Genomic DNA, 72089 nt, shown 5'->3' on the forward strand with positions numbered 1-72089 from the left:
TGAAGTCACTCCCTCCGGGATCAGTTACCACATGGGCCAAAATGAAAGAAGAATTCATAGATCACTTCTGCCCACCTTCCAAGATAGCCAAGCTAAAGAAAGCCATTGCCAACTTCGAGCAACAACCCGGTGAATCCCTTTATGAAGCTTGGGAAAGATACAAGAGCCTACTTCGAAATTGCCCCCACCATGATCTCAATAGCCAACAAGAGGTCTCTATCTTTTACGATGGAGTAAATGTCACCACAAGGCAACTACTCGATTCACAAGGCCCACTCACCCGAAAGCCACCTCGGGAAATAAAGGAGTTAATTGAAGAATTCTCAAGGCACTCTAGAGAATACCACAACCCGAGAAATGAAGTGAGTCGCGGAGCAGTAAATTCGGTAAACGATGGTATGGCGGCGGTGATAGCTAAACTCGATAGCCTAGACCGTAGAATGACGAAAATGGATCAAACGATCCATGCTATTAGAGTTGGATGTGAAAATTGTGGCGGTCCCCAACTTACCAAGGAATGTGATCGAGATGAGCATGGAAACAAGAAAGCTCAAGTATTCTACTCCAGCGGTGATAGATACGATGAAGACTGGAGGAAACCGAAGAAGGAATGGCTCCCATATGAAGAGTACAGAAAGGCGAAGGAAGAGAAATATAAGCAGAGGGAGAGGGGATATTACCAAAAGGAAGAACCGGTGACGGACAAGAAGACGAATTTAGAAGAAATACTCACAAAGTTCATAAGCGCGTCCGAGAAAAGGCATAATGATCATGATGTGGCAATGCAAGAAACCAGAAACATGTTGAAGAATCAGCAAGCTTCTATTCTCAACATAGAGAAACAGTTGGGCCAACTTGCACATCAAGTAAACGAAAGAAGACCGGGCCAACTTCCGAGCGACACCCAACCAAATCCAAGAAACGAGAACGTGAGCGTAATAACCTCCAGTAGTGAAGAAGAATTGGCAGAAACACGAAGAGTTTCCAAGGAGAAGGCAGAAAAGGAAGAAAAATCAGAACAAGAAGAACTCGATCCGCCTCGCCGAGTCACCATAATGGACTCGACGAGTCCAGTCGGGAATGACGAAAAAGCCGGTTTTCTGAAGCCGTACAATCCTCCTTTGCCATACCCAACCAGAGCCATGCCTTCAGAAACAGTTCAAGCCTATAGAACCTTCATGGAGCATGTGAAAGCGTTACAAGTCAATATGCCATTCGTGGACACAATGCTCCAAACTCCTAAATACTTTAACTTGCTTAAGGGCCTGTTTGCTGCTAGGAAGGATCTTGCTGAAGTCGCGGAGATATTGATGAGTGAGCTTCCTGAGAAGAAGGGTGATCCAGGTAACATAGTAATTCCGTGCCAATTTGGTAATGAAGTTTTTACACAAGCATTGGCTGATTCAGGGGCAAGCATTAATTTGATGCCCTATTCATTCTTTAAGAAGCTGAATTTACCAGCACCAAAGCCGGTAAATATGAGAATCCATTTGGCAAATAAAACAATAATTCACCCACAAGGCATATGTGAAAATCTCCTTATCAAGGTGGACAAGTTTATTTTCCCAGTAGACTTCGTGGTGGTGGAGATGAAAGAAGACCCCGAAATACCAATTGTTTTGGGAAGAACATTCTTAAACACCGCAGGTGCCCTAATTGACATAGGTGAGTCTACCTTGACATTAAGAGTGGATGATGAGTCGGTGATGTTTAAAGCTAATCCAGAGGTCAAGCAAGAAGAAGTAAAAGATATGGAGACCCAACACGCCGATGTGGCATGCCTTGATACGATGCCAATTGGAGAAGAGTCGAGCATAAAAGAGGATGAGGACATAAATGGAAGCAGAGCGGAAGCTGATCACCAATTCACTACTAAACCTAGAGCACGGACCGCTATGCAATATGAAGTTATCAAATTTAAAGAAAAGGAGGTTCAAAATTGGTGAAAAAGCATGGGTTGAAAAAGAAGAAGAGGAAAAGAGAGGCCCAACCAGCTGAGGATGATACAGCGAAAAAGAAAAGAGACGAATTAAAGAGGGCTTACAAGAAAAAGATTCACGCCTACAAGACTAAGTATAAACCAAAAAAAGTGAGGCGTACATTCCCGATGCTTGAAGATGACATAACGTAATTGGGAAGGAGTCTAGCTAATGACTCCTCAAAAAGAAGCGCTTGGCGGGAGGCAACCCGTCGTTAGAGTTTGCTTTCTTTTACTCTTTATTTTTTTGTTTTGTGTTTCAATTTTAATCTTCCAAATCATCGGACTTGTTTGCTTAAGGGAGCGCCTAGCTTAAGAGTGGGGTGAAAAGATTTTGAATAAATAACAAAATTTTAAAAATTAGAAATGTTTTACAAGAGACTCGCCGAGTCTGACCCTGACTCGACGAGTATATACTGATTTCAGAAAAAATTTTGAATGTGCGATTGGACTCGCCGAGTCTGACCCTGACTCGACGAGTCGAACTTATTTACAGAAAAAAAAAACAAACATTTTCGAAATTACCTTTACATCTAATAGGGTTTTAACCCTAAAAATTCAGTTTCCACACCACACTCGCCGGGTGCCTCTCTCTACAACTCTCTCCCAAGCATTCAAGAGTTCCTTCAACTTTTCTTCCAAATTCTCAAGGTTTAAACTCAAAAGGTAACAACTTTCTTCTTGATTTCTAGATAGAATGTGATTATAAGGTCATCTACACTTGCAATTTCATGAAAAAACCCGTTTTTGAAAAAGTGACTAAATTCTAGGTTTTCGATTTTGTCATGAATATTGTTGTTTTGAATGTTTATTGTGGCCTTATTACTTAGTAGGAAGTCCCTGAACAAAACCCTTGCAAGAATTTAAAGGTTACATGGTTCAATTTTGTGAGACCCGTCGACCGACTCGTACAGGTCGCGCGACTCGCCGAGTCGGGCATGGACTCGACGAGTCCAGTCGATTTCCAGAAACAGTTCATTTTTTTTAACATTCTGTGTTTTCTGGGTGTGGTTTATATGTTTTGCAGGAATCATGTTTAGAAGATGACAATCTTCAAGTGGTAGCCAAGGGGAATTTCCGTGGTTAAATTTCCCGCAAATCGAATCCGCTTCAACAATGCGGAAGTGGAAGAAGAAGCTTTCCAATATTAAAAAGAAGGAGGTCTATGTCCCGAACAGAATTGATTGGGAATGGTTGCAGAATGTGCGATATGAAGAAGAATTAGCTCCATACCTTTTAAAGGAGTTTCAACATAACGGCGAGTCAATGATATGTGATGGGTGGAGCCGGGTCTTCCGCATACAAGAGCCGGTATACTTGGAGCTTTGCTTGGAGTTTTTCTCCACGGTATCATTTACCGGTGGAGTAGATGTATATCATCCGACAAGCTTCACTTTTTGTCTTGGGGGCGAGTATCGTCAATGCTCGGTGGTGGATCTTGCTTGCCGACTAGGGATTTATGATCAACCTTTGGTTTCAACAAACCTCTTTCGGGCCTTTTTGGCAACCACTCACATGGTGTTTCCCGATGGGGTTACTAGCACGGGTTGGTGGAATACTATAGGGAATAAAGTTTATATCCCGAAGTCCGCGCAGGAAGGGAGCATCCGATCCCCGACCCACCGCCTCATTCACCGCCTGATTTCCTCCACCATCAACCAAAGGAAGGATGATGACAAGGTTTCCAACCTTGATGTTTTCTACCTTTGGAGCATTATCACGCCCGGCGTCTTTTGCAACATCCCGTGGTGCATTGCTTCATACCTCTCAGCAAAGCACGAATCATTGAAGACTATGGTGGTGGCCATTATGCCATTCCAAATGATGACCCAGTTGTAGGTCCCGAAGCATCGGGAAGGAGGGTGAGATCGCGAAAGGAAAGGGATGTGGAGGATGAGCCGCCAGTGATTCCGGTAGAGACTGAAGACGTACCAATGGATTGGTACAATATAGAGATGAGGCGGATGCAAGACCAAATGGCTAGGGGGCTAAATTTTAGCAACCAATCCCACATACGACTTTTTGACCACTTCAATATTCCACATATTGATGGTGGGAATTATCCATACATTCCATCGTGGGACGAGAGGATTAGTGCACGCCAAAGCGGAGCTGGGGGAAGTGGAGCCAACGATGATGAGGAGGAAGATGATGATTGATTTTTGTGTTTTTGTGTTCAAACAATTTGCAATTTTTATTTTGTTTTGTTTTTGGTGTGTATGCTTTGAGATATTATTTTGTTTAATAGTTGTTTGCTTTAGTTATTTTCAGGATTGCATTTTGATTGCTTGCTTAGGATGAGGTAAAGCATGGATGTTTTTACGTGTGAGAGCGAGTCAAGGAAGCGAGTTTTTAACGTCAAAGTGTCGAGTTCGGTCTTAGGGGTATGAGCGATTGAGTCCGCATGTGAGGAAGGGTTAACGAAGTTGTGAGAGGCTAAAACAGTTGCCACATACCAAGATTTTTCATTCAGATGCCAACTCGTCGAGTGCACTAAGCTGACTCGACGAGTCGCTTTGTATTTCCAGATAATTGGAGACTGCGCGCTACTACTCGGCGAGTCCATCATTAGACTCGACGAGTCATTCATTTTTTGAGCCGAACGACTGCTGATTTGATGCTAATACTTATACCACTTGCATCCTTCTAATTCCATATCCATTCTTGAAGATCTTCTGCCGATTTTCGCATATTAGAGCGACCCACACGAGGCATGGATGAGATTTTTCCATGTATGACGTTTATTATGGAGCTTAAATGAGAGTGATCAACCTATCCACTGCTATCCCAAGGGAGTTTGTTCCAATTTTCTCTTTATTTTTCTGTTTCTATGCATAATATGCAATGAGGGCATTGCATCACATAAGTGTGGGGTAGGGGGTTGGTTACATAATACTCAATTTTAAAAATTTTGCATATCAAAAGGATTATTTAGGATTTATTTAGAAAATTTTGGTAAAAAATTAGGATTCCATGTTAGAATTGTGTTAATAATTGCATGACAACCCAAATGTTTAGTTGAGCCTATATACGTTCTAGTGCATTTGTGGCTTCCTTATTTCAGTGAAATCATGAGACAAAAACATGACCTTGCTCAGCCTGAGGGATGTAATATGTTTAGCAGCCTAAACCTGAAATGTATCCAGGAAGATTTTTATCATTAGCCAATAAAGGTTGAGATTGAGCGCCCCTGCTTAAGCATGTAGGGATTTGAGTGAAAAAAGTGAGGTATACATGTAATAAATAAAAAAAAAAAGAGAGAGAATTACAAGAAAAAGTTTGAAGAATTTCTGGAGCATCAAAGTTAAATATCAAATATGAAGATCGAAAATTCCGAAGAATCCAAAAAAAAAAAAACAGTTGAAGATACCAAAAATCAAACAACAAAGGTGGTGAATTCAAAGTTATCCAAGATCAAATTATCAAGCAAGTGAAGAATTCCAAAGAGCTCTATAGTGGTATCGAGAAGTTGTAATTCTAGATTATGTATGCTTGGGTTGCTCAATTAAAAATACCTTGAGGGTAAAGAGGTTTTCTGAGGATGGATTCGGAGGGTTGCATAAAATGAGCATAGTTCGGGGTGAGTGGGCGAATGTTTATGAGGATTGTGAGTATTTGAAGTATGGGGGGGTTTTTAGGAATTTTAGACACAAATGCATGCGTTGCGGTCTTGGCATAATGGCTGGGTTGGATTGGAGTTATTATATGTGATTCTGATGTATTAAAATTCAGTTTTGCTTGAGGGCAAGCAAAAGACAAGTGTGGGGTATTTTGATATGTGCATATTTAGTGTGTATTAAGTGTAGTTTATTATTCATATGTTAGCTAAATTGTTTCATATTATGGACAAAAGGTACTTAAAAGTGTTAAATTATGTTTTTCAGTCCAAAGATGAAGCTCAGAAGCGAAAGGAAGCAAGAGAAGCGGATAGGAGCTCAAGAGTGGAAAGAAGAAAGAAAACACCCATAAAAGGCTTCTACTCGTCGAGTTGCCTCTTGACTCGATGAGTCCAGTCGCGGATTCAGAAAGATAAGCATTCGGAAGTCAAGATAGTTATCAGGTTACGACTAATGTGAGAGGGACTCGACGAGTCACCATATGACTCGACGAGTCGGGATGCATATATAAAGATAATTCTACAATGCGAGAAGGAGAGAATTCTGGGAAATTTCAGAAGTGTTTAGCTGCGAATAAGAAGCCAGAAGAACCCTAGAAGTCGACCAAAGAAGCTAGAATCCAATTTCGGGAGTAATTAAGGCGTAATTTCACCATTCTACTTAATTCTTTTGTTTTGTCAACATGATTAAGAAACTTGAACTTATTTGTTTGCTGTTATTTACCTTAGTTATGAACTAATTTCTTTAGACTTCTGTTTGGGGATACAAAGTTGACAATATGATTTGATTGATTGGTAGGATTAATTCCAAGTTGGTGATTAATTGTTATTTTAGCTTGCTAAAGAACCTTGTGTATGAATGATAATTAATTTTTTGTTAATAGGAAGATAATTGATTAGCATGAACATCTATTGATTATCGACCTCATATGATACGTGACCACTATATCATATGTCTAAGATTAATGAATATGAAACTAGGATTAATAAGGAAATTGAGTAAACTCATGTGCAAGCTTGTAAGATGACCATCGAACAAGAGGTTAATTAAGGATAACGAATTAATTAGCTATTGCAAGTCTAACTTAACCCGAATAATTAATCTAGTAAATATAATTAAGTTAAGCAATTGGCCACTGTTTGAATTAGTTATTTTGCTAAGGATTAGGGTAGTGAACACAAACTTAATCACTTGAATCGGTAACCAACGAAAGAATTAATCCATTGCACTATTACCTTAAAAATCAATAATAAAGTTAACCGAGTTGAACTAAATAGAAGTTTCTTTCCCATTATTGAATCTAGTTAATTTTTTCTTTTCTAGTCTTGAATTAGTTTTAGTTAGTAAGTTTCTAGTCTTGTAAAACTAGAGAAAAAACCCTTATTTGCTTAATCAACTTAGATAGAATTAGTTTTTAATTTAATTTGCCGTTCCCTGTGTTCGATACCCTGCTTATTTAGCTATACCACAATTGATAGGTTCACTGCCTTTTGTGTGTTATTTGATAATTAAAGTAGGATTAAAACTAAGTGAGTTTTACACACATCATGGATCACCAAGAATCTGTTAATTTGGATGATTTCGTGTCCACTTGTCCATCAGTGGATATACAGGCTCAAAATCTAAAGCCGCATCTTTAAAAATTTCACATGCTTCTGAACCTTCTCCTACATTCGAAATATTGTTAGGGACATCCTGAAATTTATTAAATTGATCATTAAAATATTTAGGATTTAATCCACTTGGCTCTCGCTCGCCCAATGGATTTGTATTCTCATGCTCCCCCTTGATATCGTGATGGTTCAACGTATGTTCCCCCTCGACTTGGGTGGTAGTTCACTTATGCTCAACCTCAATAGTTGAATCATGATTGTCATCATGTAATGTCGAAATCAAATGCTCCCCCTCCACTTGATCATCAGTCGAAACCGATAATCTTTTGATATTCACTATTGAATTTGATGTAGAATGTGTGTCCTTTTCATCCCTTGTAACAACTGAATCATCTAAATGTTTTGATGCTTCAGGAACATGATTATCATCAACATGGTTTTCAGCATCAATTTATCTATTTGGAATTCCAAAAATCAAAACATAATTAATATCATAAGAATTCATTATTTTTGAATCATCATTTATTTCAACAATTACAAACTTTTTAATGAAAGACTGTTCGACTCTTTTGACGTAATAGTCATCAAATCTAAGAGGGAAGTTTTCTATGATCTTTCTCGTTCGTTTATTCAACACCCTATATGCAACAGAGTTATGTAAATATCCAATGAAGATTCCTTAATCAGTTTTAAACTGAAACTTAGAAAAATCGTCCTTGAGATTAATGATGAAACATATGCACCCAAAACATGAAAGAGTTTAACATTAGGCTTTCTTTTGTTTAAGATCTCATGTGTGATATTAAAATGATGATGAATAAAAGAACGATTTTGTGTAAAACAAGTAGTTGAAATAGCTTTTCCTAATAATATTAAGGCAAATTCGCATATGTAAGCATGGTTCATGTAGCTTCACATAGATAACAATTCCTCCTTTCAAGAACACTATTTTGTTGTGATGTGTAAGGAGATGAGAAGTTATGTGAAATTCCCAACTCAATTAAGAATGAATCAAGAATTTAATTTTTGAATACTGAACCATTGTCACTTTTAATCTTTCAAACTTACTTCTTCAGCTCAACTCGATGTTTTTAGTTAAGTCAATCCTAATTTAAACAGTTTCAGACTTTTTTCTATGAAAGAAAACCCTAGTAACCCTTGAAAAATCATCAACAATGACTAATATGTACTTAATATCATTGCTAGTCTCAACAGTCAAAATTTCACTTAAATCACTATGAAGTTGTTTCAATGATTTTGGAATCAAGGAGAACTGGATGACGTTGTTTATTTTCTTTCCCTATTTACGAGAAGAACACAAGTAAAAAGATCACAATGTGAATGCAATGGGAAAATAATAAATTATTGTAGTGTTGTATTATAGTAACTACTATTGTACTAACTACCTCAAGCCAAATGTTAATTATGCTATCATGTGATATAAATGTAACCATACTTGATCGAATTAGTAAAACACGACGATCAAAGACGTCGAAATGGTATGACATTTGTCATCCGTAGACCTGCAGGTCCCACTGTAGCTAGTAGCAACGTGTAGGACGGTCAGTCTCGTATAGATCTATACATAAATTCACGCTCTCCCTGCAGGAGACTCTAGTTACAAAATGAGCCACAGTAGTGATGACATGGCCCGAAGTAGTGACTCGCATTTATGTTATAGTATTCTTCTATATGTATTGTATTTACTAGTGTAATGTATGTTCTCTCTGTCTATTATGTAGTACGTTCTGTTTGTTTCTCATCATAGTATGTTCTCTTGTATATTGTATAGTATGTATTGTTTCACGTTATAGTATTCTCTATATGTTTCTCTTTATAGTATGTATTGTTTCTCGTTATAGTATTTTGTATCTTTTTCTCTTTATAGTATGTATTGACTCATGTATGAACTGACTTTTGTATGTTTCATTGTACTAGAAATAGTGAGTAGTGACTTCCTAAACTATACCTATTATAGTTTACTAGTAGAGTTGTTTGTATAAATGAACATGTTTGTACACCTTTGCTACCCAAAGGTATTGAACTGAGATAAAAGTTTTTATGCGTATACATATATACATAGTATATGACTAAGGATTAAACGACACTCAGACAAACAATTGGGTACTCTAAGTCCACAACCAAACAAGGAACAAGAAATAAAGTGAGTTGTTAGTCCTAAGTCCTTCCAACCTTACTTATATAACTATATATGCAATACACATGGTTTTAACAATATATAAGTTTGAAAGAGTTAAAAGAAAACGTTTGGCATATAAGAATAAGTTTGATAAAAAGTTTACTATGTAAAAGAGTTTGATAAACATTTTGAAATAGTTTGCTTGATAAAACAGTTAAAAGTATAGTAAATCCATTTGTTTTATAGTTATTAATAACATGTGATTGATATAATGACTATAATGTTTCAACTTGTATTCCAACCCCCCCTCGCCATAAAATCATTTAAAATCATTTAAAAGGTATATTAAGGGTATGAACTCACCTGTAGAGACTGGTTTGGAAGAACGAGTGGCACAGGATGCTAAGTTCCAAGTGAAGACTTGAGCACACACATGGATCCTATTTATCATATAATGATACATATATGTATATAATTAGTGTTTAAACAACTAATTTCCTAAGTAAAGACACCTTAGGACATGGAAAACACTTGGATTCAAGTGCCACTCATTAGAGTATACTGCCAAGTGGTAAGCTTCATGGGAGTTTACGGCCAAGGAGTTTTCGACCATATGAGTTTACCGCCATAAACTCCTAAATTTTGGTGCCAAAGAGTAATTTAAAGGTCTTACAATCCATAAGGAAGTGTTCTAGTCTCTTGTCTAAGGCTTAGGAAGGAGTTATGGTTCTTATAGACCAACAATTATGGTTTACGGCCAAGGGAGATGCTCTAGGCCATAATCACCTCATGTTCTTGGGGAAATGCCTAATTTCAAGGGTTATTTCAAGGTTCTTTACAAGGTAATATGTATAATAGAGGATACTTACAATGTAGAAGCTTAAAAGGGGTCATTTTCGGCCCAAAGAACAAGAGTTTTCTTGAAGAAATGAAGAACACTTGAAATATATCCAAAAGAAGAGATTTCATGGATGAAATCATGTACATTCACTAGATATTGAAGGATATCAACTTGAAAATGGAAGGATTACTTACTAGATTGAAGATGAAGATGAAAGTTCTTGATGATAGTTGAGAGAAATTCGAACTCTAGCCTTGAAAAGATGAAGAATGAGGAAAAAATGAAGGAATATCATGTATATAGCATGATTTTATGGCCACCATGTGTTTTCGGCTATAAACTCACATGGTGTGGCCGTAAACTCCACTTGATGAAGTTTAAAGCTTGATTCTTAGGTCATAACTTCAATAGACACTTCCTATCACCCATTCCTTTGGTGGACCTAGGCTCAAAATGCTCAAACATACTCCAAACAATGTTAGAAGATAGCAAAAACAAGTCTATACTTGATTGATTTGTATAAGTGTACGACATAGAAATTAAGTAGTTACAAATAACTAATCAAAAATTTGAGGATATTTCAATTTCATTTGATCCCCGCTCTCCCAAGTGAATTCAGGTCCTCGCTTGGCATTCTAATGAACCTTCATTATCGGGATACGGCTTTGCTTCGTTTGCTTGACCTCTCGGTCCATGATCTCTACAGGTTCTTCCATAAAGTTGAGGCTCTCGTTGATCTCGATCTCGTCGAGTGGGATTACAAGAGTCTCGTCAGATAGACACGTTTTCAAGTTGTAGACGTGGAAAGTAGAATGTATGTTACTAAGTTCGCGGGGTAGGTTGAGTTTGCAAGCTACAGTGCTGATTCTAGCGTGAATCTCGAAAGGCCCTATGTATCTTGGATTGAGCCTCCCATGCTTTCCGAAGCGTATCAATCCCTTCCAGGGTGAGACTTTCAAAAGAACAAAGTCTCCCACCTGGAATTCCAAAGGTTTTCTTCGTTTTTCTGCATAGCTTTTTTGTTGGTCTCTAGAGGCTTTCAATCGTTCGCGAATCTGAACGATCTTCGCTGTCGTTTCCCGGATGATCTCCGGACCTATGAGAGTGTTGTTAGGAACTTGTCCTTTAGTTAACTGTGTGTCACCCACCCTACCCCAGCATAGAGGGTATCTGCACTTCTGCCCATATAGGGCTTCGAATGGAGCAGCCTTGATGCTCGTGTGATAACTATTATTGTAGGAAAACTCGACAAGGGGTAAATGAGTATCCCATGCCTTCCCAAATTCGATCACACAGGCTCACAACATATCTTTAAGGGTTTGGATAATTCTCTCACTTTGTCCGTTGGTTTGTGGATGGTAGGTTGTACTCATGTTCAGCCTCGTTCCTAGGGAACTTTGTAGCGACTGCCAGAGCCTCGAAGTGAATCTACTATCTCTATCGGAGATAATAGATATAGGAACACCATGCAACCATACAATCTCCCTAATATAGGTTCTTCTTAGTTTCTCCATCTTGTGTGTCTATTTGATAGGCAGGAAGTGTGCGGACTTGGTCAACCTATCAACGATCACCCATATGGTATCTAGACCACCTGTTGTCTTGGGTAACTTTGTTATGAAGTCCATAGTGATCCGCTCCCACTTCCATTTTGGTATCTCCGGTTGCTGTAGTAAACCTAAGGGTTTCTAGTATTCGACCTTAACCTTGGCGCATGTAAGACATTTACTTACAAAGGTAGCAATCTCTGCTTTCATGTAAGGCCACCAGTACAGCTTTTTAAGTTCTAGATACATCTTATCTGAACTTGGGTGGATGGAATATCGAGTGTTGTGTGCTTCAGCCATGATCAAGTCTCTGAAGCCACCATGTTTTGGTGTCTAGATCCAGTCCATTAGTTATAAGGCTCTGCCACCCTTGACTTCCAAGTTCTTATCCATCCCTCTCAGGGATTCACCTGCCACGTTTTCGGGTTTCAAGGCTTCGTGTTGAGCCTCTTTGATTTGCGTGAATAGGTGCGAATGGATAGTCATGGTCAATCATTTGACTCTTCGGCCAGAATATTCTTTCTGTGTTCGGGCGTCGGCTACTACGGTAGCTTTACCCGGATGATAAGGAATTTCACATTCGTAGTCATTGAGTAGCTCGACCCACCGTCGTTGTCTCATGTTGAGCTCCTTTCTGGTCGAATATATGTTGTAAGATTTTTTGGTTTGTAAAGATAGTGCTCTTCGTACCATACATATAGTGTCTCCAGATCTTCAGAGCAAACACAACTGCTCATAGCTCAAGATTATGTGTGGTATAGTTTACCTCGTACGTATTCAACTATCTCGAGGCATAGGCGATGACTTTACCTCGTTGGATCAGAACATAGCCGAGCCCCTGGTTGGATGCATCACAATATACTACGATGTCTTCTATCCCTTTAGAGAGGGATAGTATCGGTGTGGTGCATAAAGCTCGCTTCAGCGTTTGAAACACTTTTTCTTACTTCTCTTCCCAGTCAAAGGCCACGCCTTTCTAGGTCAATGTTGTAAGAGGTTTCGTAATTCGTGAGAAGTTCTGTATGAATCTATGATAGTAGCCAACGAGGCCTAGAAATTAACGAATTTCTATAGGCATCTTTAGTACTGACCAGTTCTCAATGGATTTAATTTTGGAAGGGTCCATGTGGATTCCTTCTTCGCTAACCACGTGTCTTAAGAATTCGACTCTTCGGATCCAAAATTCACATTTAGAGAACTTCGCGTAGAGCTTTTCTTTTCGTAGGGTTCCTAAGATCTGTCGTAGATGAACACTATGCTCCTCCTTACTTTGAGAGTAGATAAGTTTGTCATCGATGAAGACGATGGTGAACTGATCTAAGTAAGTACGACATACCCTATTCATTAAATACATGAATAATGTGGGCGCATTTGTCAATCCGAATGTCATCACTACGAACTCATAGTGTCCGTAATGAATTCGGAAGGTTGTCTTCGGGACATCCTCCTCAAGCACTCGTAACTGGTGATACCCGGATCTCAGATCTATCTTTGAAAAGTAATTCGCCCCTTGCAGTTGGTTGAACTAATCGTCTATGCAAGGTACAGGGTAACGATTTTTGACTGTAAGCTTGTTGATTTCTTTGTAGTCGATGCACATACGAAACGATCCGTCCTTCCTCTTGAAAAACAATATCGGTGCTCCCTAGGGTGAAAAGCTTTGTCTAATAGAGCTCTTGTTGAGCAGTTTACTAAGTTGACCAGATAGTTCCTACATCTCGGCTGGTGCTAGATGATAGGGAGATTTGGCTATGGGGGTAGCCCTTGGCACTAAGTCGATTCTCAACTCGACTTATCGTTGCGGAGATAATCCTGGTAGGTCTTCTGGAATGATGTCGGGAAAGTCGTGTACTGCTGGGATGTTCTTTAGGTATTTCGTTTCTTGGCTTGTATCTACAACATGAGCAAGGAATGCGTGATATTCCTTATGCAAGTACTTCTGAGCTTGAATACTTGATATGATACGAAGGCTAAGGTCGGGTTTGTTGCCATAGATAATAAGAGTTTTGCTAGACGAAAGGTTAAGACAAACAACTTTCTCATAACACATGATGTCGGCGTAATGAAGACTCAACCAATCCATGTCGATAATGACGTCGAAACTTTTAATTGAGACCGGCATGAGGTCTATTGGAAATGAATGGCTATCTAAAGTTAGAGTACATCCTATGTATATACTGCTAGTGCTCTCAATCTTTTCGTTAGCCATTTCTAAACTGAACAGTTGTTTAAGTGCTTGTGGTTTTTGCTTAAGTAAGTGAGCAAATTTTTGGTTCACGAAACTCATCTCCGCTCCACTATCAAAAAATATACATCCATAAGAGTCATCAAGGAGAAACCTACGAGTGACCACTGTAGCGTTGGCAACTACTTCCTTGTGGCCTATGGCGAAAACTCGTCCCACTACACTAGCATTTCTTGTTTTAGGGCAGTTCCTTTTTTAGTGGCCCACCTCGCCACATCCATAGCAAGACTAGCCCATACCAGCGTCGGGGACTTGGTTGATTGGTCTTGCCGGAGCTTTGCAGAAACGGGCAGTGTGCCCCTTCCTGTTGCATTTAGAGCATTACATTTCCCGACAGGGTCCAATGTGGTGGAAGTTGCATTTTTTGCACTTTGGCAAGTTTCCAGCGTACTCCTTTACTAGAGTAGCAGTGGCTTTGGAGGGTTCTGAGATGGCTAGGGTTGTTGTTGTTGATGGGGTATGGACCCCATGGTCAATGAGTTATTGTGCCAACCACTTCGTGCTGTCGAAGGTAGTCGAGTTTGAAGCTAGTACATTCCCCTAAAATAGAGGCACCGACCCCCAGATATACCTTTCCACCTTCTTTGCTTCAGAAGGGACCATTCTCGGACATAGCGCTACCAGATCGCTGAATCTGGTAATGTAGGAGACTATGTCGGAGCTCGTCATGGTTACACTCCAGAGCTCCTGCTCCAGCTTTTGAACTTCTCCCCTCGGGCAGTATTCTTCGATCATGAGCTCCTTAGGAGATTCTCAGCCGATAGCATTTGCCACTATAAGAGATAGTTAATTGACATGCCTATTCCACCATGTCATAGCTCGGTCCGCGAAGGTGCAGGCTGGAAATTTTACCTTGCTCCTTTCCGAGCAGAAGCAGATCTCGAAGATCGACTTCATCTTTTCAAACCATTGCGAGAGGACAATGATTATGTGTGTCCTATTGAAGGACCTGGGCTTTCAGCTGGTGAATTCCTTGTACGGCACTCTCTAAAGTGCATTGGAGCTTCAACAACAGTGGGAGACACATAAGTTCCACTCCCACTAGTACCGGTCGAGCTGAAAAGTGCAAAAGCTACAGTAACAGCCGCATTCACAACAGCTTGAATAGCTGTTGGGTTGTATTGAGGAGTAGGTGGAGGTTGTGTAGGAGTTATAGGAGGATTACGCCTCGTAAATCTTCGAGAAGGCATTGCTTAACTAAAAGTGTAGAAAGGTTGATGATGATAGTAAGAATCAATTGTAAGTAAATTGAGAGTGATCCATGGACTCAATCGATATAGTCCAACAGTTGAATGAATGCATGATTGCAATAGAGACACACGAGTAGAAATTTTTCCAACAAATTACATAACTGTCAATATTACAACTATTATTGATGTAAAAAGTTCAGAAAAAAATGACCTAACAGTAGATCTTACATCAAACCATAAGGGAAAATGTTGACAGCTTAGAAGTCTAGTCATAGTTTTTGAATGACATGAATATTTTACAGAAGAGTGCTACTTAGAGCACAGCTAAGAAAGGTTATTCCTGAAACCAAAAGAAACGATGAGTCAGACATCGTCTACCTGGGACGGGTACTCCTCGGGCGAACCCTCAGATCTTCCAGCTGATGAACTATGTCCCGAAGATGTCGCTCATGAGCTCTCTGTCGCACACGAAATTCTAAGACTTCATCTCGAGATGCAACTACTTCCTGCTGTAGAGCCTCACTGGCTCTCCTAGTCCTTTCCATAGCTTCTTCGAGATGGATAATGTGGACCGTGATAACGCCTGAATTTTCATCAATTTCCATGACTCGGTTGATAGCTGCCCGACCTTGCTCAGCATTCCGAGAAATCATGCAAACCACGATGGGCAGGACTCAGTCAGCTGAGCCTCCATCGCTAACATTGTAAAAGCTTTGATCTCCATTGAAGGGTAAAGGTTGACCCTGTTCATGGCTCCATTGTTTCAAGTTTGTCATCCACATGGGTGTGGGGCCTTGAAATGTTGGTCGGTGGTTGAGATTTGATATTTGATCCTCTTGAGGTAGGTTGTTGACTTCAGGTTCAGAGTTAGAACCATCAGAAAAGCCTTATGCGATGTGATCATCCAAAGGGATTGGATGATCCTCTTCTTGCTCTGCTTCAATCCATCCAGCATTGCCTTCGTTTGGGAAGTACGGGTCTCTAGGAGGACGGAATCCAGCCATGATATCTACGCGAGAAAAAGGGTATAAGAATCTAATATAAATAGATACATACTAGTTATATGAAATCAAAACAAGATAGACCTTCGAATTAGTGATCCTAACTCCAAATCCACAACCAAACAAGGAACATGAAGTAAAGCAAAGATCAGAGATTCTAAGTCTATGACACCTTAATCACATATAACCTTAGCGTACCCACTTAGAAACTATTGACCTACTAGTACAGACCTTTTTAGTTCTCAAATAACTAATTATAGTAACACAAAATACTGCTATAGTATTTTAGGTTTATGTTATGTTCTAATGTTCTCATTATAGTAGTGTTGGTAAGTTTTTAGACATGTTGCAACCTCACAACCACTCTTAGGCACATGCTAGTCACTTCTCGGAAAATATAGTTGATCAGGCTATATCACTCCCCGCATTGACTATATGTCTCTAAGCCTAATTGTGTTGTTCAACAATCGTAATACTTTTGTTCTGTCCTAGTGACATTGGTTTTAGTATGAGTGCAGGTATGTATAATTAGATAAATATTTTACTATTTAAAAGTATAAACTCTTGGTCAAAGTATTTTAATCCCATTGTGTTTGTAGTTGGTATATCTTTTATGGGTTGATATACTCGATTCACTATAAACAATGCTCTGATACCAATCTGTCACACCCCATAACCTGAACGGCGGAAACGATCCGGGGTGGAGGATGTCATGTACAGTATCAGAACAAAGCATAATAGTAAACAAGCAATAACATCATCATTTACATTAATAATATAATTTAATAAAAGTTTGTTATGTATAGCTATAAGACACCAAAAATATGAATCAAAATAATAGATGATTCTTGAAAGTGCTCCATCTTCTCAAAACCTGGCATCGGTACCTGTCTACTGATGACTTGAGAATGCAAGTTATTTTGAAAGAGTTACTCAATTTTAAAGCTGGTGAGTTTATAAGCATTTTAGTGTCATTGTTGGTATGAAAATGTTTTAAGTGTTTGATGTATAGTTTTGTAGTAAATGCTTGTTTCTCCTAGAAAAAGCTATATCTTCTACTAAAAGTAACCTTGTACCAAGGCATCAAATGTTCTGTATGTTTGATTCTTGTAAAAGTGTACTTTTCCCAAGTGTGACTAATTAACAAAATATAGTTTTTACATTACCATTTATGTGAGAAGATCACAATGTGAATGTAATGGGAAAATAATAAAGTAATGTAGTGTTGTAATATAGTAACTACTGTTGTACTATCTACCTTAAGCCAATTGTTAATTAAGGTATAATGTGATTTAATTGTAACCATACTTGATCGACTTAGTAAAATACGACGATTGAAGACGTCGAAATGGTATGACATTCATCACCCGAAGACCTGTAGGTCCCACTCTAGCTAGCAGCAACGTGTAGGATGGTCAGTCTCGTATAGATCTATACACAAATTCACGCTCTCCCTCGAGGAGACTCAGGTTACAAAACAAGCCATAGCAGTGATGCCATAGCCCGAAGTAGTGACTCACATTTAAGTTATAGTATTCTTCTATATGTATTGTATTTACTAGTGTAATGTATGTTCTCTCTGTCTAGTATGTAGTATGTTCTCTTTGTTTCTCATCATAGTATGTTCTCTTGTATATTGTATAGTATGTATTGTTTCACGTTATAATATTCTCTATATGTTTCTCTTTATAGTGTGTATTGTTTCTCGTTATAGTATTATGTATCTTTTTCTCTTTATAGTATGTATTGACTCATGTATGAACTGACTTTTGTATGTTTCATTGTACTAGAAATAGTGAGTAGTGACTTCCTAAACTATACCTATTATAGTTTACTAGTATAGGTCTTTGTATAAATGAACATGTTTGTACTCCTTTGCTACCCAAAGGTATTGAACTGAGATAAAAGTCTTTATGTGTATACATATATAGATAGTATATAACTAAGGATCAAACGACACTTGGACAAACAACAGGGTACTCTAAGTCCACAACCAAACAAGGAACAGGAAATAAAGTGAGTTATCAGTCCTAAGTCCTTCCAACCTTACTTATATAACTATTTATGCAATACACATGGTTTTAACAATATATAAGTTTGAAAGAGTTAAAAGAAAAGGTTTGGAATATAAGAATAAGTTTGATAAAGAGTTTAGTATGTAAAAGAGTTTGATAAACATTTTGAAGTATTTTGCTTGATAAAACAGTTAAAAGTATAGTAAATCCATTTGTTTGATAGTTATTAATCACATATGATTGATATATAATAACTATAATGTTTCAACTTGTATTCCCCCCCACCCCCATAAAAGAATTTAAAATCATTTAAAAGGTATATTAAGGGGTATGAACTCACCTATAGTGACTGGTTTGGATGAATGAGTGGCATAGGATGCTAAGTACCAAGTTAGGACTTAAGCACACACATGGATCCTATTTATCATATAATGATACATATATGTATACAATTAGTGTTTAAACAACTAATTTCCCATGTAAAGACATCGTAGGACATAGAAAACACATAGATTCAAGTACTACAAGTACAAAGGGTTGCATCTAAGGGGTGTATGGCCACTCATTAGAGTTTACGGCCAAGTGGTAAGCTTCATGCAAGTTTACGGCCAAGGAGTTTTCGGCCCTATGAGTTTACAGTTGTAAACTCCTAAATTTTGGTGCCAAAGAATAATTTAAAGGTCTTAGAATCCATAAGGAAGTGTTATAGTCTCTTGTCTAAGGTTTAGGAAGGAGTTATGGTCCTTATACACCAACAATTAGGGTTTACAGACAAGGGAGATGCTTTTGGCCATAAACACCTCATGTTCTTGGCGAAATGCTTGATTTCAAGGGTTATTATAAGGGTCTTTACAAGGTAATATGTATAATAGAGGATACTTATAGTGTAGAAGCTTGAAAACATTGGTTTTCGGCCCAAAGAGCAAGATTGTTCTTGAAGAAATAAAGAACACTAGAAGATATATCCAAAAGAAGAGATTTCATGGATGAAATCATGTACATTCCCTAGATACTAAAGGTATCAACTTGAAAATGGAAGGATTACTTACTAGATTGTAGATCAATATGAAATTTCTTGATGATAGTTTAGAGAAAATCGAATTCTAGCCTTGAGAAGATGAAGAATGAGGAAGAAATGAAGGAATATCATGTATATAGCTTGAGATTACAACGACCATGTGTTTACGGCCGTAAACTCACATGGTGTGGCTGTAAACTCCACATGATGAAGTTTAAAGCTTGATTGTTAGGTCATAACTTCAACAGACACTTCCTATCACCCATTCCTTTGGTGTACTTAGGCTCAAAATACTCAAACAGACTCCAAACAATGCTAGAAGATAGCAAAAACGAGTCTATACTTGTTTGATTTGTATAAGTTTACCAGATAGAAATTTCGGGTTGTCACACCAGTACACAATCCCAATCCATCTTACCCCTTATGATTGAACCACTGACAACCTGTTCTTACCAATGCTATTGTTCCATTACTAACCAAACCCAAAGACCGCACAACCCTAGAAGACCAAATGAACACTCTACGAAATCCTAGCAAATCTGATAACTCTAGATGATTTTAATGATACAGTGCCCAAATCATGAAATCCTTTATATTGATGACAAGACCAAAGTCTTAGCAATAGACCACTTCCCTTGGCACTCCCAGTGGCCAACCAAGGTCAAATGCTAAAACCACTAAACCCCAATGATACTGGAGAACTAAGCTACCGAACCTTAACATAGACTTTCCAAACAATACCCTTGAACCAATCTAGACCGAGAACCAAAATAAGAACTTAACACATTGAAACCCACTTGACATGATGCAACCCCTGCTATCCCACTAATAATTCATGGCATATAACAATTCTTGATGATACAACTCAAACAATAAAAGAGAACTAAACCAAATATATTGTTTACCCAAACCGCTAAAAAATCCTAAGCAATATACACATAGATAATCACCAAAGAGAGAGAAAAAGATACATACCTAGAATATCACCTGGTGGAGTCCTAGTCTCCCATGTCTGAAACTGTAATGCTCAGCTCTTCGCTACTAGGACCCTTGCTCTATCCACATGACCATCATTGATCCTCAAAGTAACCAGAGTAGGTGCACTCACTACTCTACCCACATCATCGAACAGTCGGCCTTCCTGTGGCCCACTTGGTTGTAGTGAAAACTTAACGGGCTTGCACCTTGAGGATAATCATTGTTGACATGCCCAACCCTGCCACACTTGTAGTAGCCCAAACCCCTCGAACGACAAAACCCATTGTACAGTTTCCATCATGTGTTGCACTGACCCCGACCCTATTTTCCTCTCAAATCGTTGATCTGGAGTCTTGAGTCTCTTCCCTGGACCCTCCACTACCTGCCCCTGATCTGACCCCCTCTTCCCTAGGTGCTCCGATCTCCCACTCTCAGGCTCTAGAAATCATAAGATTCAGTGTCTTGCACGCTAAAATACTCACAAACGCCCTTATGTCATACCTCAGCATATCATGATACCTTACGTTCTTCATCTCCTCCACCATCGCATATTGTAGATCGAACAAGGCGCTCTCCTGGAACATGGCAGTGACCTTTACCACAGTCTCAGTAGTCTGGTAGAGATCCTGAAACTCTCGTGCTAACTATTGCACCAAAATCACCGGTGCGAACTCAACTTGAAACTTGGTCGAAAAATCATCCCACTTCATCGCATCAACAACATCATCACCCACCTCACGTCCTACCTCGTCCTATAAATCCCATGCCTTTTCCTTCAAAAGGCAGGAAGCAAATTTGGCCTTCAACTACTCGAGGCAAAAAATCTTTCGGAACATGTTAGCCATATCCGCTAACCATCTCCTACTGGAAATGGGGTCCTTCTCCCCAGAGAATGTGGGAGCTTCACAAGCACGAAAATCTCAGAAAGAAAGAGTGCGACCTACAACGATAGCCATAACCTAAGCACATAACATGCCTAAGAGCTTATCTAGGATCTCCATAATCCCTTCCGTAACCAAACAAAATATCATAGGAGTGTGCTCCAAAATACCTCAAGTAATCTTCGATGAGATGAAATCCTGCATCTACTCGCTAATCGGCTTAGTACATGCGCCTGATCCGGAACCAGAACCAGAACCTCCTTCCTAAATGTTCATCACCAAAATAAAATACAACATGCAAATGATCAGAACGTACACAAGAATCCTCCTCCCACAAGCTTCCTAGACTCTGAAAGACTCTCCTCGATTTGAGTATGGATCTTTTCCTTTTAGTAGTACGGGCCCAATACTACCTTCCACACCTATCCATACTTTGCTTAAGAATCATCCTGAATCCTCTAATTCACCTTCTCAAACAGATGCAACAATTACACACTAAGCATCGTAACTAAACCCACTAAAGCACTTCCTAGGCACTCATATGTTCCCGGCCTCACCCTACCCTTAGCTGCTAAAAAGCTCCCACCAATTTCAACTAACTACCTGATGAATACAATCACATGCAACAGAGATCAGATAATACTTTGAGTAAAATACTCAACCCTAGAATGGTTGGACGTAGACAAGAGCTACGCAATAGCGTCAGATCCATCACTCTGAGATTATTTAAGTTGTTCCACATGTGGCTACGCATATTCACTTAGTTGTCGATTCACATCGCTAAGATTCCCACAAAGCACAAACCAAGCAGCATTCAGGCTATGGAAAATCTAACCATCATACAGTAATCAAGATATTATATCCACTTATCTTAAAACCATACTAGCATGGAACTCCAAAGCTCATACAATCAGGCATACAAAGTCATCTCGCCTATCATAAAATCATGAGCAAATCCTTAGCCCTAATCTATCATCAAATTCTCATAATTATAGCATGTATCATGATAAACATGTATTGGTATTCTGGGAACCACTTACTTGAGCTCTGATACCAACTTGAAACATCCCAAAATACGAGGGTAAAATTTTCATTTTTAAAATAATCAACACACCTATTTATTATTTTAAAAAAATCCTTAAAGATATTTCATACTAAATAACAATTTGTATAGTACGATCCCAAAATCTCAAAGTTGCAGAAAATATAGGTGTATGCGCTACGATTAAGTCAGGTTGTTCCCTTTCGAACTGAAAGTACCTGAATCCATGAACAACAACTATAAGCACAAAGCTTAATGAGTACCCTGAACACCACATAGCACACATAACATACGAGTCATACAAAACAAACATGCAATAGGAGGTGCTATGTGCCAGCCTTAGTCTTGCAATTTTGCCACGACTCGTTTCATGGTCCTTCATTGCCAAGTTAGGGGAAAAGAAACTTGAGTGTAACATCCGGATTTTTATCAGGTATCTTGTTAATTGTATTTTGTTGATTTGTGAGGGGGACTCGGGGAGTTGGAGCTCAGACTCACCGAGTAGGGACGCGGATTTGGACGAGGGATCACACCTGGACTCGACGAGTCCAGGATATGGACTCGGCAAGTCAGCGCTGTGTAACGAAACCCTAATTTCTCGGGTTTAAGACTTATTTAAATGGCCTAATGGCCGTCATTTGTGCTCACCAGCCCCTTGAGTGAAACCCTAATCGAGTGTGAGCATTTGGAGCTAAGTAGGAGGCCATTATTGACCTTGGAGGTGCCATTGTTGCAAGGAAGGAGAAGAGCTAGCCAAGGGAAAGCAAGAAGGAGCCACTTCTGTGAGTTTGGAGTCCAGAGCATCACTTTTGTGGTAATAGATCCGAGTTACCTTCTTGTTTGTTGTTGTTTATTTAGATTTAGGGTGTGTTGAACCCTTTTATGGCAAGATTTGGTGTCTTTTTGGTCCCTTATGAGGTTGGAACCATAGATCTGGACCCTTAGAGGTCCAGAGTGTCCCTTTACCCAAGCTTTTTGGGGATCAATGGAGGCTTTGGATTGGAATCCTCATGCCTTAGGTCAAAAACTCCATTATTGAGCTATAGGGTGTGTTATGAGCACCAAGATAGGAGCTTTACGTGATGAATCAGTCGAGGGAGGCAAGATCTATAGTTTTTGGAAGCAGATCTGACCTTAGAAGCGAGTTGGAGTGGTTGCATGGCATGGACTCGCCGAGTCTGTTCATCCGACTCGGCGAGTAGCTTGAAGATTGCCTTAGGACTGCTCAGCGAGTGGTCCAATCGAGTCATGGGTAGACTCAGTGAGTCAGGGTGAGTTGCAGAGGGATGACGAGTGGACTGAGTCAAACTTGGACTCGCTGAGTTGTCCTTGAGACTTGGCGAGTTGAGTTGGGGTGGCCCCGCGATTCATTCAGGTGAAACTCATCGAGTAAAGGGGGGGATACTCGACGTGTAGTGAGAGGATTTCAGATGGTTGGTGAAAACGTCTAGACTCGCCGAGTCGCCATGGTACTCGCCGAGTCCGGTCAGAGTTGACCGTTGACCGTTGACCAGAGTTGTCCTGTGTTGACTTCTTATAGATAGTCAACCTTAGAGATATAAAGTGTTAATTAGAAACATATAATGTTATAGGAGGATTAGAGCTCGGAGGATCAAGCACGAGGGATTTCCAGGATTCGTGAGATACCGAGATACGCGAGGTGAGTCTTCTCACTATACTATATTACCTTGAGTAGGTAACCAGAGTTATGTGATAGAGTATTTGTATGCTATGTATGTTATGTGTTGTACTGCATTATTTCTATGTGATTTATGTAGTGCATGTTTATCAGAGCTAGAACCTGAGGGTTCACAGAGTTTGGGTGCACGGACCCACAGAGTTATAGCCTCGAGTGGCTAATATGTGTTATATGTGGTATTTTGGGGAACTCACTAAGCCTTGTGCTTACAGTGTTTGATGTTATTGTTTCAGTTACTAGTGATGACCGCGGGAAGGTGCTGGCTTGATCCGTACACACACACTCGGAGTTTTTACATTGTGATCTTGGGATTTTGTATTAACCTATATTGGATAATTAATATGGTTGTTTGCAGAATATTAATCGAATTATGTTTTATAAGAAAATTAAAAAATTTGTTTTGAAATTTACGCTGTTACATTGAGTCTTATAGACAAGTTTCAGGAGCCACCATCCAAGCATCATAAAGACAACTAGGAGATAATCTACAACTACTTATCTACTTAATTGGCAGAGTCCAAACTCTGATCTTTCTTAGAGATCTTCCAGGAACCACCTCCTATTCTTCCAATAATGTATAAACCAAATGGGCTGACATTGGTGCCTTCGACCCATAGTATAGTCAGCACACTCACCTCGTACTGCTGAATCAAACTGATAATACCTGGCTGCTGGACCGACAATTCCCCGAGCTATCAATATCAAATAACATCAAATTAACGTTTGGGTTCTAATTCAAATCCAACAAGCCATATATTGGGTAAAAAAGGACCACAAACTAAATAACTATCCAAACCCCACGTATTGCCTAATTTTCCAAATTCGGCCCAAACCCTTACACGGGCCTTACCATAAAGCCAAATAACTCTTCCTAGTCCAAAACACTTGTTCTCAGTTGGCCCAAAAATGCCCCAACCAACCAAGCCCAAAAGATGTCTAAAACCCGAAGCCCAAACATACAAGGCCAAACAGACCGAGTACGCGGGACGTGCTCAGCACGTACGTGTAGCATACTCACTTGGAAGCTTGTACGCTAAACGTACCTGCTTGTACACCTAGCTTACTCACCCTGTTTAGCCTAAAGCTTGAGTCAACACAATCCTTTAAGACAAAGATCCAAATCATAGATCTGACTTCATTGAGCTGGGATATCACATAAATTTGCAAACTTTACATGCCAGCATGGCTAAATCAAGCTCTGAAGCTTAAATAGGACTTAAAAGTGACTTAACGCATTAATGACACCAAAAATCTCATAAAGCATGCATATTTATGCTCATGGAGACCAAAATGAACTGAGATCTAAAAGAACAAACCGTTAAACAACTTAAGTCTTCCATCAAACCAAAAAGGACCAAAAGCATAACAAAAATAAGCTATAGGGGGATCTAGACATCTACAAGCCAATATGTAAACTTGATACCTCAGAAAGCTTTTGCTCAAGATGATGATTATGGATCCAAAACCTATTCACCAAGAAAGGCAACTTCAAGCTTCTCTACTTCATTCATAAAGGCAAAAATAAAGACCAAAGTCTTCTAAATAGATCAAGAACACCACCAAGTAGATAAGGGGTCGATTTAGAATTTTAGGAGGTTAAGGGGGCTGGTAAAGAGGTCATCCCTAAAGACTTAAGATGCTTAAATAAGGTACACATGCTCAAAAGTTAAGGTTTAAGCACCCCTCCTACACCTAGTGTACGAAGCTGAGGTCCGTGATCCTTCCTTTTGGGTACGCTAAGCGTACACCAATGTATGCCAAGTGTACTACCCCTGCACTAGTACGTCCTGCGTACTCCATATGTATGCCCCACGTATTAGGGTTTCCTCTTAAACCCTAAAATACTATGAAGCCCATAACTTCTTTGTTATAAATCCGATTTTGACGATCCTTATATCCATGACAAGGTAACGAGAAGCTCCAGACTTTAGTCAACTCATATATGCCATAAAATTTCCCAAATAAAACCCAATTTCCATAGAATCGTGTTGCGATTTTACCAAAATACCCCTTGGCTCCTAAACCAAATCCGAACGCCTGAATTATCTACATTACATTACCCTGACCCAAATAGGTAATGATTCGGGCCAAGGCATTACACCATGGTAATGCATTCTAAACTTCCTACATCTACATGGAGACATGCAATTATAAATGCAGCATCACTTATATGAATTAAGTCAACTTGTTATCATAATTTCTCCCCTATTCAACTGGTTCGTTGTCAGAAATCCAATATTTCCCATCTAAGGACGTTTAGATGTGCAACTTATGTACCTATTGCTCCATCTCACTGCAAAAAAATAGGTGCTCAAAGAAAAATGGGAATAAATGTTTGATATCAACCTCTATATATAGTAAAATATTTAGAACAATCCACTAATAGAAAAACAGACTTTTACGACACGCAAACCATGACACCCGGTGATTTACGATACGCAAATGTGTACGTCCAAAAAATTATGTCATCTCTGCCAAAATTTAAGGGATTTAGGACACACATTTTTGCGTGCCCTAAAATTAGTGTCTAAACAAAAAAACATTAAGGGTACCTATAATAAATGTGTGTCGTCTAAAGATCTCGCTTTATAAATTTTAACAGAATGCACGTTCATCCTTTAGTAGCAAGGGAAAATAAAATCCTAAAAAATTAAAAACCCCGCCTTCTTTTTTATCCTCCACTTTTTGATTCCCTCTTGCCCTAATTATCAATGCTCCTTGCTTCCCCTCCCGACATTGACTGCTGCCTTGCCCTAGTTATCAATGCTCCTTTCTTCCTTCCTCACTTGCTTTCTTCTCTCCAATCTTGTAGACTTGTGAATGTAATCCAGGCCATGAGTAAGATTAGTTGCAATCTGAATTCACGACATCCAATTGGAAAGTATTGTGAAGTTATTGTTTTTATGGTTTTTAAGGCAATCGGTAAGGCTAGCACCTTTAACATAATCATAAACAAAGTATATGCAGCTTCCGGACATTGAAGCAGCTCGAAGTTGAATCAGACTCGAGTGATGGCTATTGTAAATCACAAGTAGTGAATCTTGAAGCTCAACCGTGTATATTGGACGCTGAAACTTTCGTTGAAAGACAATCACGTCGTCGCCACAAATCACACACCGCCAGGCAGTGGAAGAAGATGATGAAGCTCGTCGTTGATGTATGCCTTCCTCCCTCAATGTCTACTTCTATCTCTGTGACAACCCGAAATTTTCATTCGGACAAACTCTAAATTCAATCACTTTAAATAAAAGTCAATTACATTTCGAATAATTGTTAGTCAAATTAAAAGTCCGTTTGAGTGTTTTTAGTGTTTATTCTTTAAACCAACGAAGGAAAGGAAGTACCGTCTCGAGTCTTGGAGTTACAAAACCACAAATACCACCCTAATAAGGAGTTCACGGCCAAACTTTTACGATTTGGGTCGTAAACTCCTTTGTAGCTGTGAACTCATGCCTTAGGCATGAGTTTACTCCCCAAACTCCTTATTTCTTACTTCTCTTTTAGAGTTTACTCCCCATTATCTCTCAACTATCATCTCATCCTTCACCCGGTCTTCTGAAAACGTAAGTGTTTATCGATTTGATTTGTTGTTATAACCTAACATCTAGTAGTTATACATCATTTCATCCACTCATTATTGATTTATAGCTAGATCTTCAAGTGTTCTTCAAAACACCAAGAACACACACTAATGTTCTTGGACCTTAAACACCAAATCAAGCTTCTATCTTGTAAGTACCCTTTCCCTAGCTTCTTGTGTGCTTAATATGAACTTGATAACACTTGGAAATCATTAAATAACACAAGAAAAAAGGAGTTTACAGTAAAGGATGTTCTTGGGCCGTAAACCCCTTTTAAAGTGGTAAAATGGACATTAGTTCCTTCCTAAGCCTTGGATGCCAACCTTGATCCTTCCTATAAGTGTTTAAGACCTTAAAAAACAATCAAAACATGTCCCTAATAGATTTTACAACTGTGAACACCAAAGGATATGGTCCTTTGGCTGTAAACTCCACAAAGGAGCCTTAATGTGCCCCTATTGCTTTCCTAAGGTTTGGACTTGATCATTGGATGTGAAATCATGACTTGTAAGACCTCAAAACACAATCTGGCACTTGGTACCATGATTTTACAGCCATAAATTCATGGGGAAATGGTCATGGGCCGTAAACTCCATAAAGTGGTGGTTAATGGGCCATAAACTCCAATTCTATGTCATACAACCCTTAGATGCAACCCTTTGGTACCTATACCACTTGAATCAAAGTGTTTCCATGACCTAGGGTGTATTAACTTGATTGATTATTTATTAATTTACTAATTGGATACATATATGTTTATTATATGATAACTAAGACCATTGTGTATGTTCAAGTCCTCACTTGATACCTAGCACCTTGTCTGACACTTCCGAACAAACCACTCACTGCAGGTGAGTTTAAACCCCTTAATTAACCTTTGAAATGATTTTAAATGTTTTATGGGGGGGAATACAAGTTGAACCATGTTAGTTATTAGATCAATCACATGTGATTAATAACTAGCATACAAATGGATTTTCATACTTTAAACTGTTTTACCAAACAAATGACTCTAAACTGTTTATCAAACTATTTTACATATCAAACTCTTTATCAAATTCACTTTTGTATACTAAACCTTTCTTTTACAGTTTTCAAACTTATATATTGTTAAAAACTATGTCTACTACATATATAGTTATATAAATAAGGTTTGTAGGACTTAGGAGAGATAACCCACTTTACTTCCTGTCCTTGTTTGGTTGTGGTTTTAAAGTACCCGGTTGTTTGTCCGAGTGTTGTTGAACCCTTAGTTATATATTATGAATATATGTATAGATATAAAGACTTTTATCTCAATTCAGTACATTCAATCATACAAACCAGTTTACTAGTAAACTATAATAGGTATAGTTTAGGGTTATACTACTTACTACTTCTAGTTCAATGAAGCATACAAGAGTCAGTTCATTCATGAGTCATTACTTATTACTATGAGAACATATACAACTATACTACGATGATAACATATACAACTATACTATGATGAGAACATATACAACTATACTAGGATGAGAATATATACAACGATAGTAAGATGGGAACATATACAAGTATACGATAACATAATTGTGATCCACTGTATCGGAGCATGCCTTCTTTGTCATGGCCCGAGTTGTAACCAGAATCTCCTGGAAGGAGAGCGTGAGTTTCTGTATAGATCTATACTGGATTGACTATCCTACACCTTGCTGCTAGCTACAACCGGACCTGCAGGTATGCGGGTGCCAAACGTCATACCTTTTGACGACTTATATTGTCGTGTTTTCCATCGATAGTATGGTACAATTAATCACATAACACCTTGATATAAATATGTTTTAAGGTAGTTAGTACAACAGTAGTTCCTACAACAAAAACTACAGTACTACATTAATTTACCCTTTACCTTTATTTGGTGATTATTTCACTTAAACATTAATGTACAAACTATATTTTGATAATGATAGTTACACTTAGGAAAATTACACACTTTTACAAGAAACAAACATACAAAATAGTTGTGCCTTGGTAGAAGGCTAATTTTTGTAGAAAATATAGGATTTTCTAGGAGTTACAAACTTTTACAAGTACTTACAAACATTCACTTACTCTTACTACAAGCTTTTACAAACTCATACTACAAACAACGTTTCAAAAATTTTGATACAAACATAGACACTAAATACTTATGAACTCACCAGATTGAATGCTGATAAAATCTTTCAAAATAATTTGTATTCTCAAGTCATCGGTAGACAGGTACCGATGCCAACTTTTGAGAAGATGGAGCGCATACAAGACTCGTCTTATATTTTGATTTATGTTTTGGTGTCTTATATACTATAGAATACACTTGTATTAAAATTATATATTTAATGCAATGGATGATGTTTACTTGTTTACTATTATACCGTGTTGTGATACTATACATGACATCCTCTGCCAAAGAACGTTTCCGCGGTTCTCGGTTTTGGGTTGTGACAATCTCTGCCCTTTCTTTATTCTTCGCTTCTATGATAGTCTCATCTTGCTTCATCTTCTCGGTTTTGCATCAGGTAATTCTTGGGTTTGCTACTCTTTATTTTCTTGATCTAAACTTAAGTTTTACATATCCTATTGAATGTTGTATGTTTTGAATTTATCAATCAATCGTCTCATTAGGATGTTTATATGTTTGCAGCCTCAAAACATGTGATGAAATGAATAATCATGTTCATTACCCTTACACGCTTCATGTATCTAGACCTCAGATAGTTTCTTCCCTAAATTGGCGAGATCTCATCAATTCCAGTTGATTAGTTTTTTTTATGTTTTTGTTTCCCTCTATTTTTAATTTAACCTTTCTCTTCATTAATTCAAACTTTGTAAGGGTTTGAATCTAATTTGGGGATTCTATCGATTTTGGGTGGTTAAACTCAAAGATCATTGGAATATAGCGATGCATAAACATAAAATTGTATGATATTCTTTCTTTATAGATTTATTAGGTTATTTTTCCAAATTTAATTTACTTCTAGATAATTGTTTTTGGATTGGACCTTTTTTTTGCCCTTTCCTGGTCAACCATGTACGTTACAAGAACTGAAGAGAGAATAGAGTAAGGAGAAAATGTTGAGCAGATTATGTTTTCGTTGGAGATATACAAAATGACCAAAGTATCCTTACTATTCAAGTCATAGATGCTCCTATGATTCTAACAAATGGGACATGTTTTTGATCCAAGTAAAGATGGAAGACCTTAATTCTATTTTGAATAAAGATAAAAACTTGAACAAGTATTACTTTAATACCCTTTATAATAAATCCAAATAGTTTCTTCTTAATTAATTAAAGTTAATTAACTTATGTTTTACATGGTTCTGTTGCTATTATGGTTGTCGGTGCTGGTGATAGGACAAGGATTACCATGTACCAGGGCCAAATGCTACTGTGGTTAGACCCCTACCTGCTCTCAAGGAGAATGTCAAGTGGTTTATGTTCGAATACAAATGTCATTTCCTCAAGTGTGTTTTTCATCTGAATTTATCCAGATAACACCTGACTTGACTTGGCTGAATGATTTTGTTTTGTTGATGCAGGGTTTGACAACAAGGAGGCAATAGAGCAAGAACAAGGAATACAAATGTCGGGCATCCACTACTTAATGGTCTTTTGGAGTAACAAACAACCTACTCACTCATTTTGCATCTACTAATCCTTCTTATTATTCTTTTTGCTAGATTATTATTATTATTATTATTATTATTATTATTATTATTATTATTATTATTATTATTATTATTATGATAGGTTTCACAAATTCTGTATGTATACTTTACAAACACCATACTTACAACTTACATTCACAATAATAGTAATAATAATACCTTCTTTCTCTTCTGAGTGGTGGTATTCTATGTTTTGATATATGAGGGCTAAATAGGAGCACATGTATGTGTATATTGACTATATTGAGATAAGGTAAGTGTGGGAGTTTTATTTTCGATGCGGTTTGGGCTTTATAGGCACTTGGGTTAGGTTGGGTTGAGTTGCTTCTTATTATTCAAACTAAAACTAGCGGACTAATGGAAGTGGTAATTTTCCATAAATACCCTTAATAATAATAATAATAATAATAATAATAATAATAATAATAAAATAATAATAATAATAATAATAATAATAATAATAATAATAATAATAATAATAAGAATGCAGTAATGTAAGTAATTTCCTTGAGACTTTCCCAACTTTCTAACCTTTTTTCTGCAAATTTAAATGATGTTCCTTTGTCAATCACAGTGTCTACCCTCTAGAATTAGGTTAATTTTGTAATTTATAAATTATAATTTAATATCCAAAATTTCATATTTCAGTAGTTGACTCTTAAATACTATATCATCACAGCTTTTAGACACGTATCTATCTTTCCTCCAAGACATCATCATTTAGAAAATGAAACCAAAGATGGAAATAAAATCAACTCTACATGTATACCATCTCTTGAAGTTATGATTTAGGTTCTGAATTTGAGAAATTGCCTTCTTTTTCTTCATATTTGAAGCAACTTATGGAGTTAATTAATTATTTTGTGTAAAATGCAGTTGGAAGGTTTAGGGAATTGGCCGATGGATGATGTGTCAATTGAATGAAAGGTAAAAAAAATAAAAAAAAATTAGAACATGGTAGAAATATAATGTTGTGTTACTACATAATTTATCTCAACTTGCTTCAATCAATTAAGATTTGATTATGAAAGGGTTGAAAGATGATTAGTCAACAAAACCGAACAAATAGTCAACCTGGTCAATGCACAAGAATGAAATCAAAGGGGTATGGTGATTTCATGTGAAGGATGTAAATGTAAGTACCAAGTATAGTTATTCTCATTTTTACATATTGGGATTTATTGGTTATGTGAATCTAATGGTTGCATTATTCAAATTTGTAGGTCGTGTAGATGTGCATAGTGTCAAGCAAAGTTCTTGTAGCTCAACAAGTTCTTGTAGTTCAACTATTATTTGTTGATGACTTTCATCTCATTCACATTTGATGTATTAGATTTGTCTACTATTGGAATGATTATTTGTATGACATTAACTTTTGTGCAATGGATTGTATTTTTTTGTATATGGTATTTTATTTTCTATTATGAGACATTATGTGTAATTTTAATTTAAAAATTAGTAAATCTATAAATAATTTTTTTTAAACATTTAAAATTACGATACACAAAAATGTGTGTCATCTTCATTTGTGACATGGCCTTTCTTGACAACGGCTTTAATGATATGCATTGTGTGTCATAAACGTGGGTCGTAGACATGTGTCGTAGACATGTGTCGTAAATAGAAGATCCCAAAAGCGTTTCATCTTTCGTTATGACATGGCCTTCCTTAACACACATTTGGGTGTCGTCACAGCGTATTACGACACGCATTGCGCGTCATAAAATACTGTTTTGTAGTAGTGATCAACATGAGATTTATTTACATCTAGATTTAACAACTTTAATTTTAATGAATTGGTTTTTCCAACATTAGGGGGGCGGGGGAAAATAAAGAAGCTAGAAAATAAAATCTGTTGAAATGAATTATCTCTTTCGAGTTTTAGATCCTCGTTCCAATCAATATGAACTTGAAGTGAAAAAGATAATTGATTTACAAAATATAGAAAATCAATTGCCATATGCATTTACTAACCATAAGAGAGTGACAAAGTATCATGTACCAACTATGAATACTCTAAATAAAAATGATGTCCCATAATGAAAAAATACGACTGAAAATGAATCTAAGACATGCCTAAAGCGTGGATGACCAGCCAATTTCAAAGATAAAAATCCTTGAAAATGAAAGGGAGCAAATATAATTGATGGTCAAAAGGAGAAAAACAAAATCTCTTGAAAAGATTAGTGAAGCTCTAAAAGATCCCAATGTCATAACAAAAGAAACTGAGGTACATGAAAATTACGGAAATGAAGATATCTCAATAAATTAAGTCATGACATGAATAAGATGAAACCGAAATAAGACAGACGTCGATGATAATTTTTCATATCACGATGTGCGCAAAATTATTGATGAAAATGAGGATCTTGAACGCTAATCTATAGATGAATGTAGAAATAAAAAGGCTTGGCTAAAATAGAAAGATGCAACCAGTAAATAGCGTAATTCAGTTAATCAACGAAAAGTTTTTGAACCTATAGTCAAGACACCAAATGAATTAAGACCAATATGACACAAATGGGTATTTTTGCATAAAAGAAACAAGAAAAATAAAGTTGTGAGATATAAAGCAAGACTTGTTTCAAAATGTTTTACCCAAAGGCCAACAATTGATTATGAATGAACGTACTCTCATGTGGTTTATGCAATTACATTTTGTCATCTAACAGGTCTGAAAATGCATCTAATGGATGTAGTTAGTGCTTTTATATATATATATATATATATATATATATATATATATATATATATATATATATATATATATATATATATATATATATATATATATATATTTGGCTCACTTGAGAATGCTATTTATATAAAAATCGTAGAAGGTTTTAATGTACTATAAGCAAAAGCTTTTAATTCTTGAAAGTATATTTGGTAAAATTAATAAATCTTTATATGGATTAAAACAACATAGTCGTATGTGGTTTAATTGTTTAAGTACATTTTTGTTGAATGGGGGCTACAAAAATGATCCAATAAGCATATGTGTAATCATAAAAAGATCTGAATCACAAATTGTCATAATTGATGTTTACATAAATGATTTGAACATAACTAGAACTCCTGTAGAATTGGAAAAGACCACTTCTGTTTGAAAGAAAAAAATGAACTAAAAGATCTTGGTAAAATAAACTTTTGTCTGGGTTTTCAAATTGAACACACCAAAAATGGAGTTTTTGTACATCCATCCAATTATCTAGAAAATGTGATTAAAAGGTTTCATATGGATAACTCACATCTATTGAGTAACCTGATGGCGGTAAGGCACTTAGATGCCAAAAACGACAAATTTTGACCTTGTGAAAAACATGAAAAACTTCTTGGTCCTGAAGTACTGTATATTATTGTTATTGGTGCAATAATGCATCTTGCTATTAATATAATAGTTGATATTTCTTTTGGTGTAAACTTATTAGCAAAATATAGTTCTTTCCCAATAAGAAGACATTGGAATGGAGTCGAACACATTCTTCGATATCTTTAAGGTACAACAGATATGGGCTTATGCTACTCAAATTCATCAATTTTGGAGTTAATTGGTTATGCAAATAATGGATATTTATCTATTCCACACAAAGCTTGATCCCAAACATGTTATTTATTTACTTGTGGATGTACCAAGATTTCTTCGTGTTCTGTTAAACAAACTTTAGTTGTTGCGACTTCAAACCATGCAAAAATTAAAGTAATTCATGACGCAAGCTGTGAATGTATTTTGTTATGAAATTTAATTTGTCATATTCGTGAGAATTGTGGTCTAACTTCTAACTTGGTCGATTTGTTCACTAAGGCACTTCCTACATCCAAATTTGAAAAGATGGTACGAAACATTGATATGCGGCCCTTAAAGGAAATCAAATGATGTATCCACCAGGGGGAGTTGGAAACATAGTATAGTATTTTCCTTCGATAAGCTTTTCCAAAAAAAAAATTCTTAGCAACTTCTTTAACTAGGCAATTATTTCCAATTTTTATTATTATTTATGTACTCTTTTTTCTTAATACGGGGTTTTTCCTCATGAGGTTTTAACGAGGCATTACACATTCATCATTCAAGAGAGGGTATTATGAATTGTTATTGAGTGAACGACTATTGAATTGTTCATATTCCCCATCACTCTTTATAATTTGTGGGCATGATTATAAATATTAGTATGAGTTTTATTAATATAGTTAAAGCATAACATATTTCACATTTCATCTTCTTTTTATAATATAAATAGGAAGTATTATGTGTTTTAAAATTTGGTTGTTTCTACTACAAATATTGAAATAAAATGAAGTTTTTTACCATCTCAAGTTCAACTTAGTTCTTTTAACTTAACTTCATATTTTATAACATTTTATAACACTGGCCACTTTTTAGCTATCTTGGAAGTTTTTATCTATGTATAAATTGTTGTCGTACAGAAAAAGAAATTGTAATAGCAATAATAATTACTTAATTACTATTACTAGTAATTTAGTATTAATGTGGAGACACCACGACACAAACACGGTTATTGCTTTACTTAATTGCCTTTCTTTTACACATTTGATGCGGCAAAAAACAAGTATTGAGTGAATCCTAATCTTAATAATAATAATAATAATAATAATAATAATAATTAAATAAAAAGGTTACTAATCGCATACTGGTATACTACATTAAAGAGGGGTAAAACTGATCCTTTCCAGTCTTATCATGGCAACATCACAGCTTATTATCTACTTCTATAAAACATCATCTTGAAACCAAAAAATACGTTAAACCATAAAATACTACTAGACAAAATTGCAAAACCGAATGGCGTTAAGGTTCAAATTTTTGAAAAATTGTAGATTCGATCATTCAACAATTTTTGTTGTGGTTTGGTTTTTTTTTTTTTTTTTTTTTTTCATTAACATTAACTGCATGACTATTAATATTTTTTAAAATGACTATTTTACCCTCAGATACAATTTGTGCAACCAAACTATAATGACCATTTTTATAAATCTTTTTTTTTTAATAATGTTATTTTTAATATATATATATATATATATATATATATATATATATATATATATATATATATATATATATATATATATACTCTTTATATATTAATAAATATTATTTTATTATACTATTAATTTCTTTTAATTAAAATTTTTTAATTTATTTGTTATCAAATATTTTAATTGAATTGTTATACATGAATAAATATTATTTTTAATATATAATATTTATATATTAATTAATATTATTGTATTGGATAGTTAATTTATTGTAGTTAATTTTGTTTATCGGAGTAATTTTTTTTTATTTGAGTTAATATATATTAATAAATGTTATTTTTAATTTATAATATTTTTATCCTAATAAATATTACATTACCAGATTATTAATTTTTTTTAGTTAATATTTATAATCGTTTTTTTTTTATTAAATCTTTGTTATTAGAATACTACTTTTAATTTCATATTTTCTTTATATAATATGTATTATTTATTATGTTACTAATTTATTTATTTTTATATAATATTAATTTTTTTAATTTTATTAGCTCCATCACAAAGTTATCAGAATCTGTAAAAGCGTCGCCGCTCATCAATAAAAAAATCGTCGGGATCACAGTCAAACACTTTTATCGGAGGTACGACGTAAACCCTACTAACTTTTTCCACCTAACATTACTTGTATCCACCTATGACAATCTCTTCACAAACTGGTGGAAACCTCCATATCCCACACAATGCACAATAACTCTTATAAACTTTATAAGTGGATGTACAGATCAGGTAATGGGAGTGGTGCTATCGCACGTGACTACCGTTATCATTGGTTGAAAAAGATTGATGGGTTTTTGTTCGATCTCCGATAAAACTATAAGGATGTCGATAGTCAACTGCGATAACACCGCTACCATCACCCGGTTACCATCACCATTTTCAATGTTTTAGGGAGTTTCTTGCAGATTATGTGAGATATGAAGGATTGCAACAGATTGTGAAGAAGTTGACGTATGTGGCTACTGGTGATGTTGGGTGAAAAAGTTAGTAAGGTTTACGTCGGACATCTGGTGAAGGTATTTGGTGGTGATCCTGATGATTTTCGTGGATGAGAGGTTTGCATAATCCGACAACTTTGTGTTGGAAATAATAAAATTAATATATATATATATATATATATATATATATATTATACAATAAAAAAAATTTGATAATATAATAACTAATATTTATTATATAAAGAACATAAGAAATTAAAAGTGATATTGCAATAAAAAATAACTAATCCAAAAAAAATAATTAAAAAATTAACTAAAATAAATTAATAATCTGATAATATAATATTTATTAGGATATAAATATTCTAAATTAAAAATAATATTTATTAATATATAATAATGCAAGAAAGAAGAATTACTCCGACAAATAAAATTAACTAGAATAAATTAATAATCCAATATAATAATTTTTATTAATAGATAAATATTATATATTAAAAAAATATATTTATTTTTATATAATAATCCAATTAAAGTATTTGATAATGAAGAAATTAAAAAATTTTAATTAAGAGAAATTAATAATCTAATAAAATAATATTTATTAATTCATAAATAGTATATATTAAAAATAACCTTTATTAACATATAAAAAAAAAGATATGAAGAATTGGTCCTTGTAGTTTGGTTGTAGAAATTAGGGATGAGTATATGGACCAGGGAACCGGTCGGAACCAGAACCCGATGGAACCGGTCGGACGGGGACCGGGACGTTATTTTTGTGGATTTTTAGAATCGAGAACAGGTAGGAACCGGAACCGATATAACCGGAACCGGCAAAAATCGGAACCGTATGATACTATTTTTCAAGGACCGGTTCCGACATTTGAAGACACGACAAGAACCGGTAGAAACCGGAAACCCGTAAAACCGGTACCTGTAGAACTACTAGGCCGGTTCGATTCTTGATTTTGGCCGAAACCGGGTCCCGTCCGGTTCGGATCGGTTCGGTCATTTTCCTCATCCCTAGTAGAAATGGTCTATGAGATTAAAATAGTCATTTTGAAAAAATTAACAATCAAGTTGTTAAAATTATAAGAATGATTAAAACCATAATAAATTTGTTGAAAAAATGACCGAGTATACGATTTTTAAAAGTTATGGACCTTATCCACGTAAAATAAGAAATAAAATAAGAAACCATGAGGTATACCACTTTTACAATTTTGTCATAATTCTAAGTTATCTAATGACAAATCATCCCATATACTTGGGTTACCGAAAAATCACAAATTGCTTTAATATAGTTTTCAAGGCATTCAAAACTTTTAATTTTAAAAGTATTTATGATTCAATTTTATGGAAAACCAGTTAGTACTCTTTTATAAACTAAACTAAATATAATTAGAATGGCATAAACCTAGGTTATGGGAAAAATAGAAAGAAATAGTGAAGAGTAGTTATTTGTTTTGGATGATTCCAAAGACTCCTCACGGGGAATTTGGAGTGCCCCTTTCGCACTTTCTCAAAACAGCCGTCACCTTTGTCTTCCTCCTCTCTCTCCACACGTGCACGTATATATATTTCGTTCCGAATAATAATTGTTTCACATCATTCGCCATACGCATACCTGCTGATAAATACAATAATTTTTTTTTTATCAACGAGCTAATTATATGAATTTGGATGTGAATCGTCGGTGATACTGAGTTTAAACTTTTTTCTTTTACTATAAATATGTTATTTGTACAAAATAAGAATATGCTACAAAAATAGTTGCAACAATGGGAGATTCATCGATCCAATAGGTAACTGCTCTACATAAGTTTTAGGTAGCACAGAATTAAACATCTGCATAAAAAATGAAATTATAGAATTCACATGTTATTGTTGTATTTTTAAATAATAAAATAAATCCCAACTGATAAAATATTAAACACTAAAACTTGTGCTTTTTTATTTGATATAGCGTTGATAATTAACAAGATATAGATGTTGAAACTTATGTATAGTTTGTCAAGTGATATACGAATAGTATTTATTAATTTATTTCATTACTTTTTATTACTTACACTATATTTATATTTGACATGCAACAGTTGGTTTATTAATCAGTTAAGTAAAAAGGTTGTCTTTATAGCATTATAAAATTTCGGGTTAAATATACATAAAAGGATTTATATTTTGCGATTTTTATGTTTAGACCTAAAAGCTTTTCATTTCAAGAAATTACACATTTACATTTTCAAACTTTTTTACTTACATTAAATTTAATTTCAACAAAAATTATTGAAAATTGTTTTCTAAAAAATACTTTAATTAAATGATATATTGCATATGTCTGTTATAATATTGAATTATTTTCTACGTATTTTTTATATCAATTTAAATTTGAAGTATAAACTATCATATAGCTTTTCTCTGTAAACATTTTGCTCACCGTATTTCATTTAGTCACCAAACCTCATAATCAAAGTCTCAAGTTTGAAGTTTGAGATTTCAATCGATGGATGGTCACGACAAAGGTGTGAGATGCAGTACCAAAAATGACTACTAGAATATGCAAAAAAATGTGTGAGACGCAATCCTAGCCACATTATCACTACAGACCAGATGGGTTGCATGCACTCGAGAATGTGCGTGGTGCAGAATCCTTTCCAGCCTAGTAAAATCTTCGTCTTAGTGCTTGTTTCTACATAGCTTTCATCCGATTCTCTCTAGAATACTTTCTAGCTTTTAGCTCATTTACTTCCTAGTTTTCAACCACTTCGGCAAAGCCATACGGCGATAGATAGCCGATGAATAGAAGCTCCTAGATAAGAAGTATGCCCGCATAATTCCCGACTCTCGCTAGATTACTCAGTATGTTAAGTTACACTTGTTTTATTTGAGTATATCTTTTGATTATAGTTATAGTCGTTATTATCAACCAATAATTAATATTTATCAGTGATTCCAAATCATTATACTGAATTGCTTTCCAAAGAGTAAAATATTATACTAAACAGACCCTACCTCCGACATGATCTTACATTATTATTCCTTACATGATAGATCTTGATGTAGACATCGGGATTATTGAAGAATCTAGACTATTTATATACTCTCATGGATTATGTAACTCGACTAAGACTTAGTATTATGCATTTATGTCTTTGGGGACGTGCAAAGGCATAGCAGTGCCCTAACATCTAATCACCTACCTTGTCCAAGTAAGTTCATATCACTATATTATGTATATATATATATATATATATATATATATATATATATATATATATATATATATATATATATATATATGTTAGGATATACGAACCACCGAACCAGCCATGTAAAGCCCATAGTAAAGATTTCTATGTGCGTGTAGAGCACAATATGTAGCATCTGTGTGTGTAATTGTTGATATCCTTGTAAGTTATTGTGAATTAATTAGGGGGTGATGGTAGAATGAAAAAGATGTCGGGAGCCTATAGGCCCACATGTTAACAAAATCGCATGTAGGTCATAAGTACACATTGACGTGTGTTAACGAAATGACATGTAGGGCGTAAGTACATGTAGACTCATGTTAAAGACGAAAATGTATGAAGTACGTAAGTCTAAAATACACATATTATTTGTATGTGTGTATGTATATCGTGGTAAATAGTATATTGGGGGAACTCACTAAGCCTAGCGCTTACTCAGTTATTATAAATGTTTTTTTTTCAGGAATTTCATTCACTTGTGAGAAGGGAAAGACTTGACTTTACATACGCGCATTCACAATCATGTTTCCGTATAGTGTAATAAATACTATGATATAATTTTTCAGATTATACTCTGATATAATTTAATAAATAATAATGAAAATTTTGGGTTGAAAATCGCGACGTTACATAGCTAATTAAATACGTTTATAGTAGCATGATGACACTTACCACGTGGTTGTAACTACAATCTACAAACATGAACTAGCCATGGAAATTATGGCAATTTTACAGCCTAACATGTCATAGGTGGCCCTTTCTAAGGCGTCTTGCTTTGGTGTGTAGCTTAATGTGCCAATCGACATATAATGTCATTCGTTATCATGCCCCTACTTATTATGCAAGGAAGTAACTACCAATCCTCCATTAGATGGTGGTGAGTTAATATACCCGATTGGCAATTAACGACTCTATTTTGATAAAACAACCTTCTCCCTTATTATCGGCTTGTTGTCTGGAGAATATTTCCTTGCACTTTTATTTATCTGTTAAATCACTTAGTTGATTAGTTATCTGATGAAGATACAATCCATGTGGACCTGTTGTTAATGTTAGAGCATAGAATTTTGGTAGATACCTAGATAGTTAGTTTGTGATAAATACCTTACACTAGTCTCTAGTCTCTGATTTTTACCAATTAAATGGGTTTAAATTTATTAACAGTAAAATTATGATTTATATCACATGATCCAATTTAATATTTGTTAAAAATGAAAATGTGTAACATAGTTACACTTAGGGATATGTAATCTAATTATAGGTATATGTAGTTGTTTAATGCCTTCGAAAACATTAAGGAGTATCTGCACCCCATTTACCAAAGAAACTTCAATAAATATTCCTATAATGTCTATGAATCTATGTATGCTTTTAAGGTAATAATATATTATTATTATGCAAAACATTTAACATTATTATTTTTCCTACTTGTTTGTCATATTAGTTTTATAGATTTGGATCATCCACAATTTTTTGTAAAGTAGAAGGCTTGGTACCCTTAGACCGTGTGTGATCCATTAGCCAATTTCATGGTCGAGCCTTAGGCGTTTAAAGTCCAGTGATTGTGCCCATGTACTTGATGTTAGTGTGGAATGTATCTGGTGGGTTTTCTAGGTTACAAAACAAAAGATTTACAAAGTGCAATCATAAAACATTTTTATAGGCACATGCAACGTAGAGATCTATGTGTGGCAACCTGAAATTTCCATTCTGAACAAACCATACCAAGCCAATAGAAGTTAGAACATTTATAGAGAAATTCCAGACTTTAGGTATAAGTTTGAGTATTTTAGGTTTAACACTTAAGGAGATATCAAAAGAGTGGATGCACTGGGGTTTTGTGCAACATTGTTATTCCAATACTCTATGATATTAGAGTTCATTCTGGAAATAAAATATTTTCTGCTAAAAATCTCAGGACTATATATAGAAATCTGAACCATATTCATTCATTAGTTGCATTTACAACTAGAGAAAAGCCGAATTCTCTCTCACGGATCTTCGGGGTTTTATCCCCAATTGTGAGCACTTCTATCTAGTTATATTATATAGCTTATATTGTAGTTTATAACATCAAAATTGAATCAAAACCCCAAGATTTGGGAGTTTACCACCCAAGAACACTTGGACAGTAAACTCCATTTTAAGGGCTAAAAGTGTGCCCAATGTCCCTCAAAGCCTCGGAACTCAACATAGGGACTACCATTACATGTTTAGACCACCAAAAAAATTAATAATCAAGGGTGAAAGTGAGTTCACGGCCAAGGAAGTTCTTGGGCCGTGAACTCCATTTTTAATTGACAAAATGCCCTAAACCCCCCCCCCCCCCTTTAAGCCAAGAGACTAAATTGGACATGTACCTAAATGAGTTGAGGACTAGCAGACACACTTAGAACACCAAGAGTAAGGTGTTCACGGCCCAAGAAGTTCTAGGGCCGTGAACTCCATAAAATGGTGCCAAATGGTGCAATAAACTCTTCTAATGCGTAGTACAAGAGCCTGTTTTAGTTCCTAGTTAATTTAGGGACTTGAAAACACCATAAACATCCTCCCAAGGGAAATTACGGCCATAATCTCCAAGGGATATGGTCCTAGGGCCGTAAACTCCTCAAAGGAGTTAAAAGGAAGCCCAAACACTTGTTTAAGCCTTGAAGAAATTCACCACTTGAGTTGTAATAATGTTAGGCTTCATTTAGGAACCTTATTCGGAGTTTACGGCTAGGAGTTTACACCCCTTGGCCATAAACTCCAACATATATGGTCTTTTGACCATAAACTTCCATGAGAGGTCTCGCACTCCTTTGTTGCAACCCATTAGCCTCCTAGCACTTGACCAAAGTGTTTACCTCGCATTAGAATGTTTATACATGTTTAATTAGTGTTTTAATCACTAATTGTTTATATACATATTTCTTCATATGTAATTAGGATCATTGTGTGTGTGTAAAGTCTTCACTTGACACCAAGCACTTGTCTGATCCTTCCTTACGATACAGTCCATTCAATTTCAATCACATACTACAGGTGAGTTCATACCCCTTAATCAATGTTTTAACTATTTTTAAATGTTTTATGGGGGGAGATATATGTAGAATCTTGCTACTTATTATATAAATCACATGTGATTAATAAGCAGCATTCGAATGATTTACTACTCATTAGCCGTTTTACCAAACAGTTTCCTTCAAATGTTTTTCATAAATACTTTATGTGTTTAAAACTCCTTATTACACTATACCTTTTACTCTGTATGTTTCATTTCCAACTTATTTACAATTGTGTTTCAAACAAATGTTTCTTTATACTAAACTGTTTTATCAAACCCATGCCTTCAAACTGTTTTATAGATTGACACCAAGTCGATCTTTTCTTAGACAATAATTATGTTTAAAGGTTTTACAAAACTTACTTTATACTTTTATGTTATAAATTGCATGCATATATATGTATAGTTATATAAGAAATGTTTAAAGGACTTAGGAAGGCTATCCACCCTATTTCCTTTTCGCGCTTGAGATATGGTCTGGTGAGATATTGGGTACCCGTCCGAAGGTCGTTTAAATATTAGTTATATATCATGTGTACATATATACTAATAAAGGTCCTTCCAGTTCAGCCAATGCCCTTGGGTAGAAAGGGTATACATCCATGTTCATACGTATCAGTTTAATTACTAGTAAGCTACCATATGGGTAGTTTAGGAAGATACTAGAACAATTACTAGAACGCGATATCATACAATGAGTCAGTTCATTCATGAGTCAATACTTGCTAGATAGAGAAAGAACACACATTACAGCTAGCACACGCAGAACATTACAGTACATTACATTACATTTACATTGATATGTTTACATAGAGATCCTGTTATAAGCATGCCTATATATGTATAATTATATAAGCAATGTTTAAAGGACTTAGGAAGGCTATCCACCCTATTTCCTTTTCACGCTTGAGATGTGGTCTGGTGGGATATCGGGTACCTGTCCGAAGGTCGTTTAAACATTAGTTATATATCATGTGTACATATATGGACATAATAGTTCCTTTTAGTTAGTTCAATACCTTTGGGTAGCAAAGGCATACGTTCATATACTTTTACATGATTATGCTTACATAAGTACATATACATGAATACGTTAACAAAATTGTGATCCACTGTATCGGAGCATGCCTTCAATGTCATGGCCCGAGTTGTAGCCAGAGTCTCTTGAAGGGAGAGCGTGAATTTGCATATAGTTCTATACTGGATTAACTATCATACACCTTGCTGTTAGCTACAGCCAGACCTATAGGTCTGCGGGTGCCAAACGTCATTTCTTTTTACGACCTATATTTGTCGTTGTTATCCAGTCGATAGTATGGTACAATTAATCACATGATACCTTAATATAAATCCAGCTTAAGGTATTTAGTACATCAGTAGTTCTTATAGCACTACACTACAGTATTACATTAATTTTCCCTTTACATATATTTGGTGATCTTTTCACTTAAGCATTAAATGTAAAAACTATATTTTGTTAATGATAGTTACACTTGGGAAAATTACACACTTTTACAAGAAATGTACATTTAGAACAGTTACGTCTTGGTAGAAGACTACATTCAGAGTAGTTAGGTCTTGGTAGAAGACTCTCTTTTATAATAGTAGGAATCATAGGGATTTCTAGGGTTTCTCAAACATTTACAATTGTTTTATGTGACAACCCGAAATTTCCATTCTGAACAACCAATATCAAGCCAATAGAAGTAGAACAGTTACAGTGAAAATTCAGACTCCGAGTGTAAGTTTGGCAGTTTACAGGACTTTACACTTAAGGAGATATTAGGAGAGTGGTTGCACTAGGGTTTTGTGCAACACTGTTATTCCAAGACTCTAGGACATTAGAGTTCGTTCCAGGAATAAAAATATTTTCTGCCAAAAAATATTTCAGGACTATAAATAGATTTCTGAACTAAATTCATTCATTATTCACATTTCCAACTAGAGAAAAGCCGTTTCTCTCTCACGGATCTTCGGGTTTTCATCCCAAATCGTGAGTACACTTCTCTAGTTGTGATATAATGCTTGTTTTATGTCTATTAACATAGATAGTATGTCAAATATATGAGATCGGGGAGTTTACCGCCCAAGAACGTTCTTGGGGAGTAAACTCAAAAATGAAGCTTAAAGGCCATCTAACCCCATTTCCTTGTTAGGCAACTAGTCTAGGATAATATGTATGATCATTTGAGGCTAGAAAACAACCAAGAACACCCCTTAAAGGGAGTTTACGGCCAAGGAAATGCTCTTGGGCCGTAAACACCAAATAAGGGCACCAAAGTGTGCCTAAGGTCCTCCATAGCCTTAAACAAATTCCTAGAAAGTATTCTACTTGTTTTAGAGACATGAAATCAACCTAGAATCACCCAAGTTTGGGAGTTCACAGCCCAAGAATATCTTAGGCCGTAAACTCCCTTGAACATGCCAAAAATGCTTTGAAACACCTCTTAAAGCTTAGACTTCAATTAGGACAAGTACCCTAAAGTGTTTAAAGCCAAGAAAACATAAGGAATCACATGGAAAAAGGAGTTTACGGGCAAGATAAACACTTGGGCTGTAAACACCAATAAAGGGGTCAAATGACACCCTAACTCTTTCCTTATGCCTAGAACCCAACATAGATCATTACCTAGAAATGTTTGAGACTTGAAAAGACCATAAGAACCCTCCCAATGGAGTTTACAGCCGTAAACTCCAAGGGAATATGGTCTATGGGCCGTAAACTCCCCAAAGGAGTTAAAATGGTACCCAAACACTTGTTATAGCCTTGAAACAATTCACCACTAGAGTTGTAATAATTCTAAGCTCCATTTAGGCACTTGGTTGAGAGTTTACGGCCAGGAGATTACTCTCCTGGGCCGTAAACTCCAAAAAATATGGTCATTAGACCTTAAACTCCCATTAGGAGCATTGCACTCCATTGTTGCAACCCATTAGCCTCCTAGCACTTGTCCAAAAGTGTTTTCCTCGCGTTTAAATGTTTATACTTGTATAATTAGTGTTTTAATCACTAATTAATTATATACATATGTTTTCATATGTAATTAGGATCATTGTGTGTGTCTAAGTCTTCACTTGACACCAACCACTTACCCGATCCTTCCTTACAATAACAGTCCGTTCAATTCCAGTCACTTACTGCATGTGAGTTCATACCCCTTAACTAATGTTTTAAACTATTTTTAAATGTTTTATGGGGGGATACAAGTAGAATCATGCTACTTATTATGTCAATCACATGTGATTAGTAAGTAGAATTATGGTACTTATTACATCAATCACATGTGATTAATATACAACATTCAAATGATTTGGCTATTCATTAGCCGTTTTACCAAACAGTTTCCTTCAAATGATTTTTATAAACATTTTATATGTTTTAAACTCCTTATTACACTGTGCAACTTACTCTGTATATTACCCTTCAAACTTATTTACAACGGTGTTTCAAACAAATGTTTCCTAATACTAAACTGTTTTATCAAACCTATGCCTTCAAATTGTTTTATAGATTGATGTCAAGTCGATCTTTTCCTAGATAATATCTATGTTTCAAATGTTTTACAAAGCTTATTTATGCTTTTATAATATAAATTGCATGCCTCGATATGTATAGTTATATAAGAAATATTTAAAAGACTTAGGAAGGCCATCCACCCTATTTCCTTTTCGCGCTTGAGATGTGGTCTGGTGGGATATTGGGTACTCGTCCGAAGGTCGTTTAAATATTAGTTATTTATCATGTGTACATATATAGTCATAAAAGGTCCTTCCAATTCATCATATGCCCTTGGGTAGCAAGGGTATACATCCATGTTCATACGTACCAGATAGATTACTAGTAAACTACCATATGGGTAGTTTAGGAAGATACTAGAACAATTTCTAGAACGCGATATCAGACAATGAGTCAGTTCATTCATGAGTCAACACTTTCTAGAACATTACAATACATTACATATACAACTGTACTAGGAAGAGAACATATACAACTATACTAGAATGATTACATTACTATACTTGCTAGGGAGAGAGCACGTACATTACAGCTAGAACAGTTCATTATATTACATATACAAGAATACGATAACAATTGTGATCCACTGTATGGGAGCATGCCTTAATTGTCATGACCCGAGTTGTAGCCAGAGTCTCTTGGAGGGAGACCGTCAGTTTGCGTATAGATCTATAGTGGATTGACTATCCTACATCTCGCTGCTAGCTACAGCGGGACCGACAGGTCTGCGGGTGCCAAACGTCATACCTTATTTTCAACTATACATTGTCGTTGTTACTAGTCTATAGTATGGTGCAATTTATCACATAATGCCTTAATATAAATCCGGTTTAAGGTAATTAGTATGGCAGTAGTCCTTATAGCACTACACCATAGTACTATTTCTTTTACCCATTACATTCACTTCGTGAACATTCACACGACGCACGGTAATGTAGAAATTATATTTTTGGTAAATGATAGTTATACTTGGGAAAATACATACTCTTACAAGAGACATACATTCAGAACGGTTAGGTCTTGGTAGAGGACACCTTCATATACTAGTAGGAATCATAGGGATTCTAGGGTTTTTCAAACACTTATAGCTCATATACACTTTCAATACTTACAATACATAGACTTACAAATTCTTACATACAAATTAAGACACTAAATACTTATGATCTCACCAGCTTCAAAGCTGATACTCGCTTTCAAAATTACTTGTATCCTCAGGTCATCATAGACAGGTACCGATGCAAGGAGAAAGGAAGATGGAGCTTGTTCAAGACTTATCTTCTTTTTGATTTATGCTTCAGTGTTTATCAAAATTTGATGGAACACATTTGTATAATAATTATATTATTAATGCAATGGATGATGTTGTTGCTTGTTTACTACTTTACATTGTTGTGATATTATACATGACGTCCTCCGCCCCAGAACGTTTCCGCCGTTCTTGGTTTTGGGGTGTGTCAGATTGGTATAAGAGCATTGTTTATAGTGAATTAAGTATATCAACCCATAAAAGATATACTAACTATAAATACATATGGGATTAAAAATGCTCTGACCCAGAGTTTATACTTTAAATAATAAAATATTTAAGTAAGTATACATGCTGCATTCATACTAAAATCAGTGTCACTAGGACAATACAAAAAAAATTACGATTGTTGGGCAACACAAGTGGGCTTAGAGACATATGGTCAAAACTGGGAAGATATAGCCTGATCACCTATATTATCCGAGAGTTGACTAGCATGTGCCTAAGTTTAATTGTGTGGTTGCAACAATGCTAAAATCTTACCAACCCTACCACAATGAGAACAATAGAACATAACATTAAAATTTAAAATACTATAAGAGTATTTGGTGTTACTATAAGTACTTTATACTCGAGAATTAAAACGGGATCTTCATTACTAAGTTGATAGTTGCTAAGTGGATACACTAAGGCTACATGTAATTAGGATGTTATAGACTTAGAATCTGTGATAATTTTGCCTTACCCCTATTCTATGTGAATTTGGAATTAAGGTTACTTATTCGAAGGTCTATCCTGTTTAGATTACACATAGCTAGTATGCACTTCACAAATAGCGATGTAACTGATGAAGGTTTTCTAAAATAATTTTCTAAATAGTTCATCTAACAATTATTCTCTTACCCTAAATTCTCGCATAGAAAACATAGCTGGACTCCATCCCCACGACAACCAGTACCTTCTGAGTGAGGTCATAACTGGTTGGTTTGGAGAAGAACCAGAGAATGATCATCCTATTCCCCTTGAATGATCACCACAATGAAGACCTTTCGTATGATGCTAACTCCGAACCAGAGGTTGAGAACCTACCCCGATCAGCTCCCTTTCTAATTCCTAACCCTCGTCTGGATTTTCATGGCCCGACGCTGAGTGAGTGGAATGCTTGGAAACATGGAGCCAAGGACAAGATCAGTCTACGCAAGTTGATGGCGACCGAAGCTTTTACGACTTGAGCAATGGGGGCTCAGCAGATAGAGTCTTGCCAAATCTTGGTCCGCAGAGTGACCCGAAATGAGATTCAAGGCAGGACAGCCCTACATCAGAATACCGAAACTGTCGCCGATGCGAGAATGCATACCCTCCGCACCATTCGTCTAGAATATGCTCACGAGCGATCAGAGAGAAACCATGAAACCCTGCTACAAGCGCTGGCTGAATCACGAGCCAAAGTCCTGGAACTTCGAGTACGCCACAGGGTGTACAGCAGACACCTACTTGACATGGAACGTCAATTCACTGAACTAAGAGTTCACTAGAGGGACGACCGTCGCCAGTAGTAGACCCGTTACTTTAATTTTTCCTTATAAAAAGGAATCGTGTGTTTTGTCTATGCCCGATGTGGCATTTTCTATGAAATTATCCTGTACCGTAAGTACTTTAGTTAGGTCTTTATGTTGTCAGGACTATCTTCTCTGGATATGATGTAAGACCTTCACAAGGTCATTCTCCTGAACCTTTACGTCGTGAATATCCAAGATATTGATAATCGGCTAACTTCTGTGTCATTCTTCATTCAAGTACTCTTATCATTCTTTCATTAGGGTCTACATGAATCATGCTTTAGTCAAGTTATTGGACTATAGCAAGTTAGATCTGGAGACATTTCCAAGTCTCTTTCAGTGGTTGGATCTTGTTATTCACCAACCCATGATACCTCGGCTTGAACAACAAACATCTTGAGACCATTCTACGAACTTACTTCCACCCGTTACTAGGACTGCATCATAGGGATGTAGGTCAAACCTTCTCGAACACACTTTCATTACGTACTAGTACTGCATCATAGGGATGTAGGTCAAACTTTCGAGAACATACTTCTACTCTTTACATGAACAATCTAAGTACATCAGGGTCAACCAGAATCGCTCACAAAATCCTTATCTTTCGTGTTACTGGATCATGTCGTCATCCGGAAACAACCAGCCAAGCAACGAGACCTCTACTTTTCCTATGGACGCCGCTACTTTTCAAGCCACCGTTACAGCTGCCGTGATGGCTGCCGTGACAGCAGTCCTGGCAAACCGCAACACTGCCAACACAAACAAGGTTGAAAAAAGAGTTGAAGATCCCGATCGTGTTAACGATCCGGGGAATCAACAAATAATAACAGTCGCCACCACCCAAAACAACAACTCAGAGTTCAAGAAAAGAAAATGTCAAGCCAAAGTAGAACGCAAACGGTTTCAGAAAATTGCCAGGCAACAACCACAAACCTCTGCCATCCCAGTACCGAGCAGACTATATAAAGGAATACTCTCGAAGTGCGACCGGTGCAACCACCACCACAAGGGAATTTGCCGAGCCTGGCAATGCAATAATTGCAACAAGATGGGACACATTGCTCGTTTCTATAGAACTACCTCCACCACTGGAGCAAGCCTACTTTGCTATAGTTGTGGTGAGGCAGGGCACTATTACAAAAATTGCCCAAAAAGGGAGATCAACGAGAGAAACCGTATCCCCATAACTCCTACTCGACACTTTACTTCATCCACTAATGTGGGTGTTGTCCAGATATGTCACCAATGCGGTGAAATTGGACACCTCAAGAAGGGTTGCCCGATAACATAGAACTCTGGCGCAGATGGGAGAATTCTCAGGATCACAGCTGCAGGAGAGCCTGCTCCGGAACCACGTTAAATGTAATTTAGGCGTTTCGTTGTAACAGACTTATAAACTATCCACAACTAGTGCAACTAGAGTCTTACCTTTTGGAAGAACCTATCTGTATAGGGATTCTCGTGCTGCGTATACTTGTCTTTTGTAGTATACCTTATTTACAGCAATAGTCTTGTGGTAAATCTAATGTACTGTAACTCTATTCATGGTTGCACGGTTGTGTTTTGTCTGTAAACGTCTTATGTGCAATTCTAATGTCTTTAAGTTTCAGTATGATTTCGACATTATTATACGACTCGATTCGATTTGATCCTCACGAACACACCTTCATACGTACATCTCTTTCTTCTAGATCACTTTTCCAGCGAAACCGTCACATCAGAACGCCGAAGTACTCATGCCAGGAGTACCTCTTAGTTATTTTCTTTCCGAAGAAATCCCCGAAGTACCACTCGTACAGTACGTCAAGTTCAATCCAAGGATTTATACGACTGATCTATCACTGAGGAATGTATGCATAAGAGTGATATATAATCAAGGTTCTACAGGTTTAGAATTGATGATTCCACTTTAACTTCTTTTTTTCCTGGATGGGATGTGAGCTTAAAGAAGAATCGGTATTCGACTACCTTTTCAATCTTAATTATATATGACTCGTATACACAAAATGGTGATTGTGAACCATGTATGAATTCTAATATGAACTTCAGGACGGAGAACTGCTTAAGGCTACGAGTAATCACATCATCATGTGAACAAACATAGAACCCAGTACGACTCTTGTAAACAAATCACCCTATAGTCTAAACACCCACGGAGATACCAGAACAGTACAAACAACTTAACGAACTGCACAACGATAGAATTAGAAGACTAGGTTTCTCACCCTAGAGAACCCCGATCATATTCTTCCAGAGATCGACGGATCGCATTTTATGTACCTCGGTTATTGAGGACTCCGTCAAGATTTTTCATTAGAAATCGTTATCTCTGCCTCGCGTAGACGAACTGGTTGAACAAACGCAAGGAAAGAAACTACTTCTAGGAATGGATCTGAGATCCGAATATCACCAGTTCGATGTGTTAGGGAAAGATGTCCGGAAGACTATCTTCTGAATTCGATGCGGACACTTCGAGTCCGTAGTGATACCCTTCGGATAGGACCAATACGCCCATAGTTTCATGAGCTAAATGAATAGGGTTACGTCTTTCTTACTTGGATCAGTTCGTCATTTCTCCAAGTAATGACTTACTTATCTACCCTCATAGTAAGAAGAAAGCCCATGGAAACATTTCTTATAGAGGAACTTTAACGAAGTTCTCTAGACACGAGTTTTGAAATTGAAGGGTTAAATTTCTATGACACATTGTTAGTAATGTGAGAAATCTTGAGTACTCTTTCAATTTGTCAAAACCGTTGAGCACTTGTCGACACTAGAGACGCCGACAGTCATTCGCCAAATTCTAGGTCTAACCAACCTACCGACTTAGTTCATTCAGAACTCCTCGCAAGCTACAGAAACCCGTACAACTTTGACCCAGCAAGGGGTGGCCTTTGACTGGGAAGTTAAGCAAGAAAAGAAACCTTTGGAGTTCCAAGTGAGTGACCAAGATCTCTAGGTTAACTCACTCTGGGAACGGCTTACTACGCTTCGTAGAGCGTGGAAAGCTATATCCGAGATAGACAGGACCTCCGAGGTTCTTATCATAATCGGTCCTACACCTCGCACAAACTAGACCTATTCCGCGAACTCAGTCTCGTACATCCTACTCTTCGCATCTCGATCGTCAAACCATACCTTTCCGTTAGGACTCTTTCAAGTCCACTCGTCGAGATCCTCACATTCGTATTAGAACCGTAGTGACCCTCGACCGAGAGGTCAAGCGGATGAAGCAACACCGTCGCCAGTTAGTGAAGGTTCGTTGGAATGCCAACCGAGAACCCGATTTCACTTAGGTCTGCTAGAACCAATCGATTAGGAAGTTTCCTCCTCACTAATCGATCATTCGTACATACTTCCTTGCCTAAATTCTAATTTCGGGACGAAATTCCCTTCAACAGGGGGATGATGTGACAACCCAAAATTTCCATTCTGAACAAACCATATCAAGCCAATAGAAGTAGAACAATTACAGTGAAAATTCAGACTCCGAGTGTAAGTTTGGCAGTTTACAGGACTTTACACTTAAGGAGATATTAGGAGAGTGGTTGCACTAGGGTTTTGTGCAACACTGTTATTCCAAGACTCTAGGACATTAGAGTTCGTTCCAGGAATAAAAATATTTTCTGCCAAAAATATTTCAGGACTATAAATAGATTTCTGAACTAAATTCATTCATTATTCACATTTCCAACTAGAGAAAAGCTGTTTCTCTCTCACGAATCTTTGGGTTTTCATCCCAAATCGTGAGTACACTTCTCTAGTTGTGATATAATGCTTGTTTTATGCCTATTAACATAGATAGTATGTCAAATATATGAGATCGGGGAGTTTACCGCCCAAGAACGTTCTTGGGGAGTAAACTCCAAAATGAAGCTTAAAGGCCATCTAGCCCCATTTCCTAGTTAGGCAACTAGTCTAGGATAATATGTATGATCATTTGAGGCTAGAAAACAACCAAGAACACCCCTTAAAGGGAGTTTACGGCCAAGGAAATGCTCTTGGACTGTAAACACCAAATAAGGGCAACAAAGTGTGCCTAAGGTCCTCCATAGCCTTAAACAAATGCCTAGAAAGTATTCTACTTGTTTCAGGGACATGAAATCAACCAAGAATCACCCAAGTTTGGGAGTTCACAGCCCAAGAATATCTTAGGCCGTAAACTCCCTTGAACATGCCAAAAATGCTTTGAAACACCTCTTAAAGCTTAGACTTCAATTAGGACAAGTACCCTAAAGTGTTTAAAGCCAAGAAAACATAAGGAATCACATGGAAAAAGGATTTTACGACCAAGATAAACTCTTGGGCCGTAAACACCTATAAAGGGGTCAAATGACACCCTAACTCTTTCCTTATGCCTAGAACCCAACATAGATCATTACCTAGAAATGTTTGAGACTTGAAAAAACCATAAGAACCCTCCTAAGAGAGTTTACGACCGTAAATGTCACAACTGGCATTTTGCTAGGAAATTCTATTCCCATGTAAGCATCATCCATTGTAAAATCCTATACTATATTCTCGTTCAAATACATCTCATAGGTTCAAATAAGGTTTGGAAACCCTAGCAAGCCCAATTCAAGTTTTATATGTTTTAGGATTCTCTTGTTGGGCCTAATGGACCAATAAGTATCCAAGTTAACTACTTTGGGCCTAAAAACCCTAATTATGATCTAATTGGACCCAATTCATAAATCTATAACATTTTAGGCCATGATGGGCCATAAAGGATTTAATTAACTCTAATAAGCCATACATAAATTCTTTTAAGCCATTTTGGGTCGTGAATTTCCCTAAAGGCCCAATGGGCCGAAAAGTCATTAGTGGGCCTCATAAATTCGAACCAAGACTAGAAACGGGCCAAGATAATCTACCTTCCATCTCCTTAGCCCAATTCTCGGCCCATTATCTATTTAAACAAAAAAAAGGAGAAACTAGTTAATTAGCTTAATGCATGACACTTCATTTTGTTTGGAGGATAACCATGTCATTTACACACCATGTAACAATGCATTCACATATATCCATGCAACACCTTATCTCTTCCTTCCCTCTCCCCATAAATCACGGCCATAAGGCTTTTACCCACCCTTCAAACACATCAATCTCTTAGCTTTACCTCATATACTCAAGGAAATCCTCTCTTCCTTCCTCACCAAAAATTGTTGATGTGTATGGGTGTTTCGAAAGTGTTCTTCAAGGTTCAAACCTCTTGGTAAGTGGTTATCATGTATAAACACCTACTTTCCATCTTAATATTAAGAATTATTTCTTACATATCCTTATTTCATGATATAACTCCCTAGAACCATCTAAGTTCGAAAACTTCCTCAAGGAGTTGCTAGGGCCGAAATCCTCTCTCAAATTTTCATCAAAACCAAATCCAAACCTCAAGGTGAGTTCATACCCCCTTGTTTTTGGTTTTTACTTGTTTTTAGGGGAGAATACAAGTTGATTTGTGTAGATCTATGTGTATATGCGTGATTATGTGTGATTTCCATGAAACATTTGGTGATTATGTGTGATTTCTTCACTAATCTACAAATATGTTAAGAAACTTGAAGTGTATCACTTGGATCTTTATATGAATCTTTAGAGAAGTATGTTTTATCAAACATAATACATGTAAACTAGTATATACTGGATTTATACACTTGATATAGTAAAAATGAGGGTTGTGGTTAGAGATCTATAAACTAAACTCACAAAACAGCATTTGACAGAAACGTTTTGGTCCAATCTCGGACTATTTTGACCATTCAAATGGAAGTATTTTTCAAAACTGTTTTACATGGATAAAGTTCAGGTTTATACCTTTAAAATGACTACTCGCACGTTTTCATACGATTTTTCTACAATTTTTGGCGAATTTTAGAAAACTGCGTATCATATTTGAAATAATTTCGGACCAACCTGTGAAGATGAGTAATTTCACACTAGATTGAGGCCATCAAAAATTATGAGAAAATTTGTTTAACAAATTAGACAAGATTTACAAACTTCTAGAATTTACGGATCCAAATTTCGACTTACGATGAATTTTCTACAAATTCTCTATAAACTAGGTCGGAAAAGCCAAAAACCAGAAAAATGTGCATTTTCATAAAAATCAAGCAAAAATGATATTTTTGACAAAAATGAGTTTATAAATGGTATTTTTACCACAAAGTAGTCATCAACACAAGGTTTTAACAAAATTGGAGATCAAAGTGTTATTCTTACAAAAAAAAAAAAATTGGTCCTAATTGTAAATCTTTGGCTTATTGGGCCAAGAACGTCATTTTTACAAAAAGTGGGTTTTTTATATCAACTTTGTAAATAATCAAGCTAAAATAAACAAAACAATAATAAACGGGTTAAAAATGATATTCATATCCTTATTGGGCCTGGAAATAATAGACACGTATAGTGAGCCTTAGTGGCCCACTTACATGTTTATTGGGCATGAGAATGGATTTTATATGTGTTCTTCGTTTTATGCTATTTTAGTGAATACTTGAACTAAAATCAATGATAAACAAACAAATGGATTTAATTTGATCATTTTCTAGGTTATTGGGCCTTAGTGACACATTTCTATGTGTGATAGGTCATGTATACTATTTGCATGTTTATTGGGCCTTATTGACCCATTAACATGTGCGGCGGACCTTGGATACTCTTTGTGTACTATTTGGGCCTGTAAATACTTTATATGTGAAATGGGCCTTAGTTGTCCTTTCATATATATTTCGGGCCCATGTTATATAATCTCATTCCATTTGGGCCTTGAAATGATTTACATGTTTACCAACGCCTTCGTGGTTCACTTACATGGATCATTGGTCCTAGAATGTGTTTATACATTTTTCTTTGCGTAAATTTGATTAAGGATGTAGCGAGTTTTTATCGGTTGACACCTATTAAGTGTACGATCGTAGCCTGTAGTTGTAACTAGAGTCTCCTGGAGGGAGAACGGGGATTTGTGTATAGATCTATACGGGGATGACACCCCACACCTGAGTTGTTCGCTACAGTTAGACTAGGCCAGTCTAGAGTGACAAAAACCTCATTCTATTTATCCGTCGGCGTCTAACGACGCCAAGACTGGCGAAATTGTCATTATTTAGTATGGTTATGACGGCTCGCTTAGAGGAATTAACGTTATGAAGTTTACGGAAGACATCTTTTTTTTAGGCAACATCGGGTTGTCTGGAAACATTCTCTTTACGTGCTCTTACATTCTCTACATTCTCTTTACTTTTTGAGTCAAATAAACAATAACATACATGCATTAATACAAGATCTAACACAAACAAACTAAACAGTTTTCGGAAAATATCGGATTTTCTGGTGGTTTTCAAAGTTATACAAATCATTTTCACAAACATGCTTATGAACTCACCAACATTTTTATGTTGACCGTTTTCAAAATAACTTGTATTCTCAGGATACCGTTGAAGCAGGATGAACGAAACAAACTAATGGATATTGTGTGATATTTTGATTCATCATACTCTTACTATTTTGGCATGTAATATTCAAATACAATACTCGATGTAAACAATGAATGTTGTATTATTACATGTGTGATGGAGATGATGTTATGTTTCAATTATATTCACTGTAATGATATTTCAAGATGAAGTCACGCGCAAGCCCCCGGGCGTTTCCGCCATCTGGTTCGTGGGTGTGACAGATTGGTATCAAAGCATTGTTTATAGTGAACTAGCATATCTAATCATAAAGGATATGCAACTATAAATACAATGGGACTAAACAACTTTGAACATAATAATTAAAATACATACCTTTGTGTGCATTTTAGAATAATAACACAACAAGAACAATAAAAGTCTTTGGAGGATTTGAACATCGCTATTAAACCCGGGCAGTTATGTAGTTGTATTGGGGGTAAATGTAGCCTGATCAACTACATTCATTCAAAATACGACCGACATGTGTTCGGGAGTAATTGTGATGGGCAATGAATCAAAAACTTACCATTTAATTTTCCAAAGGGCTTATAGAACCAAACCTAAACAAAATTAAATTACTATAGGAGTAATTGGTATGCTATTTGTTTCTAGTATTTATATACCCCCTTCGTGCACTACACTATAGACGAGTATCATTAGCCAAGAAACCCCTATCTCCCTAGTCAGGGAATAGCAGGGTGGCTCGACCCAGAGGAAGAACCAGAGGAGGAGCACACAGTAGAACTCACAGATGGACCCGCCGATTCAATAGTGGGCCTCAAAGGGGAAGAGCCAGAGGGCAATGGTGATGATGACTCGGATGCAGAATCCGATGTCATCAATCCTCCATGTAAAGTTAGAGTACCGACTTATCGTGTGACCCCCGGTAGCCCCATGCCCCCTTGAGCACACGATCTTTAGAGATAGAGTCACCAGCAGGGGATACGACCACACTATGGTAGGAACCGAGGTCTCTTCGATCTTAGTCATAGAGGACCAGCTGAGCGGGCCCTCCCAGTCATGGTCCGGCGCACCTAAAGTATTGATAACCAAGCTCAGGACACCCCAAATCGAACAGAACAAATGTGGTTTGCTATTGAGAGAGATGAGAGGCAAACACAGGAAGTGAATGGAGACTCTCGAGCGAGATAGTTAGTTTGGGAAGTACGACTACGAGATACCGAACAACAAGTAACTCGTCTCCGAGGTGCATCCACTTCATCAGCACCACCACCAGACACTTCCCGCCACAATTAGGATCAGCCTTTTCTTCTCCCCCTACTATCCGACATGACACTCTTTCGTGTACTAAGATGATACTTACCACTGGAACGATTATGTGCTATCTTTATTTAATATTACTACATAGAATCAATTATATTCACAAGCGAACCCTCAAAACCGCTAGATACTTAAGGGTCTCGAAACCAAAACAACCTATATACTCTAAGGATAGACGTGATGATCGTGCCAAATCTGTGATTACCTACTACCACAAATACATCATAGGGAATGTAGATGGAAGCAGTAAGAATTATACAACAAGATGCAAAATTTATAGAGTACAACCAGGAATGACGATCATTACTTACGATCTAGATTATCAACGTACATCAGGAAAATGCCATCCCTCAAGAATAACAAGCGCACCCGCGAGACACCGCTCCTGCAGGTGGACCCTGCTACATTCCAAGCTGCTGTAACGGCGGCAGTAACCGCTGCGATGGCACAAATCAATGCAAACAACCCTAATAGAGGCAGGAATAGCATTGACAACTCCATCCAAAGGAATGAACATGGAAACCAACAAGTGGTAACCTATCAAGGAACTCCAAACCCTAAGCTTAAGAGCAGGAAGCTGAGGTCTGGAAGTAGGAGAAAGGGACAACACACTCAAGGGTTCTCAAAGAAGCAACATGTTGATGTTGTTCATGCGACCATGACCCCTATTATACCAACAACCAGGAGACCATATGTTGGAAGCCTTCCAAAATGCAACCAGTGCAAATTCCATCATAATGGAGCCTGCCGGAAGATGCGCTGTAACAAATGCAACCGAAAGAATCACACCGCCAAATTCTGTAGAACTTATCCATGCCAGAATCGTCAGCCAAATGAAAACGACAACAATCGCAACAACCCTAACAACAACACCAATGATGGGACCAGTTACACCTGCTATAGGTGTGGAGGAACCAGTCACTTTAGGCGCAATTGCCCCAGGGATAACAATCAAGGAGCAGAAGGATTAGAAATGGTTCTGACATTGGGTCAAGGTGAAGCAGACCAAGGCCCGACAGTTCTTACTGGTATGTTCCCACTTAACAACTCTTTCGCTTACCTCTGATTCAATAGTAAAGCTAAGAGAAGCTGCGTTAGTAACATATTCAAACACTTACTAAAACAACAACCTAGAGGCTAGACTAAGCCTTAACGGTGGAGATGACTAATGGGAAAACCGAATCAACCAAAGATATGTATGTAGGGTATACCTTAACACTAAACAGCCATTCATTTCAAATAGATTTGATGCAAGTAAATATTAGGAGTTTTAATGTGATTATCGGCATGGTTGGGTTAAGCCCCCATCGTGCTGATATTATGTGTCGCGAGAAGGCTGTTTTCCTTCACTTTCCCAATCACAAAACTCTAATAACCCATGGTGATAAACCTAACATCAATCCTTATCCTATCTCGTGCATCAAGGCACAGAAGTGCCTGCACCAGAAGAACTACGTTTTCCTTGCTCATATTATGGACAAGACTGAGGAAGAAGTAAGCATACAATGTATTCTGGTAGCATGCGATTTTCCGAATGTATTTCCCGAAGAACATCCGGGAATACTTCTAGAAAGATAGGTTGAATTTCAAATCGACCTAATACTAGGACCCACATCAATTGCCAATTCACCCTATAGGTTAGTTTCCACCAAAATTCGTGAGTTATCCAGTCAACTGAGAAGAATTGTTGCGCAAAGGATTCATCGGACCAAGCTTCTCACCCTGGAAAGCTCCAGTCTTGTTCTTCAAGAAGACGAATCCTTCATAATGTGCATCAATTTTAAGAAATTGAATAAGTTCACTATCAAAAACTGATACCCACTCCCTCAGACTGACGATCTATTTGGCCAAAGCCAAGGAGCTAGTTACTTCTCTAAAATAGATCTAAGAACCGGTTATCACCAACTTCTAGTCCGAAAATACAACATTCCAAAAACTGCCTTCTGAACTCGTCCCGACCATTTCAAATTCATTGTGATACCCTTCGGTCTAACGAATGCTCCCATGCTATTCATGGACCCTGTGAACCAAGTTTTCTCAACCACTCCTAGTCAGCCTTTTCATTATTTTCATCAATGGCATACTCATCTACTCATGAAGCAAGAACAAAACACTGTCAACATCTGCAACCAGCCTTGAAAGCATCAAGCAGGAGAATATCGCGAAGAAAGCACTGCATGGATGGATAAAACCCTCGAAGTCAAAAGACAAAGCTAATTATTATAAGAGTTGAGTTGGGCGCTACCCGGGTGATCATCGATAGGTTAACCCAATCTGCCCATTTTTTGCTAATACAGATCGTGAGACTCCATGAAGTATCAGTATCTACAATCTCGGATCGAGATTACGGGATTACTTCAAGACTTTGATAGTCATTTCAGAAGACTATAGGAACATAACTAAGTATTAACATTGCTTACCACCCTCAAACCAATAGTCAAAGTGAACGAACCATTCAACCACTCCATGTTATGCTACAGGTCTGGGTGTCTGAATTCAGTAAGTCAGGGGATACCCAGTTGCCCTTGACTGAATTCTCATGCCATAACAGCTATCGCACGAGCATCAAGATTGTTCCTTTCGAAACTCTTTATAGTCATAAATGCAGACTACTCGCTAGTACTCTCATGAGACCAGAAACCATTTGCGAAAGAACAGAGAAGATAATCCAAATCAAAGATTGACTTCAAGCATCGCGAGACCGACATAAGAGTTGTTCTGACAAGCACGTAAGCCATTAGGATGTCAAGTCGGGGATCGCGTGTTATCAAAGGAATCTCCTTGGAAAGGAATGATACGCTTTAGGAAACAAGAAAGCTGAACCCGCAATACATTGGACTGTTCGAGATTCTTACCCGGATTGGTCCAATGGCTTATAGGCTGCAGCTACCTGCTGAACTCAGCAACGTACACGTTGTGTTCAGCATCTCGAATCTAAAAAAGTCCCTATTAGGACAAACTCTTATCATTCCCTTAGAAGAGATCGAAATAAATGAGAATCTCCTATTCATCGAAGAAACATTCAAGGTATTGGATAGGGCAGTAAAGCGTACAAAACAAAGGCGCATTCTGATTGTGAATGTTTGATGGAACGTCAATCGTGGATCGGAATTCACAGGTGAACGCGAAGACCAGATGAAGCAGTAGTACCCTCACCTATTCTCTCATTCATGATCCTACCTTTCGAAAGAATTTCGGGACGAAATTCCCTCTAACGGGGGAATGATGTCACAATTGGCATTTTACTTGGAAATTCTATTCCCATGTAAGCATCATCCATTGTAAAATCCTATACTATATTCTCGTTCAAATACATCGCATAGGTTCAAATAAGGTTTAGAAACCCTAGCAAGCCCGATTCAAGTTTAATATGTTTTAGGATTCTCTTGTTGGGCCTAATGGACCAATAAGTATCCAAGTTAACTACTTTGGGCCTAAAAACCCTAATTATGATCTAATTGGACCCAATTCATAAATCTATAACATTTTAGGCCATGATGGGCCATAAAGGATTTAATTAACCCTAATAAGCCATAAATAAATTCTTTTAAGCCATTTTGGGTCGTGAATTTCCCTAAAGGCCTAATGGGCCGAAAAGTCATTAGTGGGCCTCATAAATTCGAACCAAGACTAGAAACGGGCCAAGATAATCTACCTTCCATCTCCTTAGCCCAATTCTCGGCCCATTATCTATTTAAACAAAAAAAAGGAGAAACTAGTTAATTAGCTTAATGCATGACACTTCATTTTGTTTGGAGGATAACCATGTCATTTACACACCATGTAACAATGCATTCACATATATCCATGCAACACATTATCTCTTCCTTCCCTCTCCCCATAAATCATGGCCACAAGGCTTTTCCCCACCCTTCAAACACAACAATCTCTTATCTTTACCTCTTATACTCAAGGAAATCCTCTCTTCCTTCCTCATCAAAAATCGTTGATGTGTATGGGTGTTTCAAAAGTGTTCTTCAAGGTTCAAACCTCTTGGTAAGTGGTTATCATGTATAAACAACTACTTTCCATCTTAATGTTAAGAATTCTTTCTTACATATCCTTATTTCATGATCTAACTCCCTAGAACCATCTACGTTCGAAACTTCCTCAAGGAGTTACTAGGGCCGAAATCCTCTCTCAAATCTTCATCAAAACCAAATCCAAACCTCAAGGTGAGTTCATACCCCCTTATTTTTGGTTTTTACTTGTTTTGGGGGAGAATACAAGTTGATTTGTGTAGATCTATGTGTATATGCATGATTATGTGTGAATTCCTTGAAACATTTGGTGATTATGTGTGATTTCTTCACTAATCTACAAATATGTTAAGAAACTTGAAGTGTATCACTTGGATCTTTATATGAATCTTTAGAGAAGTATGTTCTATCAAACATAATACATGTAAACTAGTATATACTGGATTTATACACTTGATATAGTAAAAATGAGTGTTGTGGTTAGAGATCTATAAACTAAACTCACAAAACAGCATTTGACAGAAACGTTTTGGTCCAATCTCGGACTGTTTTGACCATTCAAATGAAAGTATTTTTCAAAACTGTTTTACATGGATAAATCTCAGGTTTATACCTTTAAAATGACTACTCGCACGTTTTCATACGATTTTTCTACAATTTTTGGCGAATTTTACAAAACTGCCTATCATATTTGAAATAATTTCGGACCAACCTGTGAAGATGAGTAATTTCACACTAGATTGAGGCCATAAAAAATTATGAGAAAATCATTTTAACAAAGTAGACAAGATTTACAAACTTCTAGAATTTACGGATCCGAATTTCGACTTACGATGAATTTTCTACAAATTCTCTAAAAACTAGGTCGGAAATAATAGACACGTATAGACACGTATAGTGAGCCTTAGTGGCCCACTTACATGTTTATTGGGCCTGAGAATGGATTTTATACGCGTTCTTCGTTTTATGTCATTTTAGTGAATACTTGAACTAAAAGCAATGATAAACCAACAAATGGATTTAATTTGATCATTTTCTAGGTTATTGGCCCTTAGTGACCCATTTCTATGTGTGATAGGTCCTGTATAGTATTTGCATGTTTATTGGGCCTTGTTGACCCATTAACATGTGCGACGGACCTTGGATACTCTTTGTGTACTATTTGGGCCTGTAAATACTTTATATGTGAAATGGGCCTTAATTGTCCTTTCATATATATTTCGGGCCCATGTTATATAATCTCATTCCATTTGGGCCTTGAAATGATTTACATGTTTAGCGATGCCTTCGTGGTTCACTTACATGGATCATTGGTCCTAGAATGAGTTTATACATTTTTCTTCGCATAAATTCGATTAAGGATCTAGCGAGTTTTTATCGGTTGACACCTATTAAGCGTACGATCGTAGCCTGTAGTTATAACTAGAGTCTCCTGGAGGGAGAACGGGGATTTGTGTATAGATCTATACGGGGATGACACCCCACACCTGAGCTGTTCGCTACAGTTAGACTAGGCCAGTCTAGGGTGACAAAAACCTCATTCTATTTATCCGTCGGCATCCAACGACGCCAAGACAGGCGGAATTGTCATTATTTAGTATGGTTATGACGGCTTGCTTAGAGGAATTAACGTTATGAAGTTTACGGAAGACAACATTTTTTTAGGCAACGTCGGCTTGTCTGGAAACATTCTCTTTACGTGCTCTTACATTCTCCACATTCTCTTTACCTTTTTAGTCAAATAAACAATAACATACATGCATTAATACAAGATCTAACACAAATACACTAAACTGTTTTCAGAAAATATCGGATTTTCTGGTGGTTTTCAAAGTTATACAAATCATTTTCACAAACATGCTTATGAACTCACCAACATTTTTATGTTGACTGTTTTCAAAATAACTTGTATTCTCAGGATACCGTTGAAGCAGGATGAACGAAACAAACTAACGGATATTGTGTGATATTTTGTTTCATCATGCTCTTACTATTTTGGCATGTAATATTCAAATACAATACTCAATGTAAACAATGAATGTTGTATTATTACATGTGTGATGGAGATGATGTTATGTTTCAATTATATTCACTGTAATGATATTTCAAGATGAAGTCACGGGCAAGCCCCCGGACGTTTCCGCCATCTGGTTCGGGGGTGTGACAGTAAACTCCAAGGGAATATGGTCTATGGGCTGTAAACTCCCCAAAGGAGTTAAAATGGTACCCAAACACTTGTTATAGCCTTGAAACAATTCACCACTAGAGTTGTAATAATTCTAAGCTCCATTTAGGCACTTGGTTGAGAGTTTACGGCCAGGAGTTTACTCTCCTAGGCCGTAAACTCCAAAGAATATGGTCATTAGACCTTAAACTCCCATTAGGAGCATTGCACTCCTTTGTTGCAACCCATTAGCCTCCTAGCACTTGTCCAAAAGTGTTTTCCTCGCGTTTAAATGTTTATACTTGTATAATTAGTGTTTTAATCACTAATTAATTATATACATATGTTTTCATATGTAATTAGGATCATTGTGTGTGTCTAAGTCTTCACTTGACACCAAAAACTTACCCAATCCTTCCTTACGATAACAGTCCGTTCAATTCCAGTCACTTACTGCAGGTGAGTTCATACCCCTTTACTAATGTTTTAAACTATTTTTAAATGTTTTATGGGGGGGGGGGATACAAGTAGAATCACGCTACTGATTATGTCAATCACATGTGATTAGTATGTAGAATTATGCTACTTATTACATCAATCACATGTGATTAATATACAACATTCAAATGATTTGGCTATTCATTAGCCGTTTTACCAAACAGTTTCCTTCAAATGATTTTTATAAACATTTTATATGTTTTAAACTCCTTATTACACTGTGCAACTTACTTTGTATATTACCCTTCAAACTTATTTACAACTGTGTTTCAAACAAATGTTTCCTTATACTAAACTGTTTTATCAAACCTATGCCTTCAAATTGTTTTATAGATTGACATCAAGTCGATCTTTTCCTAGATAATATCTATGTTTCAAATGTTTTACAAAACATATTTATGCTTTTATATTATAAATTGCATGCCTCTATATGTATAGTTATATAAGAAATATTTAAAAGATTTAGGAAGGCCATCCACCCTATTTCCTTTTTGCGCTTGAGATGTGGTCTGGTGGGATATCGGGTACTCGTCCGAAGGTCATTTAAATATTAGTTATATATCATGTGTACATATATAGTCATAAATGGTCCTTCCAGTTCATCATATGCCCTTGGGTAGAAAGGGTATACATCCATGTTCATACATACCGGATAGATTACTAGTAAACTACCATATGGGTAGTTTAGGATGATACTAGAACAATTTCTAGAACGCGATATCATACGATGAGTCAGTTGATTCATGAGTCAACACTTTCTAGAACATTACAGTACATTACATATACAACTATACTAGGAAGAGAACATATACAACTATACTAGAATTATTACATTACTATACTTGCTAGGGAGAGAGCATGTACATTACAGCTAGAACAGTTCATTATATTACATATACAAGAATACGATAACAATTCTAGCATCAATTCGGGGTTTTAGGGCCTAGAAGGGGTTCCCGGGAGTGGTACATGGCCAAGAGGGGTTTACGGGGAAGTCCATGAGTTCACTCCCTTGGAGTTTACGGCCCAAAGGCCACTCCTTGGGAGTTTACGGCCGTAAGCCCCCTAGGCTTGGCCGTAAACTCAAGTGGTCCTCCAAAATTGCAAGTTAAGGCCTTATTTCACTTCCCTAATTTTCTAGCAAGTGTTTTGAACTAATTTGGAGGGTTTAAACCCTCATTTAGGGACATTTTGGGGAGTTTACGGCCAAGGCTTGTGTTTAGGTCGTAAACTCCATTTTGTTCTTCAAAATGTATGTTTAAATGGTCCAAAACACACTCCTACATCGTAGATAAATCTATGAAGGCCTTATGTGGAATTTTGATGCATTTTGACATAAAATTTGGGGAGTTTACGGCCCAAGTATAGTCTTGGCCGTAAACTCTTATTTTGGCTTCAAAATGAGATGTTTAATGGTACAACACACTTCCATTCCCCTTAGATAAATACTAGATTACCTTAGGTGAAGTTTTAGGGGCATTTTGGAACATTTATTGGGTGTTTACGGCCTAAGCATAAGCTTGGCCATAAACTCCTCTTTTTGCCTCTAAATGGTGTTGTTTGATGTACTAAAACATTTCCAAGGTTCATAGCTAATTTACTCCATGCCCTAGATGAGTTTTTGGGACTTAAATCCAAGGTTTTTGGGTGTTTACGGCCTAAGCATAAGCTTGGGCCGTAAGCTCCTTTTTAGGCCTCAAATTCTTATGTTTTAATGTCCAAACTCCCCTATGTAAATCCCTTAATTAGTATATAAGCTTAAAGGAAGGAAAAACGAGGCTTTTGGCAATGTTTGAGGTGTTTACGACCTAAGGGGCTTCCTAGGCCGTAAACTCCTTTTTGTCCCCTAAATTCTTTGATTTTTGGCCTCTAAATGTTATGGACAATGTTTAGAACAAGATAGGGAAGAAACCCTTACGTTTGGAAGCCGGAATTCGCGGATTTGGAGTCGGTTTCGGGTCTATAGAGAGAAAGTAGTGAGAGAGAGTGAAGAAGTGGTAAAAAGGCTTAAAAGTAGTGTTCATTTGTTTATATATGTCTCGGGTATTGCACCCGGTACACGGCTACCCGATGCTAAAGTTTAACGGGGTTAAAACTTTTTACCCAGGTGAAGTGGTTGAAAAGTAATATAACTCTATTTAGTTAAACGGGGTTAACATTTACAAGTATAATTACTTATGATAATATCGGGACATATAAATAACTAGATATTTGTTTATTGACGACTCCAACCATTACCGAGAATAACATATAGTGACGCATTCCATTAGTGAAGATGGGATTTGTAACGACAATATATTTGGGGTTGTCACAGTTACTTAGGAAAAAGTGAATAAGGTGCTAACCCATGAAATTACACTTTGCACTTTTCTTAAGTCGTTAGTGGAGCGTGTGTGGTTAACCAGCACACTAACCTGGACTTAACAAGGTAGGCAAAGGGTAACTTAATATTTATCATAGTATCGGTGGAGCGTGTGTGGTTAACCGGCACATCGATTAAGGGGTAAATATTATGGGTACCCAATATATTTGCATGGTTACTTCACACCTTGTTTTGTGATCCTTGACATCCCAGTCACAAAACCTGAAGGGCACACTCGAGATTGAAACATTTCATTGAAAAGTTCAATGAATCTCAAAGATCTATGAGTTTCAAAACCAAATAAAACCGAATAATACATTTCATTTATCTTGGTGGAAATTGGTGAATCGTCATTCACCTACCTTCAAATATTTTATAGCTTGGATTACCGCATCCCTCTTCTAAGTTATAAAATATTTTGTTGGGTCCTAGCCTTAATATTTCATATTGGATGTCATATTAAGGACTTTAAATCAACTATCTTGAATATCTCCCAAAAAGATGTCTGGTTTAGACATTTATGATCTTCCCAAATCTCTTGACACAAGCTTTGCTAAATACAGATTATGTCCCATGGATATCATACTTCTTTCACCTCCTCCAATTATTCTCCCTAACCCACAAGTTCTTAAAAACTTTAAGGTCACTCAAGCCCTATTGGAAAGGCAAGGTATAGGTGTGATCACATCTTGGAGATGTAGTCACATATTGACAAGGCGGGAGAGTTGGGTGTCAAAGTCTTGAGAAAGTTGGTGGCTCAACTACTTTCTAAGTCACATAGTGACATCTTTTGGGAATCCTATGAAACAGAATATGACAAGACCCTTAATGATATTATCTATTTGCTAAGATCAACTTAGTAAAACATTGTGGACATTGACAATGATGACATTGGATATCCAGTAAAGCTCTCCCTTCCCAATGGAAAGGGATCGGCCATAGTCAACTCGGTTGACCAAATGGTAAAGAGAGAGGCTAAGTCGGAGATAGTTCCATTATCAAGGGTCCATAGGTAACTATTGCCAAAGGAAGGGGCATTGGTTGCGAAGCTGCCAAATTTACCTAAGGATGTTAAAGTCAATAAGTATAGCTCTACTTCAGGTAAAGTCCATTGTCTAACTCTATTAAGTACATCCTGATTCTGATCGCGAAGATGGATTTCAATCGCATGGTTCGGTGATCAAAATTTTGGGCTATTACTTAAGAGTTATGATATTTATATTGCTTAGGAATAGATAACAACAAGGTTTTCATATGGATTGTAAGGATAAGTTTTTCCGCAAAGTTTTAAAATAAAAGAAAAATGTTTTGATTTTATTTATTTTAAGTATCCTTACAATGGCATTTGGGAAAAGTTGTTGCTTATAAGATTCCATTGATAGCAATATTGGAAAAATGGATTTGATTCTTTTGGTTGTGGTAGTGTCTAATATTACCAAATAAGGAAAGATTCTCATAACCCAAGGTTCAATTGGACCGAAACTTGGAATCATACAAGTTGTATAGTATGATGAATGAGAACTTTCAGCTTGGAAAATTAAGACTAATTCCTTATGTGAATAAGGAAAGGACTAAGGGATCGAGTACACAGTCTTGTGCACTGGTCAAGTCCACCACAAAAGATCAAGAAGACTATTCGTCATGATTTACTTAAGTTCAGTAAATATGGTTATACTTATAAGTTTAAGTATAAGTCTGTAGCATTGGAGAAGTTTTAATGTGAGACAGAACGAATAAGAAGAATCAAAGTATGGCAGAAGGATAAAAGTTTCTCAAATCCGAACAGATGGGAGAGTACTTTAGTATCATGTTATATGATCATGTTAATGATTTAGAGACCTTATCACAATTCATCCTCTAAGTGCATTCTGATAGCTAAGAAGAGGAGCTATGAATTGTTGAAGTGGTTAAATCAAGAAGATGATTAATACATCGTTCCAAAACAATTCTTAGAGTTATACTCTAAGAATGTAACTTGATTGACATGTCTTAAAGAAGGTTTAAACACATGTCAAATGCAAGAGTAAAAGTTTTCTACTCTCATACATTTGAAATTGGTAAGTTGTGATGTTTTGGATAAAACAAAGACCAACTAAGACCAATTGTGTGAAGTGTTTGTCTTGATTAGAATCCACACTATCTCTTGAATATCTGACAAGGAAGTCTTATATGTCAAGAGGACAGTGAGAGTCTTAAAGATCTAGAAAGTCTCAAGAACTAATCAAGAATAAAACCTAAAGTTCTTCACTGGCACACGACTTGAGGTTCATAACCTATCGTTTTGACATATTCTGTACCCATTCCAATTAAAGTTGGCTTTGCATATGAGTTCTTAGAGTTCTCAATTGGTTGCACAACAACTTGGAAGCAATGGCAGGCCCTTGAGCTGCCAGGTGGCAAGAAATTAAGATTGAATTCAATCCATATGATTTTGGATTTTTCATTAACCTTTTCTTGTGACTATGGTTTTGATAATTCACATGGATAAGAACACATAAACCATTAAATCTAAGTGTCATAAGGTCTCTCTCCGATTCATGAAAAATGATGGTGAGGAAACACTTTCACTAAGTAGATTTTAGCTAGATAGCAATTGTGATATTTGCATTCTCAAAGTCATTAATGGAGCGTGTGTGGTTAACCGGCACACTAACATGGACTTGTGAGAAGTGGCAAAGGTCTAAACAATCGAGAATATGATTACTGCATCCCTTCTCATAGTTCTTAAAATTGTTTGGATACACCTGTGAGCTATCTAAGATAAGGTGTATGATGTTGATAAAATGTTATCAAAGCAACCTAGTATCAAAATTTTGAACTTTGGTAAGAAAGTCAATAAAGTATTGATTTCTAGAATTCAAACTAATTTTTGAGTACATGTCAAAGCTAGTGGGAACATAAGTGTTATGCTAATAATCATCATGTTAGTGGGAGCATGATAATTATGATAAGCATTGCAAGTTAGGAATGTTAAATATAGAAAACAAAAGGTTTCAATTTGGAAATATTTGTTTTGTTATAATTAAGGGAGAGGAAATTATACGTCATCTCAAATCTAAAAGCTTGGATTGAGGTTTTAATCGTATTTAGTCAAGAATATATATGAATGTTATGTTGGAATGGCTCAACATAAAAAAATTCTATATATGAGTCCATTATTTGCGTTCTAAAATTCGATTATGATTACGACATACCTTTTCATAATCTGAATTATGAGAACTTGGCAAATAGAAATGGAAATGGTATAGCAAAAGACCGGTTTAGTCTTTATGTGAGACATCTTGAATCGTGTCCCATATGCTTCAGATATAGGATCGATTACATGTGCTATATTCATCCGTTCTAAAATTTTCTAAATGCCTGGGGCATTAAGAAGAGAAAAGGTCTATAATTGGATATGACTAAAAGGATTAAACAATTGTCGAGGACAATCTAAGGTTTACCAAATTTTGGGTGCTCAAGGACAGTTGGATGTATAGTGTTAATTCTGGAAGGACCATATTGACATAATTTGTAAGGAGGAAACTCTTGTTCAGAAGTGATAGTCAAAATGGAATCTGGAAATGTTTCCAAGTTAGAAATTATACAATCTGTGTAAGATTAGGAAACTTAATGCAAGAAGGATGTTTCCAAGGAGCTGATCTCCTTTGGAATGCTCTGTAATGGTTGTTGGCAAGTCTTTCTGACTTTCTGCATAATCATTACAAGAGGATCAATGCATATAAGTTTAGAATCTAATGGATTTCAGTAAATGGCATGAATTTGGAATTCTTGCATTTGCAGTAAGGATTTGGGACTATGAAAAGAGGATCATTGGAGTTATGTTCAATTGGGCTAATTCACAAATTAAAGATCATAGACAAACATAGTATGCATACTTGGTGTATGGCATGACTAGTGTTTAGAAAACATAGTGTACATGCTTGGAGCATGGGACAACTATTGTTTTAAATTCAAGAATAAAGTTGATAGCTGAAAAAGTATACAATGAATAATGTGTAATCATATGGTGATAAATAAAAGGTGTTTTATATATGTTCATAGCTTTTGATACCTTATTGGATTCAATTATTATTGTGTTTCATTTTGCATGTTTTAACTTCCAGAATAACTAGGTCATTGTTCTTAATGACTAAGTTATTTAAACCATCCACAGTCGGTCATATATTGGAAGTAGATATGAGTTAAGACTATCATAGGTTGGCTTGTAGAGGTCTAAGATGTTGGACAAAGGGCTACAACACTCATGAGTGCTCATAAGTTCTGAGTATTGGATTCAACCCGCGCTCATTGGAATCACTTCATGGATTCTATCACGAGTGATCATGAGACGATAATATCTTATATTCTTCAAACCTAGAGATATGAGTTGTTACTATGAGTTGGTTGTATATTGAGTGCACGAAAACGCATACGGTGACTCGGTGTTATAAATGCGCCTTTGTGTATGATTCAACAAGTAGTAGTACAATCCATATGAGTTGAAGTTTATCCATTCCTTTTAACTTCGGGATAAAAGCGATATCTGTGGGCCCCTTGATGATTTGATGATGACAAATGGAAGTGCTCGTCCGGGCCAGGACTGATTTGATTTGTTCAATTAGTTAGTTGTCATAAATCGGAAATTGGGAAACAAAAAATAGACAGAGAGTGATTATAATCC

This window comes from Lactuca saligna, chromosome 9 (genome assembly GCF_052625555.1).
Source record: "Lactuca saligna cultivar CGN05327 chromosome 9, ASM5262555v1, whole genome shotgun sequence".
Classification (NCBI taxonomy): Eukaryota; Viridiplantae; Streptophyta; class Magnoliopsida; order Asterales; family Asteraceae; genus Lactuca; species Lactuca saligna.